We start from the raw sequence: 72,089 nt of genomic DNA, 5'->3' as shown, positions 1-72,089 counted from the left end.
AAGCACTTATCAAACTCCCCCACACTTAAGCTTTTGCTTGTCCTCAAGCAAACATTAAAACATTCTGTGCATCCGTGAAGAAAATATTGAAAGTGGTCGGCCTTAGGTTCACCAAAGTAAACAAAAGATAGCATTCTACGAGTAAGGGAAATTTCAACACTGGATACGAAAAATCAATGCTCTAGCTAAAATCTTGAAACAAAAAGGATAACAAACCCGAATTTCGTGTAAATGTGTGAACTCACTCAAAACACCCCAAGTTATACTCCTCAAAGTTCTAAGTACAAAGGACTTATTTATCTACACAAGTGATAAAAATTTTAGAAGATGGTAGTAGCTTCACACATCCTCTAAGGTAGCCCTTTCCAAAGCGGCCGCTAAGGTGGCTTTCACACTTTCGAGGTGGTAGCTCTTTCTACCCGGGTGGTAGCTTTCACTCATCCTATGAGATAGCTCTTTCTCTCATTAGGGCATAACTAGTATCCGACTTGTGAGAGTAGCTTCATACTTCATAGGTGGTAGCTCTTTCCACCCAACAATTCAAATAAACAATAAAACTATTTTGTTCCTTCTTTTCATTTTCATTTTCATTTTTTTTAGCACAAGAAAATAAACCTAACTAGTCCCTTTAACATCGAACATGAGTTTCCAATAGAGTTCAAAGAGTGAGTAGTGCACTAAGTGTAAATCAAGCAAAAATTCCTAAAAATTCAAGCAAGAACTAGAGCATGAAAACATTCAATGTTAACAATTTTCGTAAACTTAAGAATACAATCATTGCAACTAGGGTGAACCGCCATTGGCTATGTGAGCATATATCAATCAAAAACAATAGAAATGATGTGTGCACTATGAAACTCCCCCCCACACTTAAGTTGTACATTGTCCTCAATATACACATGCAAGATCACTCATAATGTATATCAATGAAAAATATATGTGGGAGAAGCAATCAAAACAATACTCCCCTGACTCCTAGTGTTGCGTTTGATGAAGCTAATTCATTGGGAGTAGGGTTCCAACGGGTTGTGAAGCTCGCACGGCCAAGTGCCAAAGCACCTTGGCTGTGCCCATGACTAAGTCTCAATTTCCAAGAAGACAAGACCATCTGCACGCATACACGAGGGAGTTCAGTGAAGCTCAAGAAAAACAAAAATAACTCAAGTGTATAAAAGATGAAACAATGAATACAACTCGATAATGCAAAATAACATAAACTCAGAAGGAAGAATCCTTTCTGAGTGAACAAGTCTAAAAAAAAATAAGAAAATAAGATAAAGTAAAATGCATGAAAGTAAAGAGGAAGAAGTCAAGTGTCGGTGCTGCGCTCAGGCTCCTGTGCTGCTGCTGCGGAAGTAGAACATATAGTGGGTCCTCTGGTGCTGGGGTTGAGGTTGGAGGTGCCTGAAGAGTCCTCGGCTGTAGGACGAATGATGAGGCAACGTCTCACTCTAAGATCTGCTGTAAAATGTCGAAATGTGCCATGAACTCTGTGTACTGAGTGGCTTGCGTAGCCCTAATCTCGGTAACCTTGGCTCGGACTTTAGCCACCTCTGTCCGTACTACTCCCACGGTGCTCTCGAGCCTTTCAAAATGATCATGGGCTTGTGCTGGTGGCATTCTACGCACGGGGGGTGGTTCCTCTGCCATGGAAGGTGTCTCGGTTTCCATCGGTGTTGGTTGTGGCTCGGGAGCGGACTGAGACGCCCCGGCTTCATCTCGAATGGTATGTTCAACACATAGACACCATTGGAATATTTTTGGATTAACCCCATGAGCCTCATGGTCTCTAACACAAGTGGCGCTGGTATGATCGCTTTTTCGGTTCCGCTGATTTGGCCTCGCAAACCCATCCCCACAATGAGTTTGGTGATATATGGAGCCGAGAAGATGACACCCAATCGAGGATATTGTCCTTGATGCTTCAAATACTCTGCTAAAATGTGTCCTAGATGGACCGGTTCGTTCCGAACCATGGAGTACAAGTACAGAAGCTCTTACTTGTTGATGACTCCCGTACTATCACCACGTCCATTTACTGACCTGCTTATGATGGCATGCAGATATCTGTAACTGGGTCGAGATAAACATGAAGCCTTAGACACTCCTCGTTCATAACGCCCCTTTCCACATAATAGTCAATACGCCTTAATGGGAGATAAACCTGTCATGTCAATTGGAAGGTTCTCGTACTCCTCAGTTACAGTATATTCATCATCATATAGACCAAGTCTAGTGGAGAACTGTGTGACACTCATACTATGATGCTGCTCGAAAGCTCGAAACTGAATTGCATCGACACTATCAAAATGAGCATAAGAGCAGTCGAACTCAAATGAAGCAAGAACCTCCAAAGTAAATGTGCGTATAGCAGGGTCACGAATGTTCAGTAATTTGTGCCAATTACCAACCAGTAATAATTTCTCGACCTCGTCCGCCATATCATCTGCTAGTTGTACCTGCCTAAGTAACTCAATATCTGGAATTCACGTTTGACCAAACTTAAGCTTCTCTAACCGCTCAAATTGAGCTTGGTGTGCCGGTAATGTGAATTCCATAACTTCCGGTTCAGGGGCAGGCTTTTGAGGCCTCTTAGCAACTGTTTTCTTTGATTTGGTAGCCATGCCTGAATATATTAGAAAAGGAAAATCCATCAGGTCCATTCAAAATGCAAAAAAAAATGAGAACACACGGTCGTGCGGAAATTCCGCACGCCCGTGCGTGTCCACAGGGCGTGGAAACCGCATGTACCTTGTAGTTAATCTCCATGCCACCTCCCTATTTCACTTCCAAATCATTTTGGAAACAAATTATAATCAGTTTAGCAAGAAAATGATACACATAAACCATTTCAACCACAGACAATCAGTTAGAATCCAACGAAATCGAAGAAGAGAGAAAATCAAGGTTTACCAATGCACTGCACGTAAATACTCCTCCAATCCCTATAATGCTCTACCAATCGACTTGAAGATGACAGTAGTAAGGGGCCAGAACATCAAAAACACGCTCTTTTGGTGGTTTAGGCTTATTTGAGGAGAGGGGTGTGACTCTTGAATTGGGAGAGCGGATGGTCTTTTGAATCCTAGAGAACCACACGGGCGTGCGGGACTCGTCCACGGCCGTGTGCTCGCAACTAACGAGTTCACAGGAGCAGACCCACGCCCTTGTGGCCCTTCTGGATATCCGAGAGAAAAATATAAACACGCCCGTGCGGAAATTCCACACGGGCGTGGGCATTCACAGGCCTCAACTCACAGGGGTGGCCGCATGCCCCTGTGTTTTCTCGGGATGAAGGGAGCAACTTGCAGAGTTTCGCACGGGCGTGCGGAAATTACCCACGCCCGTGCGTGGTTCACAAAGTCGCCCACAGGGGCGAGTCCACGCCCCTGTGTATTCTCGGGAAAATCTGCCCAACTCTGCAGGAAGGCACACGCCCGTGTGGAAATTACCCACGGGCGTGCGCCAGTCGCATTGTCATCCACAGGGGCAGTCGTACGCCCCTGTGCCCTCTCTGGAAGAGTTCACAGTACACACCCACGGGCGTGTGGAATTTCCCTTAGTGTGACACTATGGTTGAGAATCCATTTTTGTAATCCTTGTGGATGAGTGACACACCATGAGAGTTAGACCATGCTAGATTAGAGAAGGTTGAAAGGGTGAATCGAGAGGTAGCAGAACGTCCCACTTCAACTCTAGTGTGATTTATCCTACCTCCAAGTTCCAAGAGTTTTTTGTGGTCACAATAGAGTGAAGTGCTAAGAGATGAACTCTGTTGGGGCTTAATTGCATAAGCAACAGAGTGAAGCGTTGAAGTAATCCTTAGTATATGGGACTTAAGTGTGACTAGGGGTCTTTAGCTTGGACCAAATAGTTAGATTTATTTTAGGGAATAGGGTTTATCACTTGGAATCCCTAGAGCCTAAAGCAACCTTGCACAATCTGAGGTGTCGAGACTGAGAGATTTCTCCTTCAGGGCATAGTGTATGGTTAGTCATTAGACATAAGTTAGGAAACATAATGATTGGTCTTGCAGTTGAAATAATAGTCCTAGGGAGAGCAATGTCTGAGTTTCCCATTTGTCGTAGATTGCCTCTCTTATCTTTTATTTACGTCTTCTTCTTCTTTTATTATTTATATTTGTATTGATTCTTATTCACATCACTGTAAATTCATTTTTATTCTCAATAAATAGCAATCTTGGTGTTTCTAATCATTATTCTCTATGGATTTGACTACCCACTCACCGGGGTATTATTACTTCGAGAAACCCGTGCACTTGCGGTACACAATCTAAAATGCCGTTGTCACAAGCATCCTATAGAGACTTCCCCTAAGTCGAAGCATATGGAATTTGCCATTCCCGAGCATCAGGTCTGTTTCGAGCGTTTGTCGATGCTCAAGTTTGGTCAGACGTAGTTCCCGGATTTGAGTGCACTTAGAGAGATCCAGCTTAGGGATGTTATGGCCGATGAGGTCAATGAGCTCCTCTCAGTGGGTAGCTAGAGTAGATTACTGTCTATTCGACAGCCGGTCATTCGTATACTCACACTAGAGGTACTGGTGTCATTTGAGTTTAATAGAGCATACAACAGTATTTTTAACATCGACGCCATTCAGTTTAGAGCATTCAGAGAGTACCATAGCATGAGCGTGACACAATTTTCTATCCTAGTGGGACTATATGATGAGGCGTTCACTAATACGAAGGAGTACGAGCAGCTGCCGATGGACTATCCCAGCAGTTTGACACCACAGCGTGCTCAGAAAGCGTTGTGTGAACAGGGCCAGTACGAGTCGGGTACATCTGAGGCCACGTGTCTCTCTTAGCTAGCATGTAGATACATTCACATCATCCTGAGCAAATCAGTAAATGGCCACGGTGATAGCACTGGAGTATTTAGCAGACATGAGTTATTATATTCATACTCCATGGTGCAGATCAATCTGATTCACTTGGGACATATCATAGCTGAGTATCTGAGGCATCAAGGCTAGTATGCTGGAGTGGGAGTGATCTTCTCAGGTGCCTACATTACCAAACTCATCATCAGGATCGGTCTATTAGATGCAATCAGGAGGGCTGAGAAGACGATAGTGTCATCTACCCTCGGATTGGAGACCATGCGTTTGATGGGAATGATCCGTTAGTATAGGGGCATAATTTATGTGATGATCATGCCCCCTCCTAAGATAGCCGAGGGGGAGGAAGAGGTAGCAGAGGGTTCGTAGGCTGGTCCTGAGCCATAGTAGGAGCCCATAGAGGCAGAAACACCACCAGCAGCATAGGAGCCATCTGCAGTGCATATGTTTTCTCCATCTCGAGCCTATGATCATTTTGAGATGCTCAAGAATGCTGTAGGGATGCTATGGACAAAGTTGAATAAGGTTTGCGTGATATAGGCTGTGAACCATGTAGAGGTGATGGCGTGTCTCAATACTCTACAGTAGTTACTCGAGGGAAACGCGGCCTTATCCTTTGTGATGAGACGTAGAGCTCCACTGACTCCTCCGGCAACATCAGCACCCCCATCACCTACAGAGGCACTAGGAGCAGTAGTAGGGCTAGCAATTGACACCGATGCTTGAGTCGTCTTTACTTTTAGTTGCTTTTAAGTTTTCGTATTTTATTTATGCATATTATTTTGGACCTGTACTAGTCGAAAACGATTTTCCTTCTAAATTTATCTTTTATTTTCAGTTGCTTCAAGTTGTATTTCATGTTCATATCTTTATAGGCTCGATCTTATTTTAGTTTTGTTGAGCTTCACTGAATCTCCTTATGTATATGTGCTGATGGTCTTGTGTGTCTTGGAGATTGTAGAATAGTCATTGGCATGGTCAATGTGACATTCACATGGGCGTGTGTGGTCCACAACCAATTAGGACTCAACTCTAAATGAATATAGCTCCATCAAACGCACCACTAGGAGTTTAGGAAAGCATTGTTTCAATTCCCCATTTCCACACATGTTTTTGATTGTTATACTTCTTTATTGTGCTTGCAATCATACATTGAGATCAATGTACATCTTACATGTTGAGGGGAGTTCACATTACACATGTTCTATACTAATGCTTCATTGTTCATGCTCATGAAGGTAATCGTGGTTTACCTTAGTTGCAATGGTTGTATTCTTATGTTTAGGAGAATTTTTATCATTGAATGTTCTCATGCTTTAGTTTTACTTGATTTTTTTGGATTTTTTGTTTACTTGACACTTGTTGCACTACTCACTCATTAAACCTTGTGGAAACTCAAGTTCAATGTTTAAGGGGACTGTTTTTAGTTTGTTTCTTATTTTTATTTCATTGAAAAGGGTTATGTTTGTTTTGTTTTTGCATTGGGGGTGGAAAGAGCTACCACCTCTGAACTATGAAGCTACTCTCACAAGTCGGATACTAGTTATGTACTAATGAGAAAAAGAGCTATCTCATGGGATAAGTGAAAGCTACTACCACCTCAATCGAAAAAGCTACCACCTCAAAATTGTAAAAGCCACATTAGCGGCCACTTAGGAAAGGGCTACCTTAGAGGATGTGTGAAGCTACTACCGTCTCTTTTCTTTCTTTTTGTACATAAATAAGTATCTCGTACTAAGAGCTATTAGGAGTATACATTAAGTTGACTTGAATGAGTTTACACACACTTACACGATATCGGGTTGTTGTCTTTTTTTATTCAAGTTTTTAGCTAGACCATTGATTTTTCCTATTTGGGGTTGAAAGTTTCCGTACTTGTAGAATGCTTCCCTTGCATGCTTTTGGTGAACCTAAGGCCAAGCACTTTCAATTTTCCTTCTTATATTCTCTGATGTTTTATTTTTGCTTGAGGACAAGCAAAAGCTTAAGTGCGGGGGAGTTTGATAAGTGCTTTTGTATTAGTAATACAAAGTATTATTTTCTTACATTGAGCATTACTTTTCTCAGATTTTATCACTTATGCACGTGTATTTGTGTTCTTATGTGCATTTAGGGTTGTTTAAACAATTATGGAAGAAAGGAACCAGAAGTAGATCATGGATGCTAGTAAGTGCTTGTGCGATAAAAATACGAAGTGTTCTTTCCTTGTGTTGAGCATTACTTCTCTCGGGTTTTAACGCTAATATGTGTGCATTTATGTTACTTTCATGTAGGGAGGGTTGTGAGGCCGAATATGAAAGTAAGAAGCCAATAAGGGTCATAAATGTACCAATTCGGAGGAAATCTTGCTAAGGTTCAAACGCGAAGACATAGGTCGGGTTCAAGATGCGGGAATGTGTGACAACCTCCTCGTATTGAAGTTAGTAAAACTATTTGGAGGGACACAAGGGCAGTCACATTCAAGAATTCTGACTTGTGCATATAGAACAAGATCTCCACCAACATGTCCGTTATTGAAGAAGGAAAGAGATCCACGATGTAAACGTGTGCCCGTTTGTGTTACCTCGATTAAAGTATGGATTCTGGAGTATTTCGGGCCGGTACTGTAGTAGGGTTGTAATACCCTGAACCTTTGGATAATTACTGGAAAAATATATTTAGGGTATTACTACAGTTGCAGTAAGATTTTTCTACAGAGTAATCTTGTTGAGAAACCCCAAGTGAAAAGAATAAGGACCTAAGTGTAAAAGTTTTTAAAAGATTTTGGGTTAAAGAATAAATGAAAAGGATGGACATGAAATGTTTATGGAAACCGAGGACTGAAAGGTAAGATGGAAGGGATCTTTTTGAAATGTTGTGTTATAATCCAGGGACCATTGGATAATTTGAAAGTACTTTTTGAGAATACTATTTCATAATTCAAGGACCATTTGGGAGTTTTCAGGGACTGTTTTGTAAGAAATTATCTTTTGAGGGACTAAAAGTGAATTTCGGCTGAAAACTTAAGTTGGAGAAAACTCTAGATTTTGATGGTTCATCTTCTTCTCCCTTCATCTGCTACAGTAACCCGAGAAGATATGAAGAAATGGGAAGAAATTGGAGGTTTTAAGGAGAGGGACTTGGAGATCGTTGGAGTGAGCTCGCCGGAGGGATGGCTTGGCTTGGTAAGAGGCTTCCTTGTATTGTTTTTGGCATGTATATGTATGCATGTATATATATATGTATTTATGGTTTGATTTGATGAAAATGTTGATGAATTTAAAGAAATATTAATGAGAATGATGAGGGTGTTGTTTTGAGATGAAATTTGTGTCGAAAAAACCTTGTATCCATGATAAATCAAAGATGAGATTGCCGGAATTACTGTAGCAATTACTGTAGCACCGAGATTAGGGTTTGGTTTAGTTAATTAAGTTGATGATGATGATGATTAAGGTGTTAATGATGATGGTTAGATTGAATTGGTTGGGTTTAACCAAATTAAAATTGGTTGAGTTGAATTGGTTTGGTTGAGTTGGGTTTGATCAAATCATGTTGAGATGGTTTGGGTTTGGTTCAATTGATTTGGGTTAAGGATTTTGGACTGAACCAAGTTGGTTCAATAGATTTTGTATAAGAATTGAGTTGGTTCAAGGCTGGTTCAGTGAAATTGAGTTTGGTTCAGTGAATTGAGGTTGGTTCATAATAGTCTAGCCCAAATTGAGTTGGCTTAATTGTAATTGGAGACCAATTTGGTTATATAAGGTCAGGTTTGAACCGATTGGAGTGAGTGGGCCAATTAGAGAGTCAGTTATTGATTTCTTGTATTTTCTATTGGGATAAATTATGTTTTTAGTTGTATTTATTTATTTTTATTATGTTATCCTACTAGGTGTTGATTAGGCTTGGGAGGAGTTCCAGGTCTAGCAAGGAACTCAAGGACACCAGGTGAGTTGGTAGTGGCTATTATTTTAAATAATTGATTAATTATTATTATTTTGAAATAATTGTTTAATGGCTAGTATTTTGGAAATAAATGTTTAAGTATTTCATTTTATCATGTTTGATTCCATATATAGTTGAAATATACGTATATTTGTTTGCCATTGATGTTCATGATAACCGTATTGATACATTCGTTTTGTATAATTATACGTATTTGTGAATAGTAAAAATACATGTATATGTGATTTAATTATTCGGTTCATGTATTTATTTTTGATGGGTATATATGCTTTGATTTGGAGTGATTTGCGAAACCATGTGAGCATATTAAAAGATGTTTTTATCGGCATTGTTAGTAGAATTGGTTTTCATTCTGGTATAGGAATGGTATCGTGGATCCGGGCTTTCTTGGCATTATGCATTGTTATACTTTTTGGCATTGGCTTTGTGGAAAAATAATGGTTATTTCCGTGATGTGAATACTTGTCCCGGAAAAAGGATCCCGTGTTATGATTTATCTGAGATGGTATTATTCTTTGTATTTACTTGATGGTTTTGATGGTGACGGGCTAAGGCCCGACTCTCGCGATGAGTGGGTCCCCACGGGCCGACCTTTAGAGGTGGCGTGGTGGACTCGGGTATTGATTTCTACGAGGGCCGGTTCGGTGGGAGCGGAGAGCCCCGGCTCGGATATTCATCGGGTAGCCGGGGGTCACCGACCGGTGAACCGATGGGTCAACGTTAAGGACATGAGTTCCTTGGCGGCTCTGAACCTAGCCGTGACCACGGCGAGGGTTTAGAGAGTTTTTCTAGACCATGTTATGTTGGGTGAGTGTTGGGTATTGTTGTATTTTGAATTCGAGATTTATGTTATTTTTGAATTGTGATGAGGGCAGTCTCTCACGAAATTTGTGTTTTCTGAGAAAATCAAATTGATGTTGATCTATGTTGAATTTATGTTTCAAGAGTTCTTTAAAGATTGTATTTTGCTAGAATTACGGTATTTTTGGAAAAGTTGGAAAATTATTTGAGAAGTTGGTATTTATATATTTTATATATCATCGTATTTAAGTATTTAAAATTATTAAGCCACTACCGACCAATTGAATGTCTTTGTAGACTGCAGGGAGCGAGGACCCTATATTGCTCGATTGAGTATAGCGCTAGTCGGGGGTTGAGTCCGAGGATTGCAGTGGGTCCCCCTTTTCTTTCTTTATTGTTATTGGTGTTGTGATCTTGTAGCGGTTGTACCCTAAATTTGAGTATTTGTATTTATTGTATTTCTGTATTTGAACCTGTACTTGGTGTGAAGTTGTAAATTGTGATTTGTAGGTCTGATTTTTGTTTTAAAAGCGGTGTCAGTTTCCAGTTAAAAGGGAATTTTAACTGATGGGTGCCACATTTACCTCGGTAGAAGGGGTGGGTGTGACAAGTGTACTGTAGAAAAAACTATACCAAGAATACTGTACCTGCACTGTTCAAAGTCAGCTAAGAAAACAGAAAAATAGAGAATCCACACGGGCATGTGGAAATTCCACACGGGCGTGTGAAAAATCCACAGGGGCGCTCACAACGACGTGTGGATCCCTGATTCCAGCCCTTTAAAAGTATATTTCAGCACTGATTTCAGCATTCTTTTCTCCATCTTTTCCCTAAATGGAGAGACGGCGGCAGCTAGGATTTTGAGAGGTATTGTCTAGGGCTTTGGAGAGGTTCTACGGCTCTGACATCGCGCGCCGTTTGGAAGAAGGTTAGAGGGAAAGCTTTCGTCGGTATCGATTCGGCGAGGTGTATCCTATGCCGAACAAAGGGACCCTTGCGATGAGTAGATGACTCTCCACAAGACCATCACTACGACTAACGATAGGGTTTTCTATGGATGCTTTGTTTTTACATTCGATTTCATTTATTGTATCTAGCTCCATTGAGATCTAAACCCCTAGTGGGTAATTGGGTATTTGTGAACCCTAGGATGTATTCGTTTCATTGAATCTCTTTATTATGCTTTCAATTAATTAGTGTTTATTGTGAGTTCCAATCTCATATGCTTGATTGTATGAATATTCCCCTAGAGTGACACTAGGGTTGAGAGTTCTTCTTGGTAACTCTTGTGAGTGAGTGACACACCATGAGAGTTAGACAAAACTAGATTGGAGAAGGTTAAGAGGGTGAGTCGAGAGGTAGCGGAGCATCTCCTTTCCCCTCCGGTGTGATCTATCCTACCTCCACATTCCAAGAGTTCTTTGCGGCCATAGTAGAGTGAATGGGCTAAGGGATGACCTTCCACTAGGGATAAGTTGCGAGTGCAATGGAATGAAGCGTTATAGTGATTTTAGCATCTAAGGCTTAATTGTGGCTAGGGATCTTTCACCTGGACTATAGGGTTAGGTCTATATATAGGAATAGGGTTTATCATTTGGAATCTCTATAGCTCATTACAATTCTATACGAGTGCAAGGTATTGAGATTGTCTGATTTCTCCTCCTGGACATGTATAGAGTTAGGCATGGTTGACCTTAGATTGGGGGCTATGCAATTAATGATTTCCACGACTCACTATTGCATTAATTATGAAGCAAAATAGAGGTTTCTTGCACTTGAAATGATTGTCCTAGGCGGAACAATATCCGGGTACCCCATCTTTATTGATTGCCTTACCTTCTCTTTTACTTGTGCTCTCTTTCTTGTTATTTTTACTCTTGAGAACTGAATCTTGTCACACATATCACTATTCATCTTCCACATTAGTTAAGAAACAATTTAAGTGTCTTTATTCCCTACCCTCTGTGGAAACGATACCCACTCATCTGGGATTATTACTTCGACACCCGTGCACTTGCTGTGTACACGCATATACGGACGTGTCAAGTTTTTGGCGCCATTGCCGGGGAGTTTTTGGTGCCGTTGTTGGAGAGTAGACGTTTAGAGATACTTTGCGCTTTGTTTTTCTTAGCTATTCATTTATTCAGTCTATTTCATATCTTCTTTTCTATCATCGATATGATTTTGTTCTCTTTTGTTTTTGTTATAGAAATGATTGAAATACCCGAGTTATTTGACATTATCATAGGAATGGTTGACAATGCAAAACAAAAAGGTTCAATTGTTTGCAGCACAGGATATACCGTGTCATTTCTTGCAAGAAACGTATACTATCCAACAACCCATAGAAGAATCAGTTGAAGATTATGTTGCTAGAATTCAAGAACGAAACTGCGAATTAAATAATGTGTTAGATCAGTTTGAGAAATCGGCATTGGGATCAAGGAATGATCACTTAGAGGAAAGTCTAGAGAGGGTCCTAGGTCAATTTGATTTATCTTATCATGAACAAAAGCAGGAACTTTTCTCTTTGGGTGTGTCGATGTCAGGAGGAGAGAGTTGGGGAATGGAAGTTTTATTTACCGTAGAAGACCACACCAGAACACATTTACAAGTAGAACAAGGGGAGAATGATTATGAACATGAGGCGAAGGACCTTGAGGAGATTGATGAATTGAAGGAGAGCAGGTTGCGCCCTTCGATTGATGAACCACAAGAACTTGAGCTTAAAACCTTACCGGCACATTTAGAGTATGCCTTCCTGATGGAAGAATCTAAACTCCCAGTGATTATAGCTGCAAACTTGTCGGAGGACCAAAAGGGAAGGCTTGTTAGCATGTTGAAAAGGCATACATTGGCTATTGCGGGGATGATCTCTGATATTAAGGACATAAATCCATAATTCTGTTCTCATAAAATCTTAATGGAAGATGATTACAAATCGGTGATTCAACCTCAGCGGAGGTTAAATCCGAACATGAAAGAAATAATTAAGGCGGAGGTGGTGAAGCTCTTGGATGCAAGAATTATCTACCCTATATCTGATAGTGCATGGGTGAGTCCAGTTCAAGTGGTTCCGAAAAAAGGGGGAATAACAGTGGTGAGAAATGAAAAGAGTAAATTGATTCCAACCAGGACGGTTACAGGATGGCGATTCTGCATTGATTATAAAAGATTAAATGATGCCACTCGGAAAGATCATTTCCCATCACCATTTATTGATCAAATGCTGTAACGATTGTTAGGGCATCAATTCTATTGCTTCCTTGATGGCATGTCGGGATACTTTCAAATCCCCATAGCTCCAGAAGATCAGCAAAAGACCACATTTACTTGTCCTTACGGCACTTTTTCTTATTGAAGTATGCCTTTCGGATTGTGTAATTCACCAGCAACATTTCTGCGTTGTGTGACAGCCATTTTTTATGATCTTTTGGAAGATATTATGGAGGTTTTCATGGATGATTTTTTGGTATTCAGGGACTGTTTCGACATATGCTTGAAGAATTTGGAGAGAGTGCTGGTGAGGTGTGAAGAAATAAACCTCGTTTTAAATTGGGAGAAATGTCATTTTATGGTCCAAGAAGGTATGTCCTTGGACATAAGATTTTTCAAGCATGTATGAAGGTGGATAGGGCAAAGATTGAGGTCATTGAAAGCTTACTCCAGCTACAAATGTTAAAGGGATCCGCAGTGTCTTGGGGCATGCAGGTTTTTATAGAAGGTTTATCAAGGACTTTTCGAAGATCACGCAACCTTTGACTAAACTCCTAGAAAAAATGCCCTTTTTGATTTTGGGGATAACTGTCTGAGTGCATTCAATTTGCTGAAGGAGCGATTAGTGCAAACACCAATTTTGACTATACCAGATTGGAATGAGCCCTTTGAGATCACGTGTGATGCAAGTGATTACGCTGTGGGAGCAGTTTTGGGACAAAGAAAAGACATGCAGTTTTGACCAATTTATTATGCTAGCACGACTCTCACAAGTGTCCAAGAGAATTATACAACCACCAAAAATTAGTTGTTACCCGTTGTGTTTGCTTTTGACAAGTTCAGGCCATACTTCATTATATTTAGGGTCATAGTATTTACTGATCACTCGGCACTCCGTTATCTCATGAACAAGGCCGAAGCAAAGCTAAGATTAATTCGCTAGATCTTATTGTTACAAGAATTTGATATGGAAATAAAAGATAAGAAGGAAACTGAAAATGTGGTCGCAGATCATCTTTCAAGATTAGAAAGATGTGAGGGGCAAGAACCGCCAAGCAAGGAAATCAATGATTTCTTCTCTCAGGAACATCAGTATGCAGTACAGGAGTCAGAGTCAGAAGATACTTCATGGTTCGCAGATTTTGTAAATTATTTATCCGGAAAGGTACTGAACCAAGTGACTTGAAGAACTATTTTTGGGTTGATCCCTACCTTTTCTGTATTTGTGCAGACCATGTGGTTCGCAGATGTGTCTTTAGGAAAGAAGGTTGGAGCATTATTGCGCATTGTCATTCGGGTCCTGTTAGAGGGCATTATGCTTCGAGCAAAACTGCTGAGAAAGTTGTGGCCACTGGTTTCCATTGGCCAACCTTTTTCCAAGATGTTCATCAGTTTGTTCTTCGTTGTGATAGTTGTCAGAGGGCTGGAAATCTATCGCGAAGGGATGAAATGCCTCAGAATCCTATGCAGTTTTGCGAGGTGTTCGATGTTTGTGGAATTGATTTCATGGGACCATTCCCGAAGCCTAATCATAATCAATATATTTTGGTGGTAGTTGAATACGTTTCTAAATGGGTGGAGGCTCAAGCTCTTCCAACTAATGATGCAAGAACTGTGGTGAAATTTCTAAAGAGGCTCTTCACTCGATTTGGGACTCCACGAATCATCATTAGCGATGGAGAAACCCATTTTTGTAACACACAACTTGAGAAAGTATTGAAGCTCTATAGAGTACATCATCGTCTTGCTACCCCCTATCACCCGCAAATGAGTGGACAAGTGGAAGTTATGAATAGGGAGCTCAAGAGGATTTTAACTAAGTCTGTGTAACAAGGGAAGCAATATTGGATTGAACGGTTAGATGACACACTTTGGGCTCATAGAAAATTATACAATTTGGTGTATGGAAAAGCCTGTTATTTACCTGTGGAGTTAGAGCATAAAGCATACTGGGCAATCAAAGCTATGAATTTTGATTTGAGCAAGTTGGCGGAACAAAGAATGTTACATCTCAACGAACTAGATGAATGGCAAATCAAAGCATATGAGAATGCTAGGATTTATAAGGAAAGAATTCATAAATGGCATGACAAGCATATCAAGAATCTGAAAGAGTTCAGAGTGGGTGATCAAGTGTTACTATTCAATTCTCGTTTACGGTTATTCCCGGGAAAGCTGAAGTCTAGATGGTTTGGTCCTTATACATAACTGAAGTTTAACCTCATGGAGCTGTTAAGATCACTCATCCAGAGAAGGGTACACTTAAGGTGAATGGACACAAGCTGAAACCAAACTACGGAGGAGAGGGTGGTAATGACGACAAGGAAGTACTTTTCCTTCATAAACCCCCATGAGGTAAGACAAAGTACATCAAGCTAAGTGACGTTAAACAAGCGCTTCTTGGGAGGCAACCAAGGGTTTACTGTTTTCTTAGTAATTAGATTAGTGTTTGCATAAATAAAGTGTTGAGTGTTGGTGTCTTGATTTTTATATACTTGTGCTGTGATTTTATTGCGGGTTTTGAATTGTCATCATGTGTTTTCATTTAAATTTGGCGAAGTTTTGGTCGTTTGAGCTATTTCTCATGTTTTTCACTTGTACAGATTGCATATTGGGGCAGGCTCTGAGTGTGTAAACATGTTCAGAAATTTTCTGGAAAGCCTGCAGAGTTTTCTAAGGCATCAAGAGAAAACACACGGGCGTGTGGAATTAACACACGCCCATGGTTTTGTATTGCGGGCTCATCCAGAGAAGGCACAAGGGCGTGGACTCACCCCTGTAAATGACCATGTGATTCTTGCATGCCCGTTTGGAATTTCTGTACAGGCGTGTGAATTCCTGCAGAGATTGGCAGATTATCCCGAGAGCACACAGTGGCGTGGACTCACCCCTGTGGGCGACCTTGTGAAAATCACACTTGCGTGGGTAATTTCCACACGCCCGTGCGAATCTCTGCAGAGGAGCTGTCCCCATCCCGAGAAGACACAGGGTCGTGCGCTTGACCCTGTGAGTTAGGCTTATGAAGGCCCATGCCCGTGTCAAATTTTCACGTGAGTTTTCTTAGATGTCCAAAGCAGCCATAGGGGCGTGCAGCTGCCCTTGTGGATCGGGCGCACGGGCATGGATATTTTTCACACGCCAGTGAATTTGCGTTCAGAGAGGTTAAGTGTTTTCCTGAGAGCGCACAGGGGCGTGCGTCTGCCCTTGTGAATCTCTCAGGTAGAAGCACACGGGCGTGTAAAATTTCGCACGCCCGTGTGTTTTTTGAAGGTTTTAGAGAGCTGCGTTTCTACTTTATAAACCATTCGAGCTTTACTCATTAACAGACCTCCGAACACTCAGGAAACATTCTTTGACCTTCCCCCGACCTCTTACTATCTATTTTGCATGATTGTTTGAGTTTCTTGCCGATTTCATGGTTATTGGCTTCATCTCATCGGTAAATCATTGTTTTATCTTGTCGCTACCCTAGGTCGATTCTATTCGATTTTTCTTTGATTAAACTGGAAAATGTGCCTCTTTCTCATGCTAAAATGACTGTGATATGTTTTTAATGAGTTCTAGAATGGAGGATGAGGTATATTCGTGGATTATGCCATAAAGGGCCCTGCGGTTTTCACGCCCTGTGAATCCACACGGGCGTATGGAATTTCCACACGACCGTGTGGATTACTGCATTATTAAGTTATGAATGAATTTGATTAATTCTTTTTCCAATACATGTAGGTATGGCTCCCAGATTGAAGAAGACAGCTGGTAAGCGTCCTAGGAAGCCTACTCTTGAACTAGAAAGCATGGAATTTACACCTCCCGAACATCAAGCTCGATTTAAATGACTAGCGAAGCTCAAGTTCGGTTAAACACGAATCCTGGATGTGAGCTCCCTTAGGGAGGTACAGTTAGCACATGACATAGCTGATAAGGTTGAGGAGTTACTATCGGTGGGTAGTTGGCGTAAGCTATTGATTATTCGTGACCCTGCCATCCGCCTACTCACATTAGAGGTGATCGCATCATTTGAGTTTGACCGTTCTTATGCTTATTTCGATAGCATCGACGCCATTCAGTTCAGAGCTTTTGGGCGGCATAATAGTATGAGCGTTATTCAGTTCTCCGTTAGGGTTGGTTTATATGATGAGGGGTTTACTGAGACGGAGGAGTATGAGGATCTACCAATTGACATCTCAGGAGGCTTAACTTCCCAGAGAGCATATAAAATACTATGTGGTAAAGGGCGATATGAACCAGGAGTGTCTAAGGCTTCATGCCTTTCTCATCCTAGTTACAGATATCTTCATGCAATCTTGAGTAGATCAGTGAATGGTCGCGGCGATAGTAAAGGAGTCCTAAGCAAGCAGGAACATTTATATTTATACTCTATGGTACGAAACAAGACGATTCATTTGGGACACATCTTAGTGGAATATCTGAAGCACCAGGGATAATATCCTAGGCTTGGTGTCATTTTCACATGCCCATACATTATCAGAGGGGCCGAGAAAACAATAATACCAACAACCCTCGGGCTAGCAACAATGAGAGTCATGGGTATGATCAGGAAACACCCGGATGGTGTTTATGTGCTGAATATGTCCCCAGTAGAGCCTCTTGTATCCAGTGAAACCACCGTAGAGGGGTCTCAACCAGCTTTAGAGTCACAGCTTGAGGGAGATCAAACAGAGACGGCACCTCCGATGATAGAGGACCTACCCCCGTGCGCATGTTTTCACCATCTCGAGCTCAGGATCTCTTTAAGAGGCCCAAGAGCGCTGTGGGGGTGATATGAACAGAGATAGTTGAGGCCCGAGCAGAGATTGCTGATATTAGGGCTGCGCAGGCCACATAGTATACGGAGTTCATGGCACGTTTTGACACATTATAGCAGATCTTAGAGCGAGACGTCGGCTCGTCATTTGTCCTACGGCCGAGGGCTCCTTCGGCCCCCTCTGCTCCGCCAGCATCTCCTTCACCACCTCCACCAGCACCCTTTGATCTAGCACCACCAGTAGCAAAGGATCCAGAGTGAGACATCGACACTTGATTTTATTTTCCTCATCTTTTATTTCCACATTTTATTTTGGACTTGTATACTCAGAAAGGACTCTCCTTCTGATCATTTTGTATCTCGAGTTGTATTCATTGTCTTATCTTTTATATACCCGAGTTATTTTTTTGTTTTTATTGAGCTTCACTTAACCCCCTCGTGTATGCGTGTATATGGTATTGTCATCATGGGAATTGAGACTTTTCCATGCGCACGGCCAAGGTGTTTCGGCACGTGGCCATGTGAGCTTCACGACCTATTGGAACAACACTCCCAAGTACTTAGCTCCATCAAATACAACACTAGGATAGCGGAGTATTGTTTTGATTTCTTCTCCCACATCTAAATCCAATTGAGTTACATTATGAATGAGTTTGCATGTGTACATTGGGGACAATGTACAACTTACATGTGGGGGGGAGTTTCATAGTGCACACATCTTTTTTATACTAGTTTTGATGGATATACATGCTCACATAGCCAATGGCGGTTCACCTTAGTTGCATTGATTGTATTCTGGAGTTTAGAAAAATCTTTAACAATAAATATTTTCATGCTCTATTTTTTGCTTGAATTTCTAGGAATTTTTGCCCGATTGACACTTGTTGCACTACTCACTCTTTGAACCTTGTTGGAAACTCATGTTTGATGTATAAGGGACTAGTTTTAGTTGTTTCTTGTGTTAATTCTGAAAAAAATTGAAATGAAAAAAAAAATTAAAAAGAAAGAACAAAATAGTTTTGTTGTTTAGTTGTGCTTGTTGGGTGGAAAGAGTTACCAACTATGATGTATGAAGCTACTCTCATAAGTCGAATACTAGTTATTCTCTAATGAGAGAAAGAGCTATCTCATGGGATGTGTGAAAGCTACCACTCGGGTAGAAAGAGCTACCAACTCGAAAGTGTGAAAGCCACCTTAGCGGCCTCTTTGGAAAGGGCTACCTTAGAGGATGTGTGAAGCTACTATCCTTTTTGAATTTTTGTTACCTTTTGTAGATAAATAAGTCCCTTATATGTAGAACTTTGAGGAGTATACTTTGGGTTGACTTGAGTGAGATCACACACTTGAACGCTTTCGGGTTTGTTGTCCTTTTTGATTCAAGTTTTTAGCTAGAGCATTGATTTTTCGTATTTAGTGTGAAAATTTCCCTCAATTGTAGAATGATCTCTTTGTATGCTTTTTTGAACCTAAGGCCAAGCACTTCCAATATTTCCTTCATCCATACACATAATGTTTTAATCTTTTCTTAAGGACAAGCAAAAGCTTAAGTGTGGAGGAGTTTGATAACTGTTTGTGCGATAAGAATACGAATTGTTCTTTCCTTGTCTTGAGCATTACTTTTTCTTGGGTTTTAATGCTAATATGTTTATATTTATGTTACTTTCATGCAGGAAGGGTTGTGAGGCCGAATATGAAAGTAAGAAGCCAATAAGGGTCGTAAATGCAACAATTCGGAGGAAATCTTGCTAAGGTTCAAACATGAAGACATAGGTCAGGTTTGAGATGTGGGAATGTGTACCGACCTCCTCATATTCAAGTTAGTATAACTATTTGGAGGGGCACAAATTCAGTCACATTCAAGCATTCCGACTTGTGCATATAGAACAAGATCTCCACCAACATGTCCGTTATTGAAGAAGTAAAGCGATCCACGATGTAAACGTGTGCCCTCTTGCGTTACGTCGAAGAAAGCATGGATTTGGGAGTATTTCGGGCTGGTACTATAGTAGGGTACTGTAGAAAAACTGTAGCAAGAATACTGTACCGACACTGTTCACAGGCGGCCGAGAAAACAGGAAAACAGAGAATCCACACGGGCGTGTGGAAATTCCACACGGGCGTGTGGAAATTCCACACGCCCCTGTGAAAAATCCACAGGGGCGCTCTCACGGGCATGTGGATCCCCGATTCAAGCACTTTAAAAGCCGATTTCAGCCCTGATTTCAGTATTCTTTTCTCCATCTTTTCCTCAACTTGAGAGAGGGCAACAGCAAGAGTTTTGAGAGGTATTGGCTAGGCTTTGGAGAGGTTCTATGGCTCTGACATCATGCGTTGTTTGAATGAAGGTTAGTTGGAGAGCTTTCGTCGGCATCGATCCAGCGAGGTGTATCGTAGGCTGGATAAAGAGACCCTTGCGACGAGTAGATGACTCTCCACAAGACCATCACCACGACTAATGAGGGGGTTTTCTATGGATGCTTTGTTTTTACATTAGATTTCATTGATTGTATCTAGCTCCATGGAGAGCTAAACCCCTAGTGGGTACTTGGGTATTTGTGAACCATAGGATGTATTCGTTTCATTGAATCTCTTTATTATGCTTTCAATCAATTGGTGTTTATTGTGAGTTCCAATCTCGTATGCTTGATTGTATGAATATTCCCCTAGAGTGACACTAGGGTTGACAGTTCTTCTTGGTTACTCTTGTGAGTGACAAACACACCATGAGAGTTAGACAAAACTAGATTGGAGAGGGTTGACAGGGTGAGTGAGAGGTGGCGGAGCGTCCCCTTTCCCCTCCGGTGTAATCTATCCTAGCTCCACGTTCCAAGAGTTCTTTGCGGCCATAGTAGAGTGAATGGGCTAAGGGATGAGCTTCCACTAAGGCTTAGTTGCGAGAGTAACAGAGTGAGGCATTGAAGTGATTTTAGCATCAAGGGCTTAATTGTGGATAGGGATCTTTCACTTAGACCAAAGGGTTAGAACTATACATAGGAATAGGGTTTATCATTTGGAATCCCTATAGCTCATTGCAATTCTATACGAGTGCGATGTGTTGAGATTGTTTGATTTCTCCTCCGGGACATGTATAGAGTTAGGCATGGTTGATCTTAGATTTGGGGCTATTGATAAGTGCTTGTGCGATATGAATGCGAAGCATTCATTCCTTATGTTGAGCATTACTTTTCTCAGGTTTTTACATTAATATGTGTGTTTTTTATGTTACTTTTACGCAGGTAGGGCTGTGAGGCTAAGTATGAAGGAAATAGGCCAATGTGGATCATAATGCACCTATTTTGGAGGATATCTTGCTAAGGTTCAAACGCGAAGACATAGGACAGGTGTGAGATGCTAGAGTGTGTGCCAACCTTCTCGCATTCAAGTGAGTACATACATTTGGAGGGGCACAAAAGCAGTCACAATCGAGCATTCCTTCTTATGCATACAAGAACAAGAACCCCACCAACACATATATCATTGAAGAAGCAAGTGATTCATGATGTGAACGTGTGCCCGTTTGCGTTACCCCGATGAAAGTATGGAAGTGGGAAGTTATCCAGGTCGAAGACTGCAGCAGAGCCTGTAGCAACAATATATCAATTACTGTAGCAGCACTGTTCACAGCCGGCCGAGAAATCAGAGAAACAGAGAATCCACACGGTCATGTGGAAATTATCCACGCCCGTGTGGAAATTCCGCATGGGTGCGTGTACTGTCCACTCCCGCGTAGTTGCCCGATTCCAGCCCTATTTAAAGCCAGTTCAGCCCAGATTTTGGAATTCTTTTCTCCATCTTTTCCCCAACTTGCGAGAGGGCTTCGGCTAGGGTTTCGAGGGGTATTGGCCAAGGTTTTGGAGATGTTCTATGGCTCCGACATCGTGATTCCATTAGGAAGAAGGTTGGTAGGGGAGCTTCGATCGAGGCGTACCCTATACCGGACGAAGGAATCCTTGGATGACGAGTAGAGGACTTTCCACAAGACCATCGACACGACTATTGAGTGGGTTTTTTTATGGATTCATTGCTTTTACATTCTATTTCTTTGATTGTACTTAGCTCCATGGAGAGCTAAACCCCCTAGTTGGTACTTGGGTGATTGTGAACCCTAGGATGTATTCGTTTCTTTGAACTTCTTTATTATGCTTTCAATAAATTGATGTTTATTGTGAGTTCCAACCTTGAATGCTTGATTTTATGAACATTTCCCCTAGAGTGACACTAGGGTTGAGAGTTCTTGTTGGTAACCCTGTGAGTGAGTGACACACCACGAGCGTTAGACAAAGCTAGGTTAGTGAGGATTGAGAGGGTGAGTCGAGAGGTACAGGAGCGTCCCTTTCCCCTCCGACGTGATATATTCTACCTCCGTTCCTCGAGTTCTTTGTGGCCATAATAGAGTGAATGGTCTAAGGGATGAACCTCCACTGGGGCCTAGTTGCGCGTGCAATGGAGTAAAGCGTTCAGGTGATCTTAGCATCTAGGGCTTAATTGTGGCTAGGGACCTTCCGCATGGACCAAAGCGTTAGGTCTAAATCTAGGAAGAGATTTATCACTTGGAATCCCTAGAGCTCATTGCAACTCTATGCGAGTGTGAGGTGTTGAGATTGTTCGATTTCTCCTCCGGGACATGTATAGAGTTAGGCATAGTTGACATTAGATTTGGGACTATGTGTGTAAGGATTTCCACGACTCACCATTGCATTGATTAGGAAGCATAATAGAGAGTTCTTACACTTGAAGCGATTATCCTAGGTGAAGCATCATCTGAGTACCCCATCTTTATAGATTGCCTTGCCTCCTCCTTACTTTTATTCTCTTACTTGTTGCTTTTAATTTCTGAGAATTGAATCAATTCCACACTTATCATTGTTGATACTCCACATAGCTGAGAATCGAATTAAGTGTCTTTACTCCCTACTCCCTGTGGATTCGACCCCGCTCATCCGGGATTATTACTTTGACAAACCCGTGCACTTGCGGGATATAAGCAAGGAGACCTTGTCAGCTATGCAATTAAGGATTTCCATGACTCACTATTGCATTAATTAGGAAACATAATAGAGGTTTCTTGCACTTGAAACGATTGTCCTAGGCGGAACAATATCCGGGTACCCCATCTTTATCGATTTCCTTGCCTTATCCTTTACTTGTGCTCTCTTTCTTGATATTTTTACTCTTGAGAATTGAATCTTGTCACACATATCACTATTCATCTTCCACATTAGTTAAGAAACAATTTAAGTATCTTTATTCCCTACTCTTTGTGGATACAATACCCACTCATCTGGGATTATTACTTTGACACCCGTGCACTTGCGGTGTACACGCATATACAAATGTGTCAGATGCATTTATTGATGAAATCTTGTAGTGAACAAACATGAAGACACAAGTTGTGCCCAAAGACATGTGAATGTGTGCCAACTTCCATTTTGCTCTAGCGAATATACAAATTAGAGGGGAACAAAGGCACTCACACTCATGTGTTTCGACTTGTGTAATACAAGCAAGACCTTCATCAATGTGGTTTCAAAGAAGACGCGATGCAATCTACCGCATGAGTGTGTGTCCATTCATGTGGCCTCGATGAAAAGAGTGTAATCAGGAGCATTTTGGTGAGGTACTATAGTAAATCATCGCAAAATCATTATAGCAGTTACTGTTCGCACTCCCAAGAAATCAACTTCTGGAAATCCATAAAGCCATGTGGAAATTTCACAAGCCTGTGTGGATGCCCGACTCTAGCCCTTATAAATACCGTGATTTTAGATCATTTTCCAATCTTTTTCCTATCTTTTCCCCATCTTTGGAGGCACTCGTGGCTATGGTTTGGAGTGGCTTTAGCTAGGTCGTTGGAGTGGTTCTACGGCTTTTAACATCGTGTTTCTTTTGAAGATAGTTATTGGGGAAGCTTTTATTAGCATTGATTCGGCAAGATGTGCCCTAGGCTTGAAGAGGGAACACTTGGAGAAGACGAAGCAACTCAACAAGACCATCGATATGGACTACAAGGGGGTTTTATCTATGGATAGCATACTTTTACTTTTGATTTCATTGTTGATTGTATCTTGCTCCTTGGAGATCTAAACTCCTAATGGGTGCTTGGACTTGTAAATCCTAGGATGGTTTTGTTTCATTGACTCTTGTTTTGTTTCTTTAATTGTTGTTTTAATTGAGTTCCAACCTTGAATGTTTATTGCATTGATTTTCTCTTAGAGTGACACTAGGGTTGAGAATCTATCTTGATAATCTTTGTGGATGAGTGACACACCATGAGGGTTAGAGAAAGCAAGGTTGGAGAGGGTCGAGAGGGTGAGTCGAGAGATAGCAGAACATTCCCTTTCCATTCTGATGTGATTTATCCTACCTCCACGTTCCAAGAGTTCTTTGTGGTCATGATAGAGTGAAATGCTATGATAAGGGCTTGTGTATTAGTAATACAAAGTATTCTTTTCTTATGTTGAGCATTACTTTTATCAGATTTTAGCCATAATACATGTGTATTTGTGAACTTCCATGCATGAAGGGTTGTGAAGCCAAATATGAAAGAAAGAAACCAAAGTAGATTGCGATTATACGTTGTTGATGAAGTCTTGGAGTGAACAAATGTGAAGACACAAATTGTGATCAAAGATATGTAAATGTGTGACAACCTCCATGCGCTCAAGCAATTACATGGTTTGGATGTGCACAAAAGACAGTCACATTTGCGTATTCTGACTTGTGCAATATTAGCAAGATCTTCACAAATTTGGTATTTTATTGAAGAAGCGATGTGATCTACGCTATAAACATGTGCCTGTTTATGCTGCCTCGATGAAAAGTGTGGATTCGGGAGTATTTTGGTGGATTACTGTAGCAAAGCACTAAAACAATTTACTGTAAGAGTTACTGTTCACATCCCACATAAATCATATTTCCAGAAATCCACATGGGCGTGTGGAAATTCCACACCCTTGTGTGGATGCTCGATTCTTGCCCTTTTTTAAAGCCGTGACTTGTACCGATTTGGGGATCCATTTTTTATCCTTTCTTCTATCTTTTCTCCATCTTTTGGGAGGTCGATGGCTAGGGTATAGAGAGGCTTTGGCAAGGCTTTTGGAGTGGTTCTACTGCTTGACAAGGGGACATATGATAGAGGACGAGGCTACTCAATAAGACCATCGACACGAATACTGAGAAGGTTTTCCTATGGATTACATATTTTTACTTTCAATTTCATTATTGATTATATCTTGAACCATGGAGAGCTAAATCCCCTAGTGGGTGCTTGGACTTGTAAACCTAAGGATGTTATTGTTTCATTGACTTTTTATTATGTTTTCCTTAATTGATGTCTTTAATTTAGTTCCAATCTTGAATGCTTGCTGAATGATTTCTCCCTTAGAGTGACACTAGGGTTGAGAGTCCATCTTGGTAGCCCTTGTGGATGAGTGACACAACATTAGGTTTAGACAATGCTAGATTGGAGAGGGTTGAGAGGGTGAGTCGAGAGGTAGTGGAGCGTCCCTTTTCCCTCTGGTGAGATTTATCCTACCTCCATGTTCCTAGAGGTTTTTGTGGTCATAATAGAGTGATGTTCTAAGAGAGGAGCTCTGCTGGGGTTAAGTTTCACGAGCAACAGAGTGATGCGCTGAAGTAATCCTCCGTATCTGGACTTAATTGCAACTAGTGGTCTTTCACTTGGAATCCCTAGAACTTCTTGCAATTGTACACAATGTGAGTTGTTGAGACTAAGCAATTTCTCCGTTGGGGCATAGTGTACCATTAGTCACGGTTGCCCTTAAGTTTAGGATCGTGTATTGTAGGATTTCCATGACACATTAAGCATCAGTTAGGAAACATAGTAGTTGGTCTTGTACTTGAAGCAATAACCCTAGGGGGAGCAATGTCCGAGTGCCCTACTTCCTATTGATTGCCTTTTTCCTAACTTTATCGTGCCTCTCTTTTTTAATTTTTTTAGATCTTTTCATAATGATTTTATTCACACTACTACTGATTCATTTTCATCATAGTTAGATAGCATTTGTTGTGTTTCTACTCACTATTCCCTGTGGATATGATACCTACTCACCTGGGATTTATTACTTCGACAAACCCATGCACTTGCGGGTCACACAGAAGATGTATTGTCATGGTAAAAGACAAACTCCACTGCGGTTTAATTACATAAGAGACAAAGTGTAGTGTTGAAGTAATCCTTAGTTCTTGGGCTTAATTGTGACTAGGGGTCTTTTGCCTGTACCAAAGGGTTGGATCCATATTAGGGAATAGGGTTTATCACTTGGAGTCTGCAGAGCTTTATGCAACCCCACACAGTGTGAGGCATTGAGAGTATTCTTTTCCACCGTGCATAGTATATAGTTAGTCATGGTTAACCTTAGGTTTGGGACCGTGTGTTTTATGATTTTCACAACTTATTAAACATCTGTTAGGAGATATAATGATTGGTCTTGCACTTGAAACAATAGTCCTAGGGTGAGCAAGGTCTGGATGCCCCATCTTCTATCGGCTGCCTCTCCTACTATTCTCTTGTGTTTTTTTTCTTATTTTCTATATTTCTATTTGCATTGATATTGTTCACACCACTTTTAAATCATGTTCACCATAGTTAGATAGCAATTCTTGTGTTTTCGAGCACTATTCCCTATGGATATGACTACCCACTCACAAGGGTACTATATTACTTCGACAACCCGTGCACTTGCGGTACACACACGTAAGGGGTGTATCACATACATTGATTGCATTTTAGATTTCATAGCTCCAAGCTATTTATTCGAATTAGAACTCTCAATTGCCTCTTAGGTGATGTGACATCTTGATCTAATGGCTCTAACCTTTGATTATCAGGCTTATTACGAATCCTACTTGACCTTCTTGGTTCTTGCGTAATGGGTTTAGGTTCCACAACTCTTTGTGAATCCGTTTCCATTTCCAAACTTTCCTCTACAGGAATTTGTGGTACTTGAACCTCCTCAAGTTGTAATCCACTCCCACTAAGATTGGAACTCAATTAAAACGCCAACTAAAGTAAGCATAATAAAAGGTCAAAGACACAAAATCATCCTAGGGTTTATAAGTCCAAGTACCCACTAGGGGTTTAGCTCTCCATGGAGCAAAATACAATTAATAATAAAACCGAAAGTAAAAATATGCAATCCATCAATAAAACCCCCTTGGCGTTGTTATCGATGGTCATGTGGAGTGGCCGCATCTTCTCAAAAGGTCCCCTCGCACCTCGCCAGATCGGTGGTGACGAAAGCTCCAACAATAGCTCTCTTCCAAAAGAAACATGATGTCGAAAGCTGTAAACCCCTCCAAAACCTAGCCAAAGCCTCTCTAAACCCTAGCTGCGGGAGCCTCCTAAGGTGGAGAAAAGATAGCCAAAAGATGGAAAAAAAGATTATAAAATTGGGCTGAAATCTTGACTTAAATAGAGCTAGAATCGGACATCCACACGGGTATGTGGAATTTCCACACGCCCGTGTGAATCTCTAGAAAATCAATTTTCTACGACCTATAAATAGTAACTGCTATAGTAAATTTCTACAGTGATTTGCTATAGTCCCTAGTACAGTACTCAGCTAAAATACTCCCGAATCTACACTGTTCATCGATGTAACATAAACGGGCACACTTCTATGCTGTAGATTGCATTTCATATTCAAATAAAACTACATTTGACCGCAATATTGCTAGCTTTACACAAGTCGCAGCGCATGAGTGTGACTGCATTTGTGTCCCTCCAATTTGTATATTTTCTTGAACACCACGGAGGTTGGCACACACTCACATGTCTTCACATTTGTTCACTCCAAGATTTCATCAATAGCCATGTGTCTTCTCTGGATGATGTAGAAAAATTTAAAGACTATAAAGAAAATTTATGCATACTCATATATACTCAGAGCCTACCTAGACATTGGAAAAATCTGACCAGATAATAATGCAAAACACACTCAAATGACCAAGAAACTTCGCAATCACAATTAAGCACATGAAAACACCAATGATCATGAGGAAATCACGACGAAAGCATGTAAAAGATTAAGACACCAACACTTAAGCTCTTATTCATGCAAGCACTAAACTAAACCGTAGAAAACAATAAAGACTTGGGTTGTCTCACAAGAAGCACTTGTTTAACATCACTAAGCTTGACGTACTTGATCTTACCTCATGGAGACTCATAGATGAAGGTTTCTCTCCTACCCATAACCTGAAAGCATGATGAACATAATCTTTTCAAGGAAGAGGGGGAGTTTTCGAGCATGTTACTACATGAGGATACGTCACCCTTACTTCATTCTTGCACTTCCCTATTAGCCTTGGGGTATTTCTTGTAACGTATCCTTGCTCACTTCATCTTCTAGATCATCTTATTCATGAATCCTGGGGTAGGTTGTTCCTTGTCCTCCAGACCAAGCATCAAAACTTCTTCATTCCCCTGCAACAGTGCTAAAAACTTGACAACACCCTTTTGCGTGAGCACCGCAAGTGCATGGGTTTGTAGAAGTAATAATACCCTGGTGAGTGGGTAGTCATATCCATAGGGAATAGTGATCAGAAACATAAAGACTTTTATTTAACTAGAATGAAGATGAATTGATAGTAGTGTGAACAAAATTAATGAAAATAGAAATAAGAAAAGAGGAAGGAGGCGCAAATAAAACATGAGAGAGGCAATTGACAGAAATTGGGGATCCCGGACATTGCTCACAATAGTCCTATTATTTCAAGTGCAAGACCGACCATTATGTTTATCAACTGAGGCCGATTATGAAGGAATGAAGCCAATGCGGATCATAATACACTGATTTTGTAGGAAATCTTGCTAAGGTTCAAACGCGAAGACATAGGTCGGGTGTGAGATGTTAGAGTGTGTGCCAACCTCCTCGTATTTGAGTTAGCACAACCATTTGGAGGGGCACAAGGGCAGTCATACTCAAGCATTTTGACTTATGCATATAGAACAAGATCTCCACCAACTTTTCCATCATTGAAGAAGCAAAGCGATCCACCACGTGAATGTGTGCCCATTTGCGTTACCTCGATGAAAGTATGGATTCGGGAAGTATTTCAGAACGGATACTATAGCAAAATATTGTAGCAGGACTGTTCACAGCCAGCCGAGAAAACTGCAGAATAGAGAATCCACACGGGCGTGTGGAAATTCCACACGCCCGTTTGAAAAATCCATAGGGGCGTCCACAGGGGCGTGTGGATCCCCGATTCCAGCCCTATTTAAAGCCGATTCAGCCCCAATTTCAGTATTTTTTTCTCCATCTTTTCCAAAACTTGAGAGAGGATTTCGGCTAGGGTTTTGAGAGATATTAGATAGGGTTTTGGAGAGGTTCTACGGCTCCGACATTGTCATATCTTTGGAAGAAGGTTGGTAGGGGAGCTTCCATCGAGGTGTATCTTATAAAGGACAAGGGGATCTTTGGACGACTGATCGACACAAAGTGTGTACACCCGCAAGCGCATGGGGTAGTCAAGTAATAAACCACTCGCGCATGCACGAGTGGGTCGTATTCCCAAGGGGCCTGAGGAGCTACCCTACTCACTTCTTACCTGTTGTTTAGCTCACCGATTCCAAGGTAGGAGAAAAGAAAAAAAGAAAGCAAAATGAAAAGCAAGATGAATTCTTAAGAAGTATGAAACAAGCAAAACACGGGAGATGCTCAAGGTTGGAAAACGGTCATGGATGTGGATTCCCAAGGGGGTTACGAAAGTGCAAAGGATACCGAGTAATTAAGCACGTGGCTAGTTGGACCGAGAAAACCAAAACCTAGGTCAACCCGATGGTCACGGCAATTGACCCCTAACCCGGTGCAAGTGTTGAGCGCGGAATCTCTTCCACCCAACTTCCCACACGGTTGCAAGGAGAATGTCGGTTTTAACAAGTTAGGGTGGAAACACAAGTAGTTTTCAACCCTAGGATTGGAGGGGTACAAATACCCGATGGTCACGGCGTATTTATACAATGAACCCTTCCTAGTTTGGTGGAGTCTAGCAATAAGGCAATGGTCATGCTACAAAGTGCTACCAAGAATTTGATACATCACTCAATCAAATGTACCAAAACAAGTAAGAACACCGAACAAGGATCTCAACAAGCCAAACATGCATAAACTACTCAAATAATCCAAAACATCACAAGTTCATCCCTTAGGTTCACCTAAATCCGATGACCTAGGGGTTTAGTTGTTCATACTCAACAAGAAAACCAAATAATCCATACAAACAACTAAAGTAAACATGAGGAACACTCCCTCAAATGATGAAGGTCGAATGACGCAAGAATCCCCGGAGAAAGCCTTCCGAAGACGCCACTCAAAGGGGTGGCTTCCCGTTGTCTTCAACCTCCAAGCAATGATGGCCTAGAAGTAGATCCTCCTCGTTCTTGCTCTCCCCGCCGAGAAATGCTCGGATTTTCCTCCCTTTTTGCCCTCCTAAAGCTTGGGTTCAAGTGATGTGGAAGTGTCCTCCAAACCCTAGTCGGCCTTCCCCCCAAAGAAGATGAAGAATCAAGAAGAAGATGCCCAAAAAATGCCCTTCAAGACCTTATAAGTGCCCAGATCCTGACCGGAAAATGGGTCAGTATACCGGCCGTATACCGACCCCTCAGAAATTTCAGTTTCTGCCGAGAAGCCCGCGATGAGCTACAGTGACTACTACAGTGAAACTGCTACAGTAACACCGCTACAGTAATCCCGGCCTCCCCACCCCTCCCCCGGGGAAAACGCCGCTTTGTTGCTGAATTTATCCCCAATCGCGTCGCCGAGGCCCCAAGGCTTCACATGGGCCTGAAATGTAAAAATAACACAATTTAAACCAAAAGGGCATTGATTCAACAAATAAATATAAAGAATCCTACAAAACAAATACATGTAGAGTACGTACTTTTAGACAAGTCCAACACACAAACACAAATGAGGAAATTAATACGAGTAATGAAATGAACTTGGGTTGCCTCCCAAGAAGCGCTTGTTTAACGTCATTAGCTTGACGTGCATTACCTCAAACGATCATGGTGGAACAAATGGATGGAAGTTACCTTGAGCCCTTGGAGTTGTGTTGCCACCTGGAAAATTCAATGAAAGGCATGAGAAAACTTTAAATTTACCATGGTTTCCAAAGAATAAATGATCAACTTCATCCGGGTGTAATGTGGACAACTTTTTCTCCACTTTTTGTTTCTCCTTCGATTTTCTCCAAATCTTCTTAACACCCTTAATTTTCTTGCCATTGAGTGGTGAATTACCCTCCACTTGATTAATTTGTTGTGTTGGTGGAGGGGGAAGTTCTTCTTCGGCATCTTGGCACGGGAACTCATCCAAGTACTCATCCAAAGGGTTTAAGGCAAGCACCTCCTGCACACAATCAGAAATAATCTCATCAGTATTATTAGTGAAGTACAATTTTTTCATCATGATCAAGTGTGTGCTTCATTGCTTCATGGAGGGTGAAGACCACTTGCTCGTCTCCGACCCTCAAGGTCATCTTGCCCTCTTTAACATCAATTAGAGCACCTGAAGTATTAAGGAATGGACGTCCAAGGATCAAGGGAACCTCAACATCATCATCCACATCTAGAATCACAAAATCTACAGGAATGATGAGTTTGTCAACTCTAACAAGGACATCTTCGACTACCCCTCGAGGCCGTCGCACTGATCTATCAGCAAACTGCAACGTCATTCTTGTAGGCCTTAGGTCTTCTAATCCCAGTTTCAAGAACAAGTTGTATGGCATTACATTTATGCTAGCCCCGAATCGGCTAGAGCATGCTCGTCATTCCTTCACCAAGTACACACGGAATTACAAAACTACCCGGATCCTTTAACCTCGTGGCAGCTTTTTTTCTCTAGAATAGCCGAGCGGTTCCCGATGAAGTGCAAGCTGTGCCCTGTTCCTCTAACTTTCTCTTATTAGTGAGCAGCTCCTTCAAAAAAACTTGGCATACTTTTGGCATTTGAGCGATGCCTCAATGATTGGAATATTTATGTGAAGTTGTTTGAAGATATTGAGAAATTTCTTGAATTGGGCCTCATCCTTATCTTGTTTGAGTCTCGAGGGTGCAGGTACCCCTTGAAATGTTAGGATTGGGGAGTCTTCAACAAGTTTCCTCCCGTTGTCCTTGCATGCATGTTCATCCAAATTAGGGTCTTCCCGGACAGTTACCCCATCATTGGGAGCACTTGGGATCTCTTTTTCCCTTGCTTCCAACTGTCTCCCACTTCTCAAAGTAACAACTTGTAATTGTTCCCTTGGGTTGCATTCGGTGTTGCTCGGCAAACTCCCCAAGGATCGTTCAGCTTGACCACGAGCAAGCTGTCCCACTTGGTTTTCTAGAGATTGGATGGACGCTTGAACATTTTTCAGTATGGCACCGAATTCATCAAGTTTCTTTTTGTTCTGCGCGAAACGTGCCTCTGTGCCAAGCATGAATCTTGCCAATACATCCTCCGTGGAGAGTTTCTTCTCTTGTGGAGGAGGAGCATGGTATTGGTTTCCCTGAAATGGTGGAGGCTTGTACTGAGATTGGCCTTGATTCCAAGAGGGATTTGACGAGCCTCTCCAACCATAATTGTAAGTGTTACCAAATTGGTTCCCTGGTCCACGTGGTCCACCCCCAACATAATCAACTATTTTTACAGGAGGTGATGGGGCAACAAAAATAGGACATTATGATGTTGCATGCCCAGCCCCACAAGTGTCACATGACAAAACGGCCTTGGAACCCGAACTGGACCCCAACCTGAGCTGGTCAACTATTTGTGCTAGGGCATCATGCTTTGAATTCTGCTCAGCGATATGCTTCGTCAAGGCATCAATCTTCGCAGCCAATGCTGTGGATTCATTCACCTCATACAGCCCTGCAGCCCTTGGAGGCTTCTGTCTAGTGCTCTAATGATACTCGTTGCTTTACATATTCTCAATTAATTCCTCGGCCTCTTCAGGAAGCTTGTTGCTTAAAGAACCACCTGCCGCTGCATCAATAAGCTGTCTAGTAGCATAGTTCAGCCCGTTACACAACATCTGTACTCTCATCCATGCTGGGAAGCCGTGATGAGGACACTTGCGAAGAAGATCCTTAAATCGTTCATGGCTTCAAATAGTATCTCACTATCACCTTCCCTGAAAGATGATATCTCCTGTCTCAATCTTGCAGCCTTGCTTGGAGGAAAATATCGGGCTACGAACTTCTTGACCATTTTCTTCCAAGTGGTGATGGACCCCGAAGCTAAGGATGTGAGCCATCTGTATGCTGCACCTCTCAAGCTGAACGGGAACAACCTCAGTCTGATGGCATCATCTGACACTGAATTGATCTTGAAAGTGGAGCAGATTTGAAGGAACCGAGCAAGATGGGCATGGGGATCCTCATCTGCTAGACCATCAAACTGTACTGAATTCTGAGTCATCCCTATGGTACTCGCCTTGATTTCAAAGTTATTAGCCGGAACAGTTGGGACTTGGACACTAAATTCTTCTCCGGTGAACTGTGGCCTTTCATATTCTGATAGGGTCTTCTTAGGCTCTGCCATGACTGACGGTTCACTTGACTCAACCCGAACCTCTTGTTGTCTAGAACTTTCTGCTGCTTCTCTCAATCTCTGATGCAAAGTTCTTTCTATCTCCTTATCGTGTTCAGTCAAGTTTGCTTGACTCGCTCGTGTCATAAGATGTGTACCTACACTAATTGAGGAGTAAAGAAGTTAGTTAATAATAAGAACACAAAGATGGGTAATTACAAAAGATCATCAACCAGAAACACAAAAGACAAACAAAACAAAAGAGCAAAAACAAATGAAAAAGAAAAGGCTAAATCAACAAGTGTAAAGCTTTCCAAATATTCCTCAGTGATTGGTCCCCGGCAACGGCGCCAAAAACTTGATCAACACAAAGTGTGTACAACCGCAAGCGCACGGGGTCGTCAAGTAATAAACCACTCGCGCATGCACGAGTGGGTCGTATTCCCAAGGGGCCTGAGGAGCTACCCTACTCACTTCTTACCTGTTGTTTAGCTCACCGATTCCAAGGTAGGAGAAAAGAAGAAAAGAAAGCAAAATGAAAAGCTAGATGAATTCTTAAGAAGTACGAAACAAGCAAAACACTGGAGATGCTCAAGGTTGGAAAACGGTCACGGATGTGGATTCCCAAGGGGGTTACTAAAGTGCAAAGGATACCGAGTAATTAAGCACGTGGCTAGTTGGACCGAGAAAACCAAAACCTAGGTCAACCCGATGGTCACGGCAATTGACCCCTAACCCGGTGCAAGTGTTGAGCGCGGAATCTCTTCCACCCAACTTCCCACACGGTTGCAAGGAGAATGTCGGTTTTCACAAGTTAGGGTGGAAACACAAGTAGTTTTTAACCCTAGGATTGGAGGGGTACAAATACCCGATGGTCACGGTGTATTTATAGAAAGAACCATTCCTAGTTTGGTGGAGTCTAGCACTAAGGCAATGGTCATGCTACAAAGTGCTACCAAGAATTTGATACATCACTCAATCAAATATACCAAAACAAGTAAGAACACCAAACAAGGATCTCAACAAGCCAAACATGCATAAACTACTCAAATAATCCAAAACATCACAAGTTCACCCCCTAGGTTCACCTACATCCGGTGACCTAGGGGTTTAGTTGTTCATGCTCAACAAGAAAACCAAATAATCCATACAAACAACTAAAGTAAACATGAGGAACACTCCCTCAAATGATGAAGGTCGAATGACGCAAGAATCCCCGGAGAAAGCCTTCCGAAGACGCCACTCAAAGGGGTGGCTTCCCGTTGTCTTCAACCTCCAAGCAATGATGCCCTAGAAGTAGATCCTCCTCGTTCTTGCTCTCCCCACTGAGAAATGCTCGGATTTTATTCCTTTTTTGCCCTCCTAAAGCTTTGGTTCAAGTGATGTGGAAGTGTCCTCCAAACCCTAGCCGGCCTTACCCCCAAAGAAGATGAAGAATCAAGAAGAAGATGCCCAAAAAATGCCTTCAAGACCTTATAAGTGCCCAGATCCCGACCGATAAACGGGTCAGTATACCGGCCGTATACCGATCCCTCGGGAATTTCAGTTTCACGAGAAGCCCGCGATGAGCTACGATGATCGCTACAATGAAACTACTACGATAACACCACTACAGATCTTGCTACTGAGAATCCGCCCCCAGGAAACGCCCGCTTTGTTGCTTTGAATTTATCCCCAATCGCGTCGCCGAGGCCCCAAGGCTTCACATGGGCCTGAAATGTAAAAATAACACAATTTAAACCAAAAGGGCATCGATTCAACAAATAAATATAAAGAATCCTACAAAACAAATACATGCAGAGTACGTACTTTTAGATGTTTATCAACGATGAGTAGAGGACTTTCCACAAGACCATCGACACGACTATCGACGGTGTTTTCTATGGATTCATTGCTTTTACATTCTATTTCTTTGATTGTAGTTAGCTCCATGGAGAGCTAAACACCTAGTGGGTACTTGGGTATTTGTGAACCCTAGGATGTATTCATTTCTTTGAATCTCTTTATTATGCTTTCAATTAATTGATGTTTATTGTGAGTTCCAACTTTGAATGCTTGATTGTGTGAATACTCCCCTAGAGTGACACTAGGGTTGAGAGTTCTTGTTGGTAACCTTGTGAGTGACACACCACGAGTGTTAGACAAAGCTAGGTTGGAGAGGATTGAGGGGGTCAGTCGAGAGGTACAGGAGCATCCACTTTCCCCTCCGATGTGTTAGATTCTACCTCCGTTCCTCGAGTTCTTTGCAGCTATAATAGAGTGAATGGAATAAGGGATGACCTTCTGCTGGGGCTTAGTTGCGGGTACAATGGAGTGAAGCGCATAAGTGATCTTAGTATCTAGGGCTTAATTGTGGTTAGGGACCTTCCAACTGGACCAAAGGGTTAGGTCTACAATTAGTGATAAGTGCTTGTGTGATATGAATGTGAAGTGTTCATTCCTTATGTTGAGCATTACTTTTTTCAGGTTTTTACACTAATATGTGTGTTTTTATGTTACTTTTATGCAGGTAGGGTTGTGAGGCCGAGTATGAAGGAAATAGGATAATGTGGATCATAATGCACCTATTTTGGAAGAAATCTTGCTAAGGTTCAAACGGGAAGACATAGGTCAGGTGTGAGATGCTAGAGTGTGTGCCAACCTCCTCACATTCTAGTAAGCACATCCATTTGGAGGGGCACAAAGGCAGTCACACTCGAGCATTCCGATTTATGCACATAAGAACGAGAGCTCCACCAACATGTATATCATTGAAGAAGCAAGTGATTCATGACGTAAACGTCTGCCCGTTTGCGTTACCCCGATGAAAATATGGAATTGGGAAGTTATTCAGGTCGAAGACTGTAGCAACTCTGTATCATGTACTGTAGCAACACTGTTCATAGCCGGCCGAGAAATCAGAGAAACAGAGAATCCACACGGGCGTGTGGAAATTATCCACGGCCATGTGGAAATTCCGCACGGGCGCGTGTAACGTCCACGCCTGTGGAGTCGCCCGATTCCAACCCTATTTAAAGCCGATTCAGCCCCAATTTTTGTATTCTTTTCTCCATCTTTTCCCCAACTTGAGAGAGGGCTTCGGCTAGGGTTTTGAGGGGTATTGGGTAGGGCTTTGGAGAGGTTCTATGGCTCCGACATCGCGCGTCGTTTGGAAGAAGGTTATTGGGAGAGCTTTCATCTTCATCGATCTGGCAAGGTGTATCCTAGGGTGGACAAAGGATCTCTTGTGACGAGTGTTGGACTCTCCACAAGACCATCAACACGACCATCGAGGGGTTTCTTTATGGATTCATTACTTTTACATTCGATTTCTTTGATTGTACTTAGCTCCATGGAGAGCTAAACCCCTAGTGGGTACTTTCGTGATTGTGAACCCTAGGATGTATTCATTTCATTAAACTTCTTTATTATGCTTTCAATAAATTGATGTTTATTGTGAGTTCCAACCTTGAATGCTTGATTGTATGAACATTTCCCCTAGAGTGACACTAGGGTTGAGAGTTCTTGTTGGTAACCTTGTGAGTGAGTGACACACCACGAGCGTTAGACAAAGATAGATTGGAGAGGGTTGAGAGGGTGAGTCGAGAGGTACAGTAGCATCCCCTTTTCCCTCCGACGTGATAGATTCTACCTCCGTTCCTCGAGTTCTTTGCAGCCATAATAGAGTGAATGGTCTAAGGGATAAATCTCCGCTGGGGCTTCGTTGCGCGTGTAACGGAGTGAAGCGTTGAGGGGATCTTAGTATCTAGGGCTTAATTGTGGTTAGGGACCTTTCACCTGGACCAAAGGCTTAGGTCTATAATTAGGAAGAGATTTATCACCTGGAATCCCTAGAGCTCATTGCAACTTTATTCGAGTGTGAGGTTGAGAGGTTATTTAATCTCTCCTCCGGGACATGAATAGAGTTAGGCATAGTTGACCTTAGATTTGGGAATATGTATGTAAGGATTTCCACGACTCACCATTGCATTGATTAGGAAGCATAACAGAGAGTTCTTGCACTTGAAGTGATTATTCTAGGTGAAGCATCATCCGAGTACCCCATCTTTATCGATTTCCTTACCTCCTCTTTACTTTTGCTCTCTTACTTGTTGCTTTTAATTGTTGAGAATTGAATCATTGTCACAGTTATCATTGTTGATATTCCACATACCTAAGAATCAAATTAAGTGTCTTTACTCCCTACTCCCTGTGGATTTGATACCCGCTCACCCGGGATTATTACTTCGACAAACCAGTGCACTTGCGGGATATATGCAAGGAGATACTTGTCAATTAGGAAGGGATTTATTACTTGGAATCCCTATAACTTATTGCAATTCTGTGCGAGTGCGAGGTTCAGAGGTTATTCAATCTCTCCTCAGGGACATGTATAGAGTTAGGCATAGTTGACCTTAGATTTGGGACTATGTAATTAAGGATTTCCATGACTCACTTGTATTGATTAGGAAGCATAATAGAGGGTTCTTGCACTTGAAATGATTGTCCTAGATGGAGCAATATCTGGGTAGCCCATCTTTATCAATTGCCTTACCTTCTCCTTTACTTGTGCTCTCTTACTTGTTGTTTTTACTTTTGAGAATTGAATCATTGTCACACATATCACTATTCATCTTTCACATAGCTAAAAAACAAATTAAGTGTTTTTATTCCTACTCCCTATGGATACGATACCCGCTCATTCGGGATTATTACTTCAACAAACCCTTGCACTTGCGGGATATACGCAAGGGGATCTTGTCACGTTTTTGGCGCCATTGCCGTGGAATAGCCGTTTAGAGATACTTTGCACTTTGTTTTCTTAGCGATTTTACCGTCCATTCTATTTCATATCTTCTTATTATATCATCGTTCTGATTTCTTTTTATTTCTTTTTGGGTGCAGCTCCAGGTTATGACCCGAGGGAACCCCTCAATATTGATTATTGGAGATCCCAAGCTTGAACGTACACTTAGAAGAAAAGTGAAAGAGCCTATGCAAGAATTGCCTAATCTAGCAGATTTGGAAGTGGAAGAATCTGAAAACATGGCAGAATAGAATGAGCAATAACGAACATTATCTGATTATGCCAGACCTTCATTGTTGGGGACACAATCGAGTATTGTGTGTCCTCGGATTATAGCTCAGAACTTCGAGCTGAAGCCGGCATTCATCCACATGTTCTAGCAATCCGCACAGTTTAATGGTTTGGCCGATGAGGATACAAACAGTCATATAGAGAGTTTTCTTGAGATGTGTGATATGCTGAAGATAAACGAGGTGATGGATGATGCCATCAAGTTGCGAGCCTTCTCATTTTCCCTAAAGGGGAGAGCGAAGCAGTGGCTACACTCATTACCTAGAGCATCAATTACCACATGGGAGGAGATGGTAGAAGCTTTTCTTGCCCGTTATTTCCCTCCCAGAAAATCCGCGAAGCTTAGGAATGAGATCTCATCCTTTGTTCAGTTGGAATTGGAGTCTCTATTTGAGACATGGTACAGGTTGAAGGAGCTCCTAAGAAAGTGCACGCAACATAGATTTCTAGAGTGGATGATTGTTCAGACATTTTACAACGGTTTAAACCTGAGTACAAGGCAACTCTTGGATGCGGCAGCCAGAGGTACCTTAGGTAGCAAGAGCCCCAATGATGCCCGTCAGTTAATTGAAGAAATGGGGTTAAACAGCTACCAATGGAATGCTAGGGAGAAGAAAAAGGTAGCCAGTCTCCATGAGATAGGTGCAGTAACTTCATTGGCGGCTCAAGTGGAAAATTTGAGTAAGGAGTTAGATCTTCTAACTTTAAATAGAGTAGTGGCCATGACAAATTGCAATGGGTGTGGTGGAGGACATGCTTTCTCCGATTGCCCGATCTCTATTGGTGATGTATCTTCGGTGGAGAACGTTGATTTTGTAGGTAATGGCATGAGACCTCAAGGAAACCCATATAGCAATACCTACAATCCGGGTTGGAAGAATCATCAAAATTTCTCATGGAGAAATCAGAATCAACCAAAGGCCATGGGGCCACCAGGTTTCCAACCACAACAACAAGCCCCGCATGTGGAAAACAGAGTTTTAGGTTTGGAAACCCGAATGAATGATTTGGAGAATGCCTTGACTAGATTTGTGCAATCTACAAATATAAGGTTTGAATCAGTTGAGGCCACAGCGGCGTCCACAGGGGCGTCTCAAGGAAACCCATATAACAATACCTACAATCCAGATTGGAAGAATCATCAAAATTTCTCATGGAGAAATCAGGGTCCACCAAAAGCCATGGGGCCACCAGGTTTCCAACCACAACAACAAGCCCCGCATGTGGAAAACAAAGTTTCAGGTTTGGAAACCCAAATGAATGATTTGGAGAAGGCCTTGACTAGATTTGTGCAATCTGCAAATACAAGGTTTGAATCAGTTGAGGCCACAGGGGCGTCCACAGGGGCGTCTACAGGGGCGTGTGGATCCCCGATTCCATCCCTATTTAAAGCCGATTCAGCCCTGATTTCAATATTCTTTTCTCCATCTTTTCCCCAACTTTGAGAGAGGATTTCCGCTAGGGTTTTGAGAGGTATTGGCTAGGGTTTTGGAGAGGTTCTCATCTCCGACATCATCATCTCTTTGGAAGAAGGTTGGTAGGGGACCTTCCGTCGAGGCATATCCCATACCGGACAAGGGCATCTTTGGACGACATGTAGAGGACTTTCCACAAGACCATTGACACGACTATCGATGGGGTTTTCTATGGATTCAATGCTTTTAAATTCCATTTCTTTGATTGTACTTAGCTCCATGGGGAACTAAACCCCTAGTGGGTACTTGGGTATCTGTGAACCTTGGGATGTATTCATTTCTTTAAATCTCTTTATTATGTTTTCAATTAATTGATGTTTATTGTGAGTTCTAACTTTGAATGCTTGATTGTGTGAATACTCCCCTAGAGTGACACTAGGGTTAAGAGTTCTTGTTGGTAATCTTGTGAGTGAGTGACACACCATGAGTGTTAGACAAAGCTAGGTTGGAGAGGATTGAGAGGGTGAGTCGAGAGGTACAGGAGCATCCCCTTTCCCCTCCGATGTGTTAGATTCTACCTCCGTTCCACGAGTTCTTTGCAGCTATAATAGAGTGAATGGTCTAAGGGATGACCTTCCGCTGGGGCTTCATTGCGGGTGCAACGGAGTGAAGCTCAGAAGTGATCTTAGTATCTAGGGCTTAATTGTTTTTAGGGACCTTCCACCTGGACTATAGGGGATCTTGTCATAAATCAAACAAGAGGGGAAAGGGGAAATCAACTCAACAAGCATTCAAGATTGGAACTCTATTAAAATATCAATTAAATAAAGCATAATAAAAGGTCAATGAAACAATATCATCCTTGGGTTTTCAAGTCTAAGTACCCACTAGGGGTTTAGCTCTCCGCACAACAAAATACAATCAATAATGAAATCGAAAGTAAAAATATGCAATCCATGAATAAAACCCCCTTGGTGTCCATGTCAATGGTCTTATGGAGTAGCCGCATCTTCTCCAAAAGTTCCCTCTTGTGGAAATTATCCACGCCCGTGTGGAAATTCCGCACGGGCGCGTGAAGCATCCACGCCCGTGTAGTCGCCCGATTCCAGCCCTATTTAAAGCCGAATCAGCCCTGAGTTTAGTATTCTTTTCTCCATCTTTTCCCCAACTTGAGAGAGGGCTTCGGCTAGGGTTTTGAGGGGTATTGGCCAAGGTTTTGGAGAGGTTCTATGGCTCTGACATCATCATTCCTTAGGAAGAAGGTTGGTAGGCGAGCTTCCGTCGAAGCATATCCTATACCGGATGAGGGAATCCTTGGACAACGAGTAGAGGACTCTCCACAAGACCATCGACATGACTATTAAGTGGGTTTCTTTATGGATTCATTGCTTTTATATTCTATTTCTTTGATTGTACTTAGCTCCATGGAGAGCTAAACCCCTAGTGGGTACTTGGGTATTTGTGAACCCTAGGATGTAATCATTTCATTGAATCTCTATATTATGCTTTCAATTAATTGATGTTTATTATGAATTCCAGCCTTGAATACTTGATTGTATGAACATTTCCCCTAGAGTGACACTAGGGTTGAGAGTTCTCGTTAGTAACCTTATGAGTGAGTGACACACCACGAGCGTTAGACAAAGCTAGGTTGGAGAGTGTTGAAAGGGTGAGTCGAGAGATACAGGAGCATCCCCTTTCCCCTCCGACATGATGGATTCTAGCTACGTTCCTCCAGTTCTTTGTGGCCATAATAGAGTGAATGGTCTAAGGGATGAACTTCCGCTGGGGCTTAGTTGCGCGTGCAACAGAGTGAAGCGTTGAGGTGATCTTAGTATCTAGGGCTTAATCGTGGTTAAGGACCTTCCACCTGGACCAAAGGTTTAGGTCTATAATTAGGAAGAGATTTATCATTTGGAATCCCTAGAGCTCATGGGAACTCTATGCGAGTGCGAGGTTGAGAGGTTATCTAATTTCTCCTCCGGGACATGTATATAGTTAGGCATAGTTAACCTTAGATTTGGGACTATGTAATTAAGGATTTCCACGACTCACCATTGCATTGATTAGGAAGCATAATAGAGGGTTCTTGCACTTGAAAAAATTATCCTAGGCGGAGCATTATCCGGGTACCCCATCTTTATCGATTTCTTTACCCCCTTCTTTACTTTTGCTCTCTTAATTGTTGTTTTTATTGTTGAGAATTGAATCTTTGTCACACTTATCATCATTGATCTTTCACATAGCTAAGAAGCGAATTAAGTGTTTTTATTCCCTATTCCTTATGGATTCGATACCCACTCATCCGGGATTAGTACTTCGACAAACCCGTCCACTTGCGGGATATACACAAGGGGATCTTGTAAGCATCCATCACGACGCGGAATGAAATGGTCGAAACTTTTCTTGCAAGGTACTTCCCATTCGGGGAAATCGGCGAAGCTTCATAATGAAATATCACCGTTTGTTCAAATGGAGCTTAAATCTTGTTTGAGACATGGGAGAGATTCAAGGATCTCTTGCAGAAGTGTCCACAGCATGGTTTCCCCGATTTGATGATCATTTAGACTTTTTACAACGGGTTGAATCCAAGTACAAGAAACCTTCTAGATGCCTCCACAGGAGGTACAATGTGGAACAAGACCCCTAAAGAAGCCCGACAGTTGGTAGAGGAAATGCCCATGAATAGCTACTAATGGAATGCAAGGGAAAGAAGAAAAAGGCCGAACTCTATGAAATTGATGCGGTTACATCCTTAGCAACCCAAGTAGAGGCATTGAGTAAGATATTGGATACGTTGACTTCACCAAGGGTGACCGCGATCATGAGTTGTGATGGTGGTGGGGGTTCACATATGCCGTCCGATTGTCCTATTTCAATTACTACTATAGCCCCGACTGAACAAGTAGACTTAGTGGGTAATTCGGGAAGGGTACAAGGTAATCATTATAGCAACACCTACAACCAAGGGTGGAAGAATCACCCCAATTTCTTATGGAGTAACAAAGAGCAGCGAAAGGCCATAGCACCACCGGGTTTTCAACAACAACAAGTACCGAACATGGAGAACCGAGTTTCAGGCTTAGAAACCCATATGACCAACTTAGAGAGAGCCTTGAATAGATTTGTGCAATCATCGGATACACGGTTTCAATCAGCCGAGGCTACACTTCGCAATCATACCGCTACATTGCACAATCTAGAAAATCAACTGGGAAAAATCATGAAGTCTCTATTGGAGTGCCCACAAGGAAGCTTACCGAGTAATACTAAGACTAATCTGAGATAACATGTGAAGGCGATCACCTTGAAAAGTGGTCATGACGTTGAGGGTAGGCTTCCAAGTGAGAAGACCAATGTTAAAGCACCCGAGGTCATGGAGGTTGAGGAGAGAGCCAACAAAGAGAAGGAGGTGGCACCCCCACCTTACAAGCCAAGAATCCCATATCCTTCAAGATTGAAGAACGACCAAAATGATGAGAAATACAAGAAGTTCTTTGGTTTATTCAAGCAATTGCACATCAACATTCCTTTTGTTGAGACGTTGTCTCAAATGTCTCTGTATGCCATGTTCTTGATAGATCTTTTAACCAACAAGTGGAAGTTGGAGGAGAGTGGATCGGTGATCTTAGATGCCTATTGTTAGGTGGTGTTGCAAAAGAATATGCCGAACAAGAAGAAAGACCACGGAAGAGTGCAACATTGGCAATTTGGGTGAAGAGATGGCATTGGTGGATTCGTGGGCTAGTATCAACGTCATGCCACGCTTGGATGACATTGTAATTAGTAGACTGAACGGTGAGACATCTGAGGGGAATCATTGAAGACGTACTTGTCAAGGTGGACAAGTACATATTTCCTATAGATTTTGTAGTGTTGGATGTCGATGAGGATGTAGATGTTCCTTGGATACTTGGGAGGCCATTCTTGCACACTTCCAAGGCACTTATCGACATGGATGGCGGGGAGTTGACACTGAGGGTTGGAGATGACAAGCTCACATACCGCCTCGCCGAAGCCATGGGAAATTATCTCAACTTTGATGATACTCTTTATTTTCTTGACAATACCAATGAACTAATCAATGAATATGTGTAGGAAATGTTGAATCCGGACCTGTATGAGGGGTTACTAGACCAAGAAATGGGGTATGAAGAGGTGATGACACTTGGTCTAGAGGAGAAGGTACCATATACTCCGGGGATCGTGAAGAAGATGTTCCGGAAGATGAAGCAAGCTAGGAAACGCCACAAGAAATGCCCCCAGGCTATTGGGGATGCCCAAGAATGGAACAAAGGGTAACGAACCCTTAAGTGGTTACAAGCTCGACAACTCTCCCTCTACCTTCAAAATTCTATGTTCATTATGCTTCGAAGTCATGGGTAAGAGGGAAACCTTCATCTATGAGCCCCCATGGGGTAAGACAAGGTACTCCAAGCTAGGTGACGTTAAACAAGCACTTCTTGGGAGTCAACCCAAGTTTTTATTATTTTCCTAGTTTTTAGTTTAGTGTTTGCATAAACAAGGCTTTAAGTGTTGTTGTCATGATTTTTAGATGCTATTGCTGTGATTTTCGCATGGATATTTTGGTATTATCGTGTGCTTATGGCAAAGTTGTTGGTCGTTTGAGCAAGTTTTTTGTGTTTTTCCCTGGTAAACTTCGTATGATATGGCAGGCTCTGAGTGTATTTATATGTTCAAGAAGTTTTTGCAAAGCCTATAGAGTTTTTTAAGGCATCCAGAGAAAACGCACGGCTGTACAGAATTTCCACACGGTCGTTGGTCTCTATTGTGAGCTCATCCCTAGAGGACACAGGGGTGTGGACTCGCCCCTGTGAACGACCTTGTGATGGTCCACACTGGTGGGTAATTTCCACACGGGCGTGTGTCATCCTGCAAAGACTTAGAGAATTTTCCCTAGAAGACACAAGGGCTTGGACTCGCCCATATGGATGACCCTGTGACAAACACACGGGCATGGGTAATTTTTGCACGCCCATATGGATCTTTGTAGAAGAGCTCTCTTACATCTTGATAATACACAAGGGCAAGCGAGTGCCCCTTTGAGCTTGTCCTATGAAGGTCCACACCCGTTTGGAATTTCCGCACGAGAATGTGAAACTCTTAGAGATTTTTCTCGAATGGATAGAAAAGCCATAGGGGCGCGTGTTTGCACCTATGGGTCCGGCACACAGACGTGGGTAATTTCCATATGCCTATGTGGTTACATTCAGAAGCATTGAGTGTTTTTCCCGAGAGCACACAAGGGCATGCGTCTGCCCTAATGGGTCTCTCCGATGGAGTCACACAGGCGTGGTTAATTTCCGCACGCTCGTGTGGATCTGCAGAATTCCAAGGGAAGCGGATTCTCCTTAAAACCTCTTCACGTCTCTTCAAAATTACGGTCTAAATCCTTTGGAAAACACTCTCTATTACTATCCCAACTTGGCGATGCCGATTTAGACAAGTTTTTACTCGATTTTCCGGCCTATTCTATGTTTTACATCTTCAACTTGTCGGTAAACTGTCATTTCTTGTTTACTTCATCAATTCTTAAATTTAATTGATTGAAACGGTAAATACTGCTTCATTCCTATGCTTTTGTTTATTGATCATGTTTAGGAAGAGTTTAGGGCTGAGTTGATGATGTATTTCTCAGATTCTAACATGTGCCCGTGCTGTTTGCATACCCCATGGTTCTACACAGGCATGTGGAATTTCCATATGGCTGTGTGGATTTCTTCAATATTATCTTGTGAGCTTCATTAATCATTTCTTCTTTAATTCTTGCAGATATGGCACCTCGTTCGAAGAAGCAAGAGGGTAAGCATTCCAGGGAGATGTCAACTGAATTGGAACTTATTGAGTTTTCGAACCCCGAGCATCGGACTCGATTTGAGTGGTTGTCGAGACTCAGGTTTGGACAATCTCATTTTGTGGACTTTAGTGCACTGAGAGAGGTTCAGCGAGGCGATGAGTTGGCCAATGAGATTGATGAGCTGTTGGCTGTAGGAAGCTGGAGAAGATTATTATTGATCCGAGAACCAGCTATCCGCATATTCACGCTGGAGGTATTGGTGTCCTTCAAGTTCACAAACTTCAAGAAGTTCTCTATATGGTTGTTTGGATCCTCATCGGCCACACCATTGAACTGTGCTAACTACTGAATCATCTGGATGAATGCTGGTTTCAGCACAAAGTTCAGAACTATAATTGGGGGTCACACAATGCTAAATTGTGTCCCTAGTATTGACGGTCTGGTGTAATTAGATAATGTTCGCTGTTGTTCATTCTATTCAGCCATGTTGTCAGATCCTTCAACTTCCAGTTCAGCTAGAATTGACGCTTCTTGCACAGGTTCTTTCCCTTTTCTTCGGAGTGTATGTTCAAGTTCGGGATCTCCTTCAATTAATATCGAAGGGTTCCATCGGGTCATAATCTGAAGCTGCACCAAAAGAAAGAAAAAAAAATCAGAACGATGATAGAAAATGAAGATGTGAAATAGAATGAATGAATGAATAGATAATAAAACAAAGTACAAAGTATCTCTAAACCGCTACTTCCCAGCAATGGCGCCAAAAACTTGGCAACGCCCCTTGCGTATGTCCCACAAGTGAACGGGTTTGTCGAGTTATGAAATCCCAGGTGAGTGGGTATCGTATCCACACGGAGTAGGGAATAAAAATACTTAAATTGTTTCTTAACCAAGTGAAAGATGAATAATGATTTTGTTAACAAGATGTAATGTAAACAAGAATAAAAGAGACAAGAAAGAGAAGCACAAGTAAAGGGGAGATAAGGAAATCGATATAAATGGGGTACTCGGATATTGTTCCGCCTAGGACGATCATTTTAAGTGCAAAACCCTCTATTATGCTTCCTAACTAATGTACTAATGAGTCATGGAGATCCTTCAATACATGGTCCCAAATCTAAGTTCAACCATGCCTGATTCTATACATGTCTCGAAGGAGAAATCGAACAATCTCAACACCTAACACTCGTACAAAATCACAATGAGTTCAAGGGATTCCAAGTGATAAATCCTCTTCCTAGGTGTAGACCTAACCCTTTGGTCCAGATGGAAAGTCCCTAGTCACAATTAAACCCTAGGTGCTAAAATCACTTCAACGCTTCACTCCATTGCCTCTGCAACTAAGCCCCAGCGAAAGGTCATCCCTTAGCCCATTCATTCTACTATGACCACAAAGAACTCGAGGAAATGAAGGTAGGATAAATTACACCAAAGGTAAAAGGGAACCCTCTGCTACCTCTCGACTCACCCTCTCAATCCTCTCCAATCTAGCTTTATCTAACTCTTGTGCTGTATCAATCACTAACAAGGGTTACCAGTAAGAACTCTCAAACCTAGTGTCACTCTAAGGGAGTATTCATTCAATCAAGCATTCAAGATTGGAACTCAATTAAAGCATCAATTAATGAAAGCATAACAAAAGGATTGATCAAACCAATACATCCTAGGGTTCACAAATCCAAGCACCCACTAGGGGGTTTAGCTCTCTATGGAGCTAGTTACAATCAACAATGAAATCTAATGTAAAAGCAAGTAATCCATGGAAAATCCCCTCGATAGTCATGATGATGGTTGACACGACCGAATATGCTTGTAAACCACAAGTGCACGGGTGTCGAAGTAATAATACCCATGTGAGAGGGTAGTCGACTCCACAGGGAATTGTGGTCAGAAGCACCAAGATTGCTATTTAACTAGAATGAATATATGTTGATAGTGATGTGAAAACAAACTCAATGCAAATGAAAATAAGAAAAGATAAAGGAGGAGCAAGTAAAAGATAGGGGAGGCAATCGACGATAAATGTGGTACCCGGATATTGTTCCGCCAAGGAAAATCATTTCAAGTGCATAACCGTCTATTATTCTTTCTAATTAATACATGGTCCCAAATCTAAGGTCAACCATGCCTAACTCTATATATGTCCCGGAGGAGAAATTGAATAACCTTTCAACCTCGCACTCGTATAGAATTGCAATAAGTTCTAGGGATTCCAAGTGATAAATCCTCTTCCTATATGTAGACCTAACCCTTTGGTCCAGGCAGAAGATCCCTAGCCATAATTAAGCCCTAGATGCTAAAATCATTTCAACGCTTCACTCCATTGCACTCGTAACTAAGCCCCAGCGAAAGGTCATCCCTTAGCCCATTCACTCTACTATGACCACAAAGAGCTCGAGGAAATGGAGGTAGAATAAATCACACGAGAGGGGAAAGTGGACGCTCCGCTACCTCTCGACTCACCCTCTCAACCCTCTCCAATCTACCTTTGTCTAACTCTCGTGGTGTGTCACTCACTCATAAGGGTTACCAACAAGAACTCTCAATCCTAGTGTCACTCTAAGGGAGTATTCACTCAATCAAGCATAAAAGATTGGAACTCAATTTAAACATCAATTAATTGAAAGCAAAATAAAAAGGTTCAATAAAACGAATACATCCTAGGGTTCACAAATACCCAAGTACCCACTAGGGGTTTTGCTCTCCATGGAGCAAAATACAATAGATAATGATATCAAAAGCAAAGAGATGCAATCCATTAATGAAAACCCCCTTGTGGTCATGTTGAAGGTCTTGTGGATCGGTCGCTTCTTCTTCAAAGGTCCATTCGTCAAATCTAGGGCACACCTCGCCAGATCGGTGCAGACGAAAGCTACCCAAATAGCTCTCTTCTGAAAGAAACACGGTGTCAAAGGCCGTCAAACCTCTCCAAAGCCTTTCTAAAGCCTCTCCAAACCCTAGCCGCTGGCGTCTCCAAAGATGGGGAAAGCTGGAAGAAAAGATAGGGGAAAAGATGGAGAAATCGTGGCTGAATCGCGTCTTTTAAAGGGTTGGAATCGGGCATCCACACGGCTCTGTGGATGTTCCACATGCCCCTGTGGAATTTCCACAATGGCATCTGGAATTTCCACATAGCCATGTGGATTCTTTGAATTTTTGATTTTCTGTGGGTAGCGAACATTAACTGCTGCAGTAAATTGCTTCAGTGATTTGCTGCAGTAACTTGCTATAGTACTCTGCCAAAACCACTCTCGAATCCACTTTTCATCGAGGCAACATAAACGGGCACACATTTATGCCATAGATCACATCGCTTCTTCAATAAACAGGTTCATTGGTGAAGATCTTGCTATCAATGTACAAGTCGGGATACGCAAATATGACTGTCCTTGTGCCCTCCAAATTATTGAAATTGCTTGAATACATGGAGGTTGGCACAAATTCACGTATCTTTGAGCCCAACTTGTATCTTCGCGTTTGTTCCTTCCAATATTTCATCAAATCATGTATTCGCGATCTACTTTTTGCTTTTTTTCTTAAAACATAGCTTCACAACCCTACCTGTGCAAAAGAACACAAATACACATATAATAGTACTTAAACCTAATAAAAGTAATGCTCATTATAAGGAAAAAACACTTCGCATTCTTAACACACAAGTACTTATCAATGGTCTTGTGGAAGCTCTACCACAAATACACATATATTAGTACTTAAGCCTAGACTCTTCCAAAGGTCCCTTTGTCCATCCTAGGATACACCTCACCGGATCGGTGCCGATGAAAGCTCTACCACTAACCTTCTTCCAAAATGGAGTGTGATGTCAAAGCAGTAGAACCTCTCCAAATCCCTTGGCAATACCTCTCAAAACTCTAGCCCCAACCCTCTCTCAATTTTGGGAAAAGATGGAGAAAAGAATATTGAAATCAGGGCTGAAATCGGCTTTAAATAGGGCTGGAATCCGGTATACACACACCCCTGTGGATCCTCCACATGGGCCTGTGGAAATTCTGCGCGGGCGTGGATAATTTCCACATGCTCGTGTGGATTCTCTGAACTTTACTTTTTTGGCTGGCTATGAACAGTACCTGCAACTGTGAATTGCTTCAATGTTTGCTATAGTACTGGCCCGAAACACTCCCGAATCCATACTTTCATCGAAATACATTGTAGATCGCTTTGCTTCTTCAATAAAACAGCTTCATTGGTGAAGATCTTCCTATCGATTCACAAGCCGGGATACTCGAATGTGACTGCCCTTGTGCCACTCCAAACCATCATGCTAACTTGAATACAAGGAGGTTGGCACACATTCTTGCATCTTGAACCTGACTTATGTCTTCGCATTTGAACCTTCTCAAGATTTCCTCCAAATAGTACATTCACGATCTACATTGGCTTCTTTCTATACCATTCAGCTTCACAACCCTATATGCATGAAAGTAACATAAATGCATACATATTAGCGCTAAAACCTGATAAAAGTAATGCTCATCATAAGGAAAGAACATTTCATATTCTTATCACTCAAGCACTTATCAACTAGCATCCTTTTGTTTTGTTATGCTTGTAGATAAATAAGTCCCTTGTACTTAGAACATTGAGGAGTATACTTCGGGTTTACTTGAGTGCGTTTACACACACTCACACGATGTCGGGTTTGTTGTCCTTTTTTATTCAAGTTTTTAGCTAAAGAATTGATTTTTCGTATTTAGTGTTGAAAGTTCCCATTCTTGTACAATGCTCTCTTTGCATGCTTTAGTGAACCTAAGGCCAAGCACTTTCAATTTTTCCTTCTTCTAGGCTTTAATGTTTTATTTTTGCATGAGGACAAGCAAAAGCTTAAGTGTGGGGGAGTTTGATAAGTGCTTGTGTGTTAAGAATGCGAAGTCTTCTTTTTTTATGATGAGCATTATTTTTATACGGTTTAAGCGCTAATATATGTGTATTTTTGTTTTTTTGCACATGTAGGGTTCTGAACCTAAGTATTAAGAAAAGAAGCCAAAAGTAGATCCTGAACACACTATTTGGTAGAATCTTGGAAGGAACAAATGCGAAGACATAAGTGGGGCTCTAAGATACATGAATGTGTGCCAATCTCCATGTATTCAAATCATTACAATGTGTTGGAGGGGCACGAAGGTAGTCACATTTGCATATCCTGACTTGTGCATTGATAGCAAGATCTTCACCAATGAAGCCTTTGATTGAAGAAGAGTTGTGATCTACGGCATAAATGTGTGCCCGTTTATGTTGCCTTGATGAAAAGTGTGGAATTGGGAGTGTTTTGGCAGAGTACTTTAGCAAATCATTTTAGCAATACACTGTAGCAGTTATTGTCCACAGCTTGCCGAAAATCAGGTTTCCAGAGAATCGACAAGGGCGTGTGGAAATTCCCCACGCCCGAGTGGAAATTCCACAGGCCTGTGCAAAAAATCCACAAGGGCTTGGAAGAAGGTTATTGGTGGAGTTTTCATTGGCTTCGATCCAGAGAGGTGTATCCTAGGCCGGACAAAGGGAACTTTAGGGAAGATGAGGCTACTCCACAAGACCATCGACACGACTACCGAGGTAGTTTTCCTGTGGATTACTTGTTTTTACTTTCTATTTCATTATTGATTCTATCTTGCTACATGGAGAGTTAAATGCCCTAGTGGGTGCTTGGATTTTGTAAATCTAAAGATGTTTATGTTTCATTGACCTTTTATTATGCTTTTCCTTAATTGATATCTCTAATTGAGTTCTAATCTTGAATGCTTGTTGAATGATTTCTCCCTTAGAGAGACACTAGGATTGAGAGACCATCTTGGTAACCTTTGTGGATAGGTGACACACCATGAGGGTTAGACAAACCAAGGTTGGAGAGAGTCGAGAGGGTGAGTCCGGAGGTAGCGGAGCATCCCTTTCCCTTCCAATGTTATTTATTCTATCTCCACGTTCCAAGAGTGCTTTACGGTTATAGTAGAGTGAAGGGCTAAGGGATGAAACACTCAGCTGGGGCTTAGTTACGCGAGCAACAAAGTGAAGCGTTGAAGTGACTTTAGCACTTGGAGCTTAATTGTGACTAGGAATCTTTCGCCTGGACCAAAAGGTTAGATCTACACATAGGAATAGGGTTTATCACGTAGAATCCCTAGAGCATCTTGCAACTTTAGACAGTATAAGGTGTTAAAACTGTTTGATTTCTCCGCCGGAGCAGTATAGAGTTAGTCACAGTTGACATTAGGTTTCGGACCGTGTATTCAAGGATGTCCACGACTTATTAAGCATTAATTAGGATACATAATAATTGGTCTTGCGCTTGAAACATTGGTTCTAGGGTGAGCAGTGTCTGAGTATCGCACTTCTATCGATTGCCTTTCCTCTTACTTATTTGTGCCTTTTATTCTTATTTCTTTTATTTCTGTTTATATTACATTTCATCAACATAATCATTGTTAATCTTTATTTGGTTAAGTAGCAATCTTAGTATTTTTATTCCCTACTCTCTGGGGATACGATACCCTACTTACCTGGGATTTGTTACTTCGACAAACCCATGCACTTGCGGGTAATACACAAGGGGCATTATCAGTATCATAGTATGAGTGTCACTCAGTTTTCCGTTAGACTTTGTTTGTATAACAAGGCCTATACCGATACTAAGGAGTATGATTAGCTACCGACCGAATATTCGGGCAGTTTGACTCCTCAGCATGCTTACCGTTCATTATGTGGCCAGGGTCAGTTTGAGCTAGGGGTCTCCAAGGCTACGTGCCTCTCTCGTCTGTCTTACCATTATATCAACACCATTTGGAGCAAATCAGTGAATGGACATGGTGATAGCACTAGAGTCCACAGTCGACAGGAGTTACTATATTTGTATTCTATGGTACGGACATGTCCAAATATGCATATAAACCGCAAGTGCACGGGTGTCGAAGTAATAATTACCCGGTGAGTTGGGTAGTAGAATCCACAGGGAATGGAAGTATTAGTAATAACCACTTCTCAATTATCTAGTTAGAATCAATGAATATGATGGAGTGAACTTAATTGCAAGCAAAGTAAACAACTATGCATGAAATAAAGTAGATTAGTCTCAATCACTAAAGATGAGGTACTCGGGCAATGATCCCCCTAAGATCTTCTATGAAGCTCAAGATTCACTAAATGCTCTAGAATTGAGTCTAATGAGTTGAGGTATTCTAATGATAACCAATCCTTATCTCCAAGCAAAAGGGACTAGTCCCCTACAAGGTCCCGGTGGAGAAATTAAACAATCTTAACACCTCACACACCATATGACCGCAAAACGCTCTAAGGAAACCCAAGAGTAAAACCGATTCCAAAATTTAGATCCAATCCTAAGTCCTGGCAAAAGATCCTAACCCCCTACAAGGTCCCGGCTGAGAAATTGAGCAATCTCTTGCCTCACACAAAATATGGTTGCAAAGAGAAAAAGGAATACGGAGATAGGAAACACTCAATCAAAGGGGAAAGGGGACACTCCTCTATTCCAAGGCTCACCCTCTCAACCCTCTTTAATCTTGGCAATCTAACTTTAATAGAGACCTCTCACATCAAAGTATTAAATCAAGCAATGTAAATCAACCACAAGGATTAACAACACTAGCAAGCAATTAAATCACAAGATTAAAACTCAAAACAACTCGGATTAACTAGAAGCATTGAGAGAATCAATACAAAGTATAGATCTTAGGGTTCACATACCCAAATACCTACTAGGGTTTAGCCATCGATGGGCCTAGTTAGAAAACTGATAAGTGCTTCTGTGATATGAATGCGAAGCATTCTTTCCTTATGTTAAGCATTACTTTTCTTGGGTTTTTACATTAATATGTGTGTTTTTATGTTACTTTTATGCAGGTAGGGTTATGAAACCAATAATGATGAAAAGAAGCCAATGTGGATCACAATGCACCGATTTTGGAGGAAATATTGCTAAGGTTCAAAAGTGAAGATATAAGAGATGCTAGAGGGTGTGCCAAGCTCCCCGTATTTGAGTTTGCACAACTATTTGTAGGGGCACAAGGGCAGTCACACTCAAGCATTCCGACTTATGCACATAGAACAAGATCTTCATCAACTTATCCGTCATTAACGAAGCAAAGCGATCCACGGTATAAACGTGTGCCCGTTTATGTTACCTCGATGAAAAGTGGATTCGGGAGTATTTTTGGCATAGTACTGTAGTAGGTACTGAGCAAATCAATGTAGCAGTTACTGTTTACAGCCGGTCGAAAATGACAGTTTCAGAGAATCCATACAGGCGTGTGGAAATTACCCATGCCCATGTGGAAATTCCGCACGGGCACGTGAAGCATCCACGCCCGTGTAGTCGCCCGATTACAGCCCTATTTAAAGCCGAATCAGCCCCGATTTTTGAATTCTTTTCTCCATCTTTTCCCCAACTTGAGAGAGGGCTTCGGCTAGGGTTTTGAGGGGTATTGGCCAAGGTTTTGGAGAGGTTCTACGGCTCCGACATCGTCATTCGTTAGGAAGAAGGTTTGTAGGGGAGCTTCCGTCGAGGCGTATCCTATACCGGACGAGGGAATCGTTGGACGACGAGTAGAGGACTTTGCACAAGACCATCGACACGACTATCGAGGGGGTTTCTTTATGGATTCATTGCTTTTACATTCTATTTATTTGATTGTACTTAGCTCCATGGAGAGCTAAACCCCTAGTGGGTACTCGGATATTGTGAACCCTATGTTGTATTTGTTTCTTTGAACCTCTTTATTATGCTTTCAATAAATTGATGTTTATTGTGAGTTCCAACCTTGAATGCTTGATTGTATAAAGATTTTCCCTAGAGTGACACTAGGGTTGATAGTTCTTGTTGATAACCTTGTGAGTGAGTGACACACCACGAGCATTAGACAAAGCTAGGTTGGAGAGGGTTGAGAGGGTGAGTCGAGAGGTACAACAGCGTCCCCTTTCTCCTCCGGCATGATAGATTCTACCTCCGTTCCTCGAGTTATTTGCGGCCATAATAGAGTGAATGGTCCAAGGGATGAACTTCCGTTGTGGCTTAGTTGCGCGTGCAACGGAGTGAAGCGTTGAGGTGATCTGAGTATCTAGGGCTCAATTGTGGTTAGGGACCTTCCACCTGGACCAAAGGGTTAGGTCTATATTAAGGAAGAGATTAATCACTTCGAATCCCTGGAGCTCATTGCAACTCTATGTGAGTGCGGGGTGTTGAGATTGTTCGATTTCTCCTCCCGGACATGTATAGAGTTAGGCATAGTTGACCTTAGATTTGGGACTATGTAATTAAGGATTTCCATGACTCACCATTGCATTGATTAGGAAGCATAATAGAGGGTTCTTGCACCTGAAACAATTATTCTAGGCAGAGCATTTTTCGGGTACCCCATCTTTATCGATTGCCTTATCCCCTTCTTTACATTTGCTCTCTTACTTGTTGCTTTTATTGTTGAGAATTCAATCATTATCCCACTCATCATCATTGATCTTTTACATAGCTAAGAACCGAATTACGTATTTTTATTCCCTACTCCCTGTGGATTCGATACCCGCTCACCCGGGATTATTACTTCGACAAACCCGTGCACTTGAGGGATATACGCAAGGGGATATTGTCAAAAACAATAATGGATACGATGAAAAGGTTCATCTCCGAAGCTAGGTCGCCAATGGCTCCCCAATGCTATGACGTCAAAGAAACCTATCAAAGTTGGTGAAGAACTCCCTCTCAATCGGCGAAGACCTTCTCCTCAAACCCTAGCCGCCTTTCTCTTCAAGTCTATGCTCAAAGTTTAGCAAAAAGTCCCTTTAGAATCGGCCAATCGGTGTATTTATAGCTTCAGATCGTGCCTGTCACGTGCTTCGACGTGCGTGTGTGGATTTTCAATGCACCCGCGTGGACTGCAGGAATTTTCATGCGGGCATGCGGAATTTCCACGCAGGTGTGTGAATAGTCGTTTATGCTACAATACTTGACAAGGTCCCCTTGCGTAATAGCCCGCAAGTGCACGAGTTTATCAAAGTAATAATCCAGGATGAGCGGATATCGAATCCATAGGGAGTAGGTTGTAAAAACACTTAATTCGCTTCTTAGCTATGTGAAAGATCAATAGTGATAAGTGTGACAATGATTCAATTCTCAAAAGTAAAAGCAACAAGTAAGAGAGCATGAGTAAAGGAGGAGGTAAGGCAATCGATAAAGATGGGGTACTCTGATAATGGTCCGCCTAGGATAATTGTTTCAAGTGCAAGAACCCTCTATTATGCTTCCTAATCAATGCAATGGTGAGTCGTGGAAATCCTTAATTACATAGTCCCAATTTTAAGGTCAACTGTGCCTAACTCTATACATGTCCTGGAGGAGAGATTAGATAACCTCTTAACCTCGCACTCGCATAGAGTTGTAATCAGCTCTAGGGATTCCAAGTGATAAATCTCTTCCTAATTGTAGACCTAACGTTTTGGTCCAGGTGGAATGTCCCTAACCACAATTAAGCCCTAGATACTAAGATCACCTCAACGCTTCACTCCGTTGTACGTGCAACTAAGCCTCAGCAGAGTGTCATCCCTTAGACCATTCGCTCTATTATGGCCATAAAGAACTCAAGGAACGGAGGTAGAATCTATCACGTCAGAGGGGAAAATGGACGCTCTTGTACCTCTCGACTCACCATCTCAAACCTCTCCAACCTAGCTTTGTCTAACGCTCGTGGTGTGTCACTCACTCACAAAGTTACCAACGAGAACTCTTAACCCTAGTGTCACTCTAGGGGAAATGTTCATACAATCAAGCATTCGAGGTTGGAACTCATAATAAACATCAATAAATTGATAGTATAATAAAGAGATTCAGTGAAACAAATGCATTCTAGGGTTCACAGATACAAAAGTACCCACTAGGGGTTCAGCTCTCCATGGAGCTAAGTACAATCAAAGAAATAGAATGTAAAAGCAATGAATCCATAGAGAAACCCCCTCGATGGTCTTGTCGATGGTCTTGTGGAGAGTCCTCTACTCGTCCTCCAAGGATTCCCTCGTCCGGTATAGGATACGCCTCGACGGAAGCTCCCCTACCAACCTTCTTCCTAAGGAATGATGATGTTGGAGCCGTAGAACCTCTCCAAAACCCAAGCCAATACCCCTCAAAACTGTAGGCGAAGCCCTCTCTCAAGTTGGGGAAAAGATGGAGAAAAGAATGCTGAAATCGGGGTTGAATCGGCTTTAAATAGGGCTGGAATCGGGCGACCACACGAGCCTGTGGATTTTTCACACGCCCATGTGGAATTTCCACATGGCTATGTATAATTTCCACACGCCCGTGTGGATTCTCTGAATTCCTGTTTTCTCGGGCGACTGTGAACAATACTATTATAGTACTGTGCTACAGTGTTCTGTTACAGTATCCGACCTGAATAGCTTCCCGAATCCATGCTTTCATCGGGGTAAAGGAAATGGGCACACGTTCACGACGTGGATCACTTGCTTCTTTAATGACAGACAAATTGGTGGAGATCTTGTTCTATGTGCATAAGTCGGAATGCTTGAGTGTGACTGCCCTTGTGCCCCTCCAAATGGTTGTGCTAACTCAAATACGAGGAGGTTGGCACACATTCTACTATCTCACACCCGACCTATGTTTTCGCGTTTGAACGTTAGAAAGATTTCCTCCAAAATCGGTGCATTATGATCCACATTGGCTTCTTTCCTTAATACTCAGCCTCACAACCCTACCTGCACAATAGTAACATAAAAACACACATATTAGTGTAAAACCCTGAGAAGAGTAATGCTAAACATAAGGAAAGAATGCTTCGCATTAATATCACAGAAGCACTTATCAAACTCCACCACACTTAAGCTTTTGCTTGTCTTCAAGCAAAAATTAAACATTCTGTGCATAGATGAAGGAAATATTGGAAGTGCTTGGCCTTAGGTTCTTCCAAAGTGTACAGAGAGAGCATTCTAAAATTAAGGGAAATTTCAACATTAAATACAAAAAATCAAAGCTCTAGCTCAAAACTTGAATAAAAAAGGACAACAAACCCGAAATCGTGTACGTGTGTGAACTCACTCAAAACAACCCAAGGTATACTCCTCAAAGTTCTAAGTACAAGGGACTTATTTATCTACAAAAGTGAAAACTATTTCAAAGATGGTAGTAGCTTCACACATCCTCTAAGGTAGCCCTTTCCAAAGCGGCCGCTAAGGTGGCTTTCACACTTTCGAGGTGGTAGCTCTTTCTACCAGAGTGGTAGCTTTCACTCATCCTATGAGAGAGCTCTTTCTCTCATTAGGGCATATCTAGTATCTGACTTATGAGAGTAGCTTCATACTTCATAGGTGGTAGCTCTTTCCACCCAACAAGCACAACTAAACAATAAAACTATTTTGTACTTTCTTTTCATTTTCCTTTTTTTTTTTTTAAGAATTTAACACAAGACACAACTATAACTAGTCCCTTTAACATCGAACATGAGTTTCCAATAGAGTTTAAAGAGTGAGTAGTGCACTGAGTGTAAATCGGGTAAAAATTCCTAGAAATTCAAATAAAACTAGAGCATGAAGATATTCAATGTTAAAAATTCTCCTAAAATCAAGAATACAATCATTGCAACTAAGGTAAACCGCCATTGGCTATGTGAGCATATATATCAATCAAGAACAATAAAAAGGATGTGTGCACTATGAAACTCCCCCCACACTTAAGTTGTACATTGTCCCCAATGTATATATTCAAGCTCACTCAAAAGAAAATATATATTAATGAAGAATATATGTGGGAGAAGTAATCAAAACAATACTCCCCTGAATCCTAGTGTCGCGTTTGATGGAGCTAAGTCCTTGGGAGTAATTTTCTGACGGGTTGTGAAGCTCACACGGCCAAGTGCCGAAGCACATTGGCCGTGCCCACGACAAAGTCTTAATTCACAAGACGACAAGACCATCTGCACGCATACACGAGGGGGTTCAGTGAAGCTTAATAAAGACAAAATCAACCCGAGTATATAAGATAAAACAAGGAATACAACTCGAGATGCAAAATGAAAATAAACTCAGAAGGAGAATCCTTTCTGAGTGAACAAGTCTAAAAATAAAGTACATAAAGGTAAAAGAAAGTCAAGTCAAGTATCGGTGTCGCCCTCAGGCTCCGGTGCTGCTCCTGGTGAAGACGCACATGGTGGATCCAGTGGTGCGAGAATAGGTGATGGGGATGCTAGAGGTGTCGAGGGAGCCTGAGGAGTCCTCGGACGCAAGACAAATGATGAGGCGACGTCTCGCTTTAAGATCTGCTGTAATACACCGAAACGTGCCATGAACTCTGTGTAATGAGTGACCTGCGTAACACTAATCTCGGCAATCTCTGCTCAAGCCTCAGCCATCTCTGGCCGTATCACTCCCATCGCATCTCGAGCCTCTCAAAGCGATTATGGGCTCGAGATAGTGAAAACATACGCACGGGGGGTGCATCATCTGCCGCCAGAGGTGCCTCGGTCTCCATCGGTGCTGGCCGAGGCTCAGGGGCAGGCTTGGAAGCCTCAGCATGATCACCCTCATCCTCAGCTATCTCTTGAGCTGGTAGTACTAAAGTATAAACCCAGGTCTGAACTCTGTGGACCATGCCCATCAATCTCAGTGTCTCTAACCTAAGGGGGGTAGGTATACTCGTCTTCTCAGCCCCACAAATCGAAGCCAAGAGACCCATGCTCAACACTTAGCTCGTAATGTAGGGGTCTGAGAAGATCACTCCCAGTCTCGCATAATGCCCCTGATGTCTGAAGTACTCTGCCATGATGTGTCCTAAGTGAATCGGTACGCGCTACAACATCGAGTACAAGTATAGAATCTCCTGCTGTCTCAGAACACTAGTGCAATCACCATGTTCATTCACCAACCTACTCACGATGGCATGTAAATATCTTTATGCAGGTTGGGAAAGGCACGTAGCCTTGAACACCCCCAGCTCGTACTGACCCTGACAACATAGTACTCTGTAAGCTCTCTACGGGGTCAAGGCTCCAGGGTAATCAGTCGGTAACTGAGTGTACTCCTCAGTGTCTGTGAATGCCTCCTCATACAAGCCAAGCAGAACTGAAAACTGAGTGACGCTCAAGCTATGGTTGTGTCCAAGTGCTCTAAACTGAATGGTGTCCAAACTGTCGAAGTTCGCATAAGATCTATCAAACTCGAATGATGATAGCACCTCCAGTGCCAATTCTCGGATGGCTGGCTCTCTAATTATCAATAACTTCCTCCAACCACCTGTTGAAATGAGATGCTCGACCTCGTCAATGAGCTCATCTCCCTATTGTAGATCTCTCAGTATACTGGTGTCCACAAATCGAGTCTGTCCTAACCGGAGTCTCGACAGGCGCTCATAGCGAACCTGATGCTCTGGGATCATGAAACTCATGCCATTAGGCTCAGGGGATGACTCACGCGGCCTCTTATGAGCTTGCTTCTTTGATCGAGGTGCCATAATCTGCAAAATTTGAAACGAAATCAATTAAACAAGTTGATAAACTAACGCTGCAGAAATTCACATGGTCGTGTGGAATTTCCACACGCCCGTGTTGATCCACGGGGCGTGAAAGCAGCACGGCCGCCCCTTAAAACTCCAAAAATACACCGTGAAATTACCTCTTCTTCGTTCTAAAACACAACTAATCTTTCTAATTGGATAAACGAAGCATTTTTCTCTAAAATCATCGATGGAAACCATGAATTTACGAAGAAAATCATAAATAGGGCTTACCGACGAAATGGGAGGAGAAAATCAGGAACCGGCCAGAAAACCTTGTAAATATCCCACCAAATTAGCGCTATAAAGTTGGGAAATTATGTGAGAGTGTTTTTAGATAACTGGAAGACGTGAAGAAGGAGAGAAACTATTCTTCTTTAAAAAGAAATCGCGCCCCTTGGCGTTCTGTGCATCTACACGGGTGTGCAGAAATTACCCACGCCCGTATGCCTCATGACGAGAGAGCCACAGGGGTGTACGCACGCCCCTGTGCGCTCTCGGGAAAACACTCCTTCCACTATGACTGCTCTCGCACGGCTGTGCAGAAAATACCCACGCCCATGCGCCCAACCCACAAGGGCAGCCGCACGCCCCTGTGGCTTCCCTGAACATCCGAGAAAATTGCCAAGTGTTCTACATGCCCAACTCATATGGGTAGCCACACTCCCCTGTGTTTTCTCGGGATGGAGAGAACGCCTCTGCAGCATTTCGCACTGGCGTGTGGAAATTACACACGCCCATGTATGGTTCATAAGGTCGCCCACAGGGGCGAGTCCACGCCCCTGTGTGCTCTCGGGATAATCTGCCCAACTCTGCAGGAATTCACATGCCCATGCGGAAATTACCCACGGGCGTGTGGCAGTCAAATGGTCGTTCACAGGGGCAGCCGCACGCCCCTGTGCCTTCTCTGGATGAGCTCGTAATACAACTCCACGAGCATGTGGAAATTCCACACGCCCGTGTGTTTTCACTGGATGCCTTAGAAAAACCTGCAGGCTCTGCAGAAAATCTCTGAACATGTTTACAAACTCAGAGCCTGCCCTATTATGCAAATTTTACCAGTGAAAAACATGAAATAGAACTCAAATGACAAAACTTCGCCAATTCAACATGAAAACATACGATGACTCTAAAAACCCACAGTGAAATCACAGAACAAGCATCTAAAAATCAAGACACTCCACAATTTATTCATGCAAAACACTACATTATTCAACTAAGAAAAATAGTAAACACTTGGGTTGCCTCCCAAGAAGTGCTTCTTTAACGTCACTAAGCTTGACGTACCTTGTCTTACCTCACGTTGGTTCATGAATGAAGGTTTCCCTCTTACCCATGGCTTGAAAACATGATGTACAAAGTTTCTTGAGGGTAGAAGGTAAATTATCGGGCTTTGGACCACCTAACAATGATTCATCCAACTTCTTCAGTTCACGTACGTCTCCAACAGACTTGGAGTGTTTCTGGTGGCATCTCCTAGCCCTCTTCATTTTTTGAAGCACCTTCTTCAAGATTCCTGGGGTAGATGGTATTTCTTCCATCGCACCAGGCATCATTACTTCTTCATAATCCTACTCTTGGTCGAACAAACCTTCATACGGATCCGGATTGAACATTTCTTGCATGTATTCATCAACAATCACATCAGTAGTGTCTAGAAAGTATAAAGTATCATCAAAATCAACCCAAAAACGGTCTCCCAAGTATAAAAGGCACATCCACATCCTCATCGACGTCTAGCACTACAAAGTCAACCGAAAAAATGTACTTGTCCATCTTGACAAGCACATCTTCAATGATGCCTCTCGGATGTCACACTGTTTGGTCTGCTAGTTGCAAAGTCATCCGAGTTGGCCTAGGCTCGCCCAAGCCTAGCTTTTGAAAGAAGGTGTATGGCATAACATTGATACTGGCCCCTGAGTCCGCCAATGCCATTTCTTCACCTAGATTGCCAATATTACACAGAAGGATGAAGCTTCCCGGGTCCTTCTTCTTGTTCGGCATGTTGTTTTGCAAGACCACCGAGCATGAAGCATCTAAAATCACTGAAGCATTTTTCTCCAATTTCCTCTTGTTAGTCAACAAGTCTTTCAAGAACTTCATATACTTAGGTATTTGGGCTAATGCCTCAACAAAAAGGAATATTGATGTGGAGTTGCTTGAACAAACTCAGGAACTTCATGTACTGTTCATCCCCTTGGTCATTCTTTAATCTAGAGGGATAAGGGATTCTTGGTTTGAAAGGTGGGGGTGCCACCTCTTTCTCTTTGCTTGTTCACTCTTCCAACTTTATAACCTCAGGTGCGTGTTCTTCTGGCTTCTCACTCGAAAGCCTACCTTCAACATCACGACCACTTCTCAAAGTGATCGCCTTCACATGCTCTCTAGGGTTGGTCTCTGTATTGCTCGGCAAGCTTCCATGTGGCCTTTCAGAAAGAGACTTCACAATTTGCCGCACCTGATTTTCAAGGTTATGCAAAAAGACGGTGTGGTTGCGAAGTGTAGCCTCGACTGATTCAAACCTTCTATTTGCAGATTGCACAAATCTAGTCAAGTGCTTCTCTAAGTCACTCATTCGGGTTTCCAAACCTGATACTTTGTTTTCCACCTGAGGGGCTTGTTGTTGTTGTTGGAAACCCGGTGGCCCCATGGCCTTTTGTAGACCTTGATTACTCCATGAGAAATTGGGATGATTCTTCCAACCCGAATTGTAGGTATTGCTATATGGGTTTCCTTGAGGTCTCATGCCATTACCTACAAAATCAATGTTCTCCACTGAAGAAACATCACCGATAGAGATCGGGCAAATAGAGGGAGCATGTCCTCCACCACACCCGTTGCAATTAGTTACAGCCGCCACTCTATTTGAAGTTAGAAGATCTAACTTCTTACTCAAATTTTTTACTTGAGCCACCAATGAAGTTACCGCATCTATTTCATGGAGACCGGCCACATTTTTCTTATCCCTAGTATTCCATTGGTTGCTGTTTAGCCCCATTTCTTCAATTAACTGACGAGCCTCATCTGGGGTCTTGCTACCTAAGGTACCTCCTGCTACTGCATCCAAGAGTTGTCTTGTACTCGGATTCAAACCGTTGTAAAAGGTCTGAACAATCATCAACTCCGGAAATCTGTGTTGCGGGCACTTTCTCAGGAGTTCCTTGAACCTTTCCCATGTCTCGAATAGAGACTCCAATTCCAACTCAACAAAGGATGAGATCTCATTCCTAAGCTTTGCTTATTTTCCGGGAGGGAAATAACGGGCAAAAACCGCTTCTACCATCTCCTCCCATGTAGTAATTGATGCTCTAGGTAATGAGTGTAGCCACTGCTTCGCTCTCCCATTTAGGAAAAATGGGAAGGCTCTCAACTTGATGGTATCATCTGTCACTCCGTTTATCTTCAGCATATCACACACCTCAAGAAAACTCTATATATGACGGTTTGGATCCTCATCGGCCAAACCGTTGAACTGTGTGGATTGCTGCAACATGTGGATGAATGCCGGCTTCAACTCAAAGTTCTGAGCTGTAATCGGGGGATGCACAATACTCGATTCTATCCCCAACACTGAAGGTCTAGCATAATCGGATAATGTTCCCTGTTGCTCATTCTGTTCTGCCATGTTTTCATATCCTTCCACTTCCAAATCATCTAAATTAGACTGTTTTTGCACATGCTCTTTCCCTTTTCTTCTAAGTGTACGTTCAAGCTCAGGATCTCCTTCAATCAATATTCAAGGATTCCCTCGGGTCATAACCTGGAGCTGCACCCAAAAAGAAAAAAAAAGAAATCAGAACGATGATAGAATAAGAAAATATGAAACAGAATGTATGCTGAAATAGCTAAGAAAACAAAGTGCAAAGTATCTCTAAATGCCTACTCCCCGGCAATGGCGCCAAAAACTTGACAAGGTCCCCTTGTGTAATATCCCGCAAGTGCACGGGTTTATCGACGTAATAATCCCGGATGAGCGGGTATCGAATCCACAGGGAGTAGAGAGTAAAAACAATTAATTCGCTTCTTAGCTATGTGAAAGATCAATAGTGATAAGTGTGACAATGATTCAATTCTCAAAAGTAAAAGCAACAAGTAAGAGAGCACTAGTAAAGAAGGAGGTAAGGCAATCGATAAAGATGGGGTACTCGGATAATGCTCCACCTAGGATAATTGTTTCAAGTGCAAGAACCCTCTATTATGCTTCATAATCAATGCAATGGTGAGTCATGGAAATCCTTAATTACATAGTCCCAAATCTAAGGTCAACTATGCCTAACTCTATACATGTCCCGGAGGAGAGATTAGATAACCTCCCAACCTCGCACTCGCATAGAGTTGCAATGAGCTCTAGGGATTCCAAGTGATAAATCTCTTTCTAATTGTAGACCTAACCCTTTGGTCCAGGTGGAAGGTCCCTAACCACAATTAAGCCCTGGATACTATGATCACTTCAATGCTTCACTCCGTTGCACTCGCAACTAACCCCCCGTGGAGGGTCATCCCTTAGACCATTCGCTCTATTATGGCCACAAAGAACTCGAGGAATGGAGGTAGAATCTATCACGTCGGAGGAGAAAGGGCACGCTCCTGTACCTCTCGACTCATCCTCTCAACCCTCTCCAACCTAGCTTTGTCTAACGCTCGTGGTGTGTCAGTCACTCACAAGGTTACCAACGAGAACTCTCAACCCTAGTGTCACTCTAGGGGAAATGTTCATACAATCAAGCATTCAAGGTTGGAACTCACAATAAACATCAATAAATTGAAAGCATAATAAAAAGATTCAATGAAACAAGTACATCCTAGGGTTCACAAATACCCAAGTACCCACTAGGGGTTTAGCTCTCCATGGAGCTAAGTACAATCAAAGAAATAGAATGTAAAAGCAATGAATCCATAGAGAAACCCCCTCGATGGTCGTATCGATGGTCTTATGGAGAGTCCTCTACTCGTCGTCTAAGGATTCCCTCGTCCGGTATAGGATACGCCTGGACGGAAGCTCCCCTACCAACCTTCTTCCTACGGAATGACGATGTTGGAGCCGTAGAACCTCTCCAAAACCCAAGCCAATACCCCTCAAAACCCTAGCCGAAGCCCTCTCTCAAGTTGGGGAAAGGTTGGAGAAAAGAATGCTGAAATCGGGGCTGAATCGGCTTTAAATAGGGTTGGAATCGGGCGACCACATGGACCTGTGGATCTTTCACACGCCCATGTGGACTTTCCACACGGGCGTGGATAATTTCCACTCGCCCGTGTGGGTTTCTGAATTCATGTTTTCTTGGCGGCTGTGAACAGTGCTGCTACAGTACTTTGCTACATTGTTCTGCTACAGTATCCATCCTGAATAGCTTCCCGAATCCATGCTTTCATCGGGTTAACGCAAATGGGTACACGTTCATGTCGTGCATCACTTCCTTCTTTAATGACGGACAAATTGGTGGAGATCTTGTTCTATGTGCATAAGTCGGAATGCTTGAGTGTGACTGCCCTTGTGCCTCTCCAAATGGTTGTGCTAACTCAAATACGAGGAGGTTGGCACACACTCTAGCATCTCGCACCAGACCTATATCTTCGCGTTTGAACCTTAGCAAGATTTCCTCAAAAATTGGTGCATTATGATCCACATTGGCTTCTTTCCTTCAAACTCAGCCTCACAACCCTACCTGCACAAAAGTAACATAAAAACACACATATTAGTGTAAAAACCCGAGAAGAGTAATGCCCAACATAAGGAAAGAATGCTTTGCATTAATATCACACAAGCACTTATCAATACTACTACAGTAAAATCACTACAGTACTTGCTATAGTGATTTCAACAAACGCGATGACAAACATTCTCCTCTTAAGGCCACACAATGGGGCACACGATCATGTAGTAGGCTATAAGGTTTTTCCTTCATCGACGCATCTTGAAAAGTCTTGAAATCCTTACAAAGAGAAGGAATGTGGAGACATGGCTGCCTTTGTGCCCTTCTACTAGTAAATTGGCTTGTATAACCATGTAAGTTGGCACACATCTCCTCATACAGGAACTCTTCTTGTGTCTTTCTCCTTGATTCACTCAAGAACTCTCAACATTGTGCCTTGCTAGCCTATCTTCGCTTCCTTTTGAATTCCCAATGCCTTCACAACCTATATGCATGAAAGAACACCCAATACACGAAATGAAATATAAACCATATAAGATATGATGCTCAATGTATGTAAAACATGTATAAAAACATGTTCACTTAAGCTCTTATAAGGTATAGAGTGAGCCAATTCACTTGGGCCACATCTTGGCCGAGTATCTGTACCACCAAGGCCAGTATACCAGAGTCAGAGTTCATTTCTTAGGCCCGTATATTATGAGACTTATCATGGGCATAGGTCTAATGGATACTATTAGGGGGTCAGGTAGATTATTATGCCATTTCTCCTCGGTTTGGAGACGATGCGACTTATGGGAAAAATCTGTAGGTACAAAGACTGTTTCTATGTGATATTCATACCCCCACTAGAGACAGTCGAGTGGTAAGGAGGTGTAGCAGAGGGTTCACAACAGCCTGCTCTTGAGCCATAGCAAGAGCACATGGAGACAATGGCACCACCTGCATCACAAGAGCCACCTCCAGTATGTATGTTCTCTCTATCTCGAGCCCATAATCATTTTGAGATGCTCGAGAGTGCTATAGGGGTGTTGCAGACAGAGTTAGCTGAGATTCACACGACACAGGCTGTGAAGCACACAGAGGTGATGGTGCATCTTGACATTCTACAGTAGATACCCGAGCGAGATGGGACTTCTCTCTTTTTGATAAGACCCCGCACTCCTCCGACATCTCCAGCACCTCCATCACCACCACCAACAGCATCAACATCATCATCACCTACAACACCAGACATCGACTCTTAAGGTGTCTTTATCTTTCTTTGTTCTTATATTTTTCATATTTTATTTTTTTTATTTTATTTGGACTTCTAATCCTCAGAAAGGATCTTCCTTCTGATTTTATTTTTTATTTTCAGTTGCTTCGAGTTGTATTTCATTTTCATATCTTTATAGACTTGAGTTATTTTGATTTTGTTGAGCTTCATTCAACCCCCTTGTGTATACATTCAGATGTTCTTGTGAGTCTTGGAATTTGAGGAATAGTCATGGACACGGTCATTATGCTTCTCACATGGCTGTGTGCGCTCCACAACCTATTGGAACTCAACTCTCAATAAATATAGCTCCATCAAAAGTACCATTAGGAGTTCAGGGGAGTATTGTTTCAATTAGCCATCTCCACACATGTTTTGATTGTTATACTTTATTGTGCTCGCATGCGTACATTGAAGGCAATGTACATCATAAGTGTGTGTGTGTGTGGTGGGGGGCGGAGTTCACATTACACATGTTCTATACTTATGCTTTATTGTTCATGCTCATGTAGCCAATGACAGTTCACCTTAGTTGCAATAGTTGTATTTTTAAGTTTAGGATAATTTTTAATATTGAATGTTTTCATGCTGTAGTTTTACTTGAATTTTTAGGAATTTTTGCCCGATTGACACTTGTTGCACAATTCACAAATTAAACCTTATGGAAACTCAAGTTCGATATTAAAGGGGCTGTTTAAGTTTGTTTCTTGTTTTAATTTGGTTGAAAAAAATGTGTGTGTGTTTGTTTGCCACCTATGAAGTATGAAGTTACTCTCATAAGTTGGATACTAATTATGATTTAATAAGCGAAATAACTATCTCATGTGATGAGTGAAATCTACTACCCTAGTAGAAAGAACTACTACCTCGAAAGTGTGAAAGCCACCTTCGCGACCGCGTTGGAAAGGGTTACCTTAGAGGATATGTGAAGCTACTACCTTCTCTTTTGTTTTTGTACATAAATAAGTCCCTCTCAATTAGATCTTTGAAGAGTACATGTTGGGTTAACTTGAGTGAGTTTGCACATACTACACGATATCAGGTTGTTGTCCTTTTTTATTCAATTTTTTAGCTAGAGCGTAAATTATCTTGTTTGGTGTTGGAATTTTTCCTTACTTGTAGAATGCTTCCTTTGCATGCCTTTAGTGAACCTAAGGCCAAGCACTTTTTATTTTCCATCTTAGAGGCTTCAATGTTTTATTTTTGCTTGGGGACAAGCAAAAGCTTTAGTGTGGGGGAGTTTGATAAGTGCTTGTTTATAAGTAACACGATTTATTCTTTTCTTACATTGAGCATTATTTTTCTCAGATTTTATCGGTTATTCGGATGTATATGTGTTCTTTTGTGCATGTAGGGTTGTGGTGACAATTGTGGAAGAAAGGAACCAAAAGTAGATCATGGATGCATTTGTTAATGAAGTCTTGGATAGAACAAACATGAAGACACAAGTTGTGCTCAGATACATGTGGGTCTGTGCCAACCTCCATTGTGCTCAAGAGAATACGCAAAGTGGAATGAGACAAAGGTAGTCACACTCATGTGTTCTGACTTGTGCAATACTAGCAAGATCTTCATCAATATGATTTCATCAAAGATGCAATACGATCTACTGCATGGATGTGTGCCCATTTATGTGGCCTCAATGAAAAGAGTGGATTCGGGACCATTTTAACGAAGTAATGTAGCAGGTACTGCAGCAAATCACTGTAGTAAAGTCACTATAGCAGGTAGTGTACACAGCTCGCAGGAAACCAAATTCTAATAATCCACATGGCCGTGAATAAATTTCACACACTCGTGTGGATACCTGATTCTAGCCCTATAAATACCGTGACTTGAGACGTTTTGAAGAAGTTTTTTCCCATCTTTTGCACAACTTTAAAGGTGCTCACGGCTAGCGTTTAGAGAGGCTTTGCCTATGTTTTTGGAGCGTGATAAGTGCTTGTGTATAAGTAATACAAAGTATTCTTTTCTTACATTGAGCATTACTTTTCTCATATTTTATTGCTTATTCGTGTGTATATGTGTTCTTTTGTGCATGTAGGGTTGTGGAGACAATTGTGGAAGAAAGGAATCAAAAGTAGATCATGGATGCATTTGTTGATGAAGTCTTGGAGTGAACAAATGTGAAGACACAAGATATGCATAAAGACATGTGAGTGTGTGCCAACCTCCATTGTGCTCAAGTGAATACGCAAAGTGGAGGGCACCAAGGTAGTCAGACTCACGTGTTCTAACTTGTGCAATACTAGCAAGATTTTCGTGATATAATTTCATTGAAGACGCAACACAGTCTACCACATGGATGTTTGCCCATTCATGTAGCCTCGATGATAAGAGTGGATTCAAGAGCATTTTGGTGAAGACGCAACACAGTCTACCACATGGATGTTTGCCCGTGAGGATGCATGATTTTAGCCCCTATAAATATCATGACTTGAGATGTTTTGAAGATTCTTTTCCAAATTTTTCTCCCATCTTTGGAGGCACTGCGGGTAGGGTTTGGAGTCTTTTGCTAGATCTTTGGAGCGGTTCTATGGCCTTCAACATCACGTTCCTTTGGAAGAGAGTTATTAGGGGAGCTTTTATCGGCATTGATTCGGTGAGGTGTGCACTAGGTTTGACAAGGGAATCTTTGGAGAAGATGAGGTGGCTCCACAATACCATTGATACGGATTACAAAGGGGTTTTATCTATGAATTGCATGTTTTTACTATCGATTTCATTGTTAATTGTGAATTGCCCGATGGAAAGGTAAACCCCTAGTGGGTGCTTGGACTTGTAAACCCTAGGATGACTTTGTTTCTTTGACCTTTATTATGCTTCTTTAATTGATGTTTTAATTGAGTTCCATCCTTGAATGCTTGTTGTATAGATTTTTTCTTAGAGTGACACTAGGATTAAAAATACATCTTGGTAATCCTTGTGGATGGGTGACCCGCCATTAGGATTAGACAAAGCTAGGTTAGAGAGGGTCGAGAGGGTGAGTCAAGCGGTAGTGGAACATCCCCTTTCCCTTCCGGTGTGATTTATCCTACCTTTACATTCCAAGAGTTCATTGTGGTCACGATAGAGTGAAGTCCTAAGAGACAAACTCCACTAGGGCTTACTTGTGTGAGTAATAGAGTGAAGTGTTGAAGTAATCTTTAGTGTTAGGGCTTAATCAGGACTAGGGGTCTTTCACGTGGACCAAAGAGTTAGATCTATATTAGGGAATATGGTTTATCACTGGTGTCCCTAGAGCTTTAAGAAACCTTGCATAGTGTGAGGCGTCAAGAGTATTCTTTTCCGCCAGGGCATAATATAGGGTTAGTCATGGTTGACCTTAGGATTTGGGACCGTGTGTTTTTGGATACCCATGACTTATTAAACATCAGTTAGGAGACATAATGATTAGTTTTGTAATTGAAAAAATAGTCCTATGGTGAGCAATGTCCGGGTGTCCCATTTTCTATCGATTTCCTCTCCTAATTTCTATTACGTCTCTTTCTTCTTTTCTTTATTTTTACTTGCATTGATATTGTTCATACCACTCCTGAATCATTTTCGTTATAGTTAAATAGCAATACTTGTGTTTCCGAGCACTATTCTCTATAGATACGACTACCCACTCACTAGTGTACTTTATTACTATGACAACCCTTGCACTTGCAATACAGACACGCAAGGGGTGTGTCAAGTTTTTGGCGCCGTTGCCAGGGAATAGAAGTTTTGGAACATTTTGCACTTTGCTATTTTAGCTATTCATCACTTGTTCTATTTTTCTCTTTCTTATTCTTCCATTGTGCTTATTTGTTTTTCTTTCTTTGGTTGCAGCTCCAGTTTAGGACCTGAGGAAACACTTTGACATCGGTTGAAGATGATCCGGATATTGGAAGAAAAATTCTTAGAAAGGGAAAAAAACTTGTGCAAGAATAGTTAAATCAAGCTGAAATAGAAGATGAAGGGCCTGATAATATGACTAAACAGCATGAGAATGAGAGGACACTTTCAGATTATGCCAGAGCTGCAGTTCTTGGCACAAAATCTAGTATTATGTAGCCACCAATCAGAGCTCAGAGTTTTACACTCATGCCAAGCTTCATCCAAATGTTACAGCAGTCAGCACAGTTTAATTGTTTGGCCGATGAGAATCCAAACAGTCACATTGAGAATTTCTTGGAAGTGTACAACATGCTAATGATTAAAGGTGTCATAGATGATGCTATCAACTTGAGGGCCTTCCCATTTTCCTTTAAAGGGAGAGCAAAGCAATGGCCACATTCATTACCTAGAGCATCGATTAATACATGAGAGGAGATGGTAGAAGCTTTTCTTGCCCGATATTTCCCAACTAAAAAATATGTGAAGCGTAGAAATAAGATATCTTCTTTTGTGCAAACAGAATCGGAGTCTCTTTTTGAGACATAGGTGATAAGTGCTTGTGTACTAGTGATATGAAGTATTATTTTCTTACATTGAGCATTATTTTTCTTAGATTTTATCGCTCATACATGTGTATTTGTGTTCTTTTGTGCATATAGGGTTGTAGAGACAATAATGGAAGAAATGAGCCTAAAGTAGATCGTGGATGCACCTTGTTGATGAAATCTTGGAGTTAACAAACATGAAGACACAAGTTGTGCTCAAAGACACGTAAATGTGTGCCAACCACCAGTTTTCTCAAGCAAATACATGGTGTGGAGGGCACAATGGCAGCCACATGTGCGTGTTCTGACTTGTGCAAGACTAGCAAGATTTTCGTCAATGTGATTGTCATTGAAGATGTAATGCGATCTACCTCATGGATATGTGCCCATTCATGTGGCCTTGATGAAAAGTGTGGATTTGGCAGCATTTTGGCGAGTGCTGTAGCAGTTTAATGTGGCAATCATTGTAGAAAATCATGTTTCATTGTAACAGTTGTTGTTCACAAATTGCAAAAAACGCATTTCCTGGAGATTCACAATAGCATGTGGAAATTCCACACACCCGTGTGGATACCCGATTCCAGCCCTATTTAAGTCGCAATTTCAGCTGCTTTAAAAATCTTTTTCCCATCTTCTCCCCAACTTTGGAGGCACTATCTGCTAGGGTTTAGAGAGGCTTTGGCATGGTTTTTGGAGGGGTTCTACGACCTTCAACACCGTGTTCCTGAAGATAGTTATTGGGGGAGCTTTCGTCAGCATCGATTCAGTGAGGTGTGCCCTAGGCTTGATGAGAGAACCTTTGAAGAAGATGAGGCTACTC

At 42.0% G+C, this 72,089-nt stretch overlaps 3 non-coding genes across 3 annotated transcripts; 1 reads left to right on the top strand and 2 right to left on the bottom strand.

Annotated features, from left to right (window-relative positions):
• Positions 1-38,547: 38,547 nt before the first annotated feature.
• On the bottom strand, positions 38,548-38,654 carry LOC120272787. Its single transcript, XR_005540323.1, has one exon. It is a non-coding gene; the product is annotated as a small nucleolar RNA R71 (small nucleolar RNA).
• Positions 38,655-42,063: 3,409 nt separating this feature from the next.
• Positions 42,064-42,169, bottom strand: LOC120272729. Its single transcript, XR_005540269.1, has one exon. It is a non-coding gene; the product is annotated as a small nucleolar RNA R71 (small nucleolar RNA).
• Positions 42,170-63,079: 20,910 nt separating this feature from the next.
• LOC120272762 lies at positions 63,080-63,186 on the top strand. The gene has a single exon (XR_005540299.1). It is a non-coding gene; the product is annotated as a small nucleolar RNA R71 (small nucleolar RNA).
• The last annotated feature ends 8,903 nt before the right edge of the window (positions 63,187-72,089 follow it).

Source organism: Dioscorea cayenensis, chromosome 11, assembly GCF_009730915.1.
Source record: "Dioscorea cayenensis subsp. rotundata cultivar TDr96_F1 chromosome 11, TDr96_F1_v2_PseudoChromosome.rev07_lg8_w22 25.fasta, whole genome shotgun sequence".
Classification (NCBI taxonomy): Eukaryota; Viridiplantae; Streptophyta; class Magnoliopsida; order Dioscoreales; family Dioscoreaceae; genus Dioscorea; species Dioscorea cayenensis.
Note: the sequence above shows the minus strand (reverse complement) of the source record. Positions and strands in the feature narration are given on the sequence as shown.